The sequence below is a fragment of the Pseudophryne corroboree genome, chromosome 12, assembly GCF_028390025.1.
Source record: "Pseudophryne corroboree isolate aPseCor3 chromosome 12, aPseCor3.hap2, whole genome shotgun sequence".
NCBI classification, from domain to species: domain Eukaryota; kingdom Metazoa; phylum Chordata; class Amphibia; order Anura; family Myobatrachidae; genus Pseudophryne; species Pseudophryne corroboree.
Window position 1 is genome coordinate 67,061,046 of NC_086455.1, and position 72,089 is coordinate 67,133,134.

At 46.0% G+C, this 72,089-nt stretch overlaps 1 long non-coding RNA gene across 1 annotated transcript; it reads left to right on the top strand.

The window, feature by feature from the left end:
• Positions 1–8,638: 8,638 nt before the first annotated feature.
• On the top strand, positions 8,639–54,800 carry LOC134980138 (uncharacterized). The gene is made up of 4 exons (XR_010190337.1): positions 8,639–8,704; positions 36,814–36,889; positions 46,481–46,502; positions 54,327–54,800. It is a non-coding gene; the product is annotated as an uncharacterized LOC134980138 (long non-coding RNA).
• The last annotated feature ends 17,289 nt before the right edge of the window (positions 54,801–72,089 follow it).

A 72,089-nucleotide genomic window follows, 5' to 3' on the forward strand; every position in this document is an offset into this window, starting at 1 on the left:
GGTCACTGGTCAGCAAAACTCTGCACTGTCCTCCTACTATATAATACTGGTGGTCCCCAGTCCCCACAATAAAGCACACTGAGCACAGATATTTGCAGCACACTGAGCACAGATATGGAGCGTATTTCAGGCAGAGAACGTAGATATTTTCAGCACGCTGAGCACAGATATTTGCAAGCAGACTGAGCACAGATATTTGCAGCACACTGAGCACAGATATTTGCAGCACACTGAACACAACTGAGAGAACGCTGCACACATCCTCTCCCTATCAGGGCCGAAACTAGGATTTTCGGCACCCGGGCAAGGCAGAAATTTAGCGCCCCCCCCCCCCCCTTCCCCCACCACAACCACCACCGCACACACACATACAAAAATAATAATAATAATTAAAAAAACACAATAAATTATATATATATATATATATATACACATACACACACACATACATACACACAAGTGCAGTCAGCAGCACTCTTCTCCTATATACAAAACAGCATGATAGCCGGTGCCTTTCATGAGAAACACACAGGGTCCCCATATATAAATGAACTGTCATCGGCACTCACAGCATCAAAGAAGGAGACAAGACTGTGTCTAATAGTCAACGTTTCAATGTTATAGTATATCATTTTCGTCAGGACAATGCAATGTGAGCAAAAACATACCTTTATACCCGCCAGACCATTCGTGGCACCCAGTGTCCGCCGCACCCGTTCAGTGAAGATGACGTCATCACGGGACGCTGGACGTGGCGTCACGGAGAATCTCACCTGGTAGTGATACAGAACAAATAACTTATTACAAGGATAACAAACCATATAAAAAAAAGGGAAAGAATAAAAGTGTATATAAGAATAAATACACACTAATATCGGCGGACGCTGGGTGCCACAGACGGTCTGGCGGGTATAAAGGTATGTTGTTGCTCACAGTGTATTGTCCAGACGAAAATGTTATAATGTAACATTGAAACATTGACTATTAGGCACAGTCTTGTCTCCTTCTTTGATGCTCTGAGTGCCGCCAAAAGTATATATATATATATATATATATATATATATATAAAATAAAGAAATGAAAATCACAGCGGCAACGTGTATTAAATATCACGCCATACCACGCCCCTTTGTCAAGGTGATCAACTACTGATAGATATATATATGTATATATATATAGATATATATATAATGTTTTTAAGTAAATATAAAAATAAAGCAAAAATACAATATATAAAAATAAATTCCAAGGGACGACGGGGTTGCGTCCCCGAAACGTAGATGTCTCATTGGCAATAAAGTCACTGCACTTTAACCTGTTAACATGCTCTGAGGGCCGCCCATCTGTTCCTGTGTATATATATATATATATATATATGTTCTAATGATAAATCAGTTGCGCCTTCAGTGTTTGTGAATAAAACGTTGCAAATCCTTAAGTGATAGTTAAAAAATGCGTACCAGACATATGCAGAACATTCGCCTTGTTTATGGTGTCTTTGCATCTGGATGTTCCTTACTCGTACTAACTCTCCGTTCCCATCCGTCCAGGCATTGGTGTGGAGTTTGTACGTATATGCAAGACAATGTGTCAATATACTGCTCTTAGAAAAGTGACTTGGTGCTATTTTTGTGCAAAGTTAGCAGTAAAGTGAATATGTGCAGAGAAAGTGCTGTAAGTGCTTATTAAAAATATATGAATAAAAATGAATATATTACTGGCAGTGTGCTAGTTCCCTTTTTTTCTTAGGTAATGTGCTTAAATACCATTTCTTAAGGGTGCAACACCATATAGCTCAGTATTCAGAGGAGATCTATAGAGGAGGTATATTTATATGAGGCACTTACATCTAGAGTTGCAATGAATTAAAAAGATGCTGCCGTCATTCCGTCATCAGACTTATATACCTCTCTATTGTATTCCGTAGAAATGGTATTTAAGCACATTACCTAAGAAAAAAAGGGAACTAGCACACTGCCAGTAATATATTCATTTTTATTCATATATTTTTAATAAGCACTTACAGCACTTTCTCTGCACATATTCACTTTACTGCTAACTTTGCACAAAAATAGCACCAAGTCACTTTTCTAAGAGCAGTATATTGACACATTGTCTTGCATATACGTACAAACTCCACACCAATGCCTGGACGGATGGGAACGGAGAGTTAGTACGAGTAAGGAACATCCAGATGCAAAGACACCATAAACAAGGCGAATGTTCTGCATATGTCTGGTACGCATTTTTTAACTATCACTTAAGGATTTGCAACGTTTTATTCACAAACACTGAAGGCGCAACTGATTTATCACTAGAACAAATTTGAAAACTAAGTTCCCTTGGGAATTGGACATTTTGAAATCTGGTTGCGACACCATTTAATCTGGGAGTGTTCTCTAAATAATTTAATAATTTGCTTTGCACTATTTCATGTGTAACTTATGATCTCCCATCTCAGGGATATCTGGTTATAGAATATTCAGGTTGTAGCGCTATCTGCACTTTTTGTACACAATATATATATATATATATATATATATTTATTCATTAATTTTTAAACACACAGTATATATATATATATATATATGTACCGACACACACACACACATATATATATATATATATATATATATATATATATATAAATAATGTTTTTAAGTAAATATAAAAATAAAAATAAAGCAAAAATACAATATCTAAAAATAAATTCCAAGGGAATATATATATATATATATATATATATATATTTATTTATTTATTCATTTATTTTTAAACACATAGTATATATATATATATATATATATATATATACCGACACACACACAGCAGACACAGTATATGCATATATGCTCTATACATATATTGCACAGGCTGCTCCTCCTGCCTGGGCTCCCCCCTCACACAGTGCCCACTTGCCTTAGTGGGGACTTCGATGAACTTGTCGCTGGCTTGCAGAAGGCGCTGCCGGGCCGGAATACAGAGGTCACCAGCAGCAGCGTCGGGACCGCGGCGCCTCCGTACTCAGCTGCAGGACATGATCGCGGTGGGTGGCCGAGTGTTGGACAAGCAGCTGCAGTGGGAGTCTCTGGCTGTAACCTAGTACAGGGAGACATGCAGCAGCGGCGGCACCGCGTCGGTCACCCAGCTGAAGGAGATGATGGCGGCGGGCGGGAGTTGGTGAAGCAGCTGACAGACGGGTAGAGGTCCCTGCGCCCCCGGAAATCCGGCGCCCGGGGCGCGTGACCCCTTAGCCCCCCCTAGTTTCGGCCCTGTCCCTATCATCTCCAATGCACGAGTGAAAATGGCGGTGACGCGCGGCTCCTTATATAGAATACGAATCTCGCGAGAATACAACAGCGGGATGATGACGTTTGGGCGCGCTTGGGTTAACCGAGCAAGGCGGGAAGATTTGAATCTGCCTCAGAACCGTGTAAAATGGGTGAAGTTCGGGGGGGTTCGGATTCCGAGGAACCGAACCCGCTCATCACTAATTATAACACACACACTTACTTTAATCTAGAGCATAGGTTCTCAAACTCGGTCCTCGGGACCCCACACGGTACATGTTTTGCAGGTCTCCTCACAGAATCACAAGTGAAATAATTAGCTCCACCTGTGGGTCTTTTAAAATGTGTCAGTGAGTAAGTAATACACCTGTGCACCTGCTGGGTTACCTGCAAAACATGCACTGTGTGGGGTCCAGAGGACCGAGTTTGAGAACCTCTTGTCTAGAGGGAAGATACAGCAGGTTGCAAATAGGTGTCAGGCACGGCAACTCACATTAGGCCCCACCCCCAAATATTCATGAGTGGGTGGATCTCCAGTCACAGGCCGTCGCCTATCACAGTATAGACCACAGCTTTGTCTCTACCTCTGAAAAAAAAATAACTTCATCAAGGGGATTTCTGGGTACTCAGAAGCTCCACTACATGCACCACTGGTGTAGCTCTTTAAACATACATAAATAGAAAGAGATGCTGATTAGGTAACTTATAAGTCACAGAATGGTCAATGTGCCATGCAAAACCTGCTTGGTGCTCCCTGGGCCACAAAGATTCTGCCAAGGTGCCTGGGGTTACAGAGCAAGGTGCCAGGATTTGTGGAGGGCAAGAAGTAGCACAGGCTGAGGATTTTGGGCCTAATTCAGACCTGATCGCTAGGGTGTGTTTTTTGCATCCCTGCGATCAGGTAATCGCCGCCAACAGGGGAGGGGAAATCGCTGTGCAATGGTGCGATCGCATGTGCAGGAGAGCTGCACAAACAGAAGTTTGTGCAGTCTCTGCACAGCCCAGGACTTACTCTGATCGGGGCTGGAACTGCCGTCAGAAACCCTCCGTTCAAATGCCTGGTCCCTCCTGCGTTTCTCTGGACATCCTTAAAAACGGTCAGTTGCCACCCACAAATGGCCTTTTCCTGTAAGTCGCCTTGTGATTGCCCGTGCGATCGCTTTTCTCGCACATCCCCATCGCTGTGGACCGACACGCCTGCGCATTGCGGTGCATATGCATGCGCAGTTCAGACCTGATTGCAGGCTGTACAAAAAAGCAGCCTAGCGATCAGGTCTGAATTAGGCCCTTAGTGAGGACCACCATGCCTACTACAAAGTGACTGCACCTATTTTTGCAGAGCAGAGCAGAAATAAAATTTCCCAGTGCTAAGTGACATGGGATAAAAGGTGTACATAGCGCAATTTCACAGGCAGTCTTTGCTTTGTGGAGAATGCTCACACCATTTTCACAATTTAATGGGCATGAGTCACTCTGCCAATGTCAGACGCAATGGAACAATTTTGTCTTATGTGCACTCGTTTATGTTGTATTTGCACGTGTCCATAAGGTGTGAACACAGAGTCAGAGTTGCGATTGGGGCATATGGGAGATGCATGTTCTCAGAAATGTGCTGGAAATGTATTGGGCATTCCTGGATGGTGACAAGGAGGTGTCTTAACGCACGCACAGAGATGGTCCATCATATCAACATGTTATGGAAGTGTTGCGGACATGTTGGTGAAAGTTGTTGCAAAGACACTAAACAGCTCACACAGGAGCCCATACTCGGGCACAGAAACTGCATTTGCCAGAGTTGATGGTGCAACCAATGGTGCACCTAAAGACATATGTGCCAATCAGTATTTCAGCAGCTATGAACGTTTACAGTGGGCTGTGGGCATCTCAGTCCATGTGCATTCGGACACACGGATATACAGCAGGGCAGTGCTAGATTAAGGTGGGTCCCAGGGAGTAAGTATCTCCAAGTCCCCCAAGCTCAGAGGGTGCCCCAATTAGATGTGCTGTGCAAGGACAATTCTACCCTTCTCCAGGCTAAACCGCCAGCAACACCGGCAGATGCTGGGAGAGCAGCTGCTGGCAGTGGAGCCTGGAGAGAAGTAGAATCATCCCCAGCTCATGCATGCTGCACCTGTCTTAATACAGCCCTGTAGCAGGGAAGAACTTTGTCGCAACATTTGTATAAATTTGCAAATGAGTGACAGCCAGTAGACGCAGACAGAGACTCAGGCACGTCCGGCACAGAATACACCCCAATTAGTACTGAATTTAGCATCAGCTCTGAATCCGTCAATCTTCAGGTCTCATCTTAAGCTTTTAAAAGAATTGTGTTTTGCCACCACGTAGCACTTTGGCAGGTAATCATATTTCTAGGAGATGGAGCAATGTAATAAGAAGCTTTGCATAATTGCCCCACCTAGCAAATACAGTTTCCCTACCCCTTCACTGTCATGATAAATTTAAGCCATGTATAAGTGGGCTAGACTCCACACTTTTTCTCAGCCCTCTATAAAGATTATTATATCTTTAGAAACACCTTTGTGCATTTATAGCTGTGTATTATGTGTGCTGGCCAGATGCAGTGGTGCAAAACCAAGACGACTGAATAAATCAAACAATACATTGCATTTATATTTTGCAATCCCAAGAGTAAAATTCCAGCATAAATAGAGTTGAAATATGCAGGAAACGCTAAAATAATTTTAAAACTTTTCTTAAAAATTGGTGGCCAAGATCAGTGGATATATTCCTCAAATAAGCAATAGCTATGGCTGATATCCAGAATGGGAATTCATGAACAAGTCATAAAAGATCGAATCATGTATTTATATTGTATCGAAGTAATTGAGCTGTTACTATGGGATGTCATCACAATCCTAGTGGTCGAACTCCTGACAGTCAGAATGCCAACAGTAAATACTGGCATTAGGATTAGGTTTAGGGTTAAGCACTGGGGGATAGTTACAGTTAGGCTGGGGGGCAGACAGTTAGGGTTAGGCTGTGGTAGGGGTGGGTTAGGATTAGAGTTAAAATACTCACGGGGATCCATCAGGATTTTGAACATCGGGATGCCGCTGTCAGCATTCTGACCATTGGGATTCTGACTGCCGGGATATTGATACCCTCCCATTACTTTTGAGTTACAACATTATGGGGGGTATTCAATTGTAGTTGGAAACTGCTGTCTTGTCGGAAAGACATTTACGACATTTTTAGGCCGTAAACTGTTCTGACTTATTCAATGCCCCTGTCTTTTTTCCAAAAAGTCAGCAATTCCGACTTGTTGGAAAACACGTGGATCGGTGGAATAGCCGATCCACGTGTTTTGTCGTATTCCGGGGCCAAATCCGACAGGTTCGAGCCCCGTTTTACAACAATGTCAATCCGACTTTAACAAAAGTTGGATTGGCAGTGTCGGGAATGGCCAAATCCTGTCGGATTTGGCCACTAATTGAATACTAATATGTTGGATCCTTTCTGTCGGAAAGAATCCAACATCAATTGAATACACCCCTATGTACAAAAAGTAGCCTGCTGCATAGAAGCACATTTTTTTTAACATGAGCTTGCGATAATATGGATGGTGATTATTTTGACATCTTCTGTCCCCTCCTCTATACCGTATAGCCAGCTTTATTTACTGTCAAGTATTAAAGTTCAGTGGGTCGTATATGTGTATATATGTGTATATACAATGATCCTGCTAACATGATGGAAATGCAGAAAGCCAAGAAGCTGGTAAAGAATAAATGTAGTTTAAAGGGCCACCAAATGTAAAATGCATATTGATATATATGAGCTACTAATAATGTTGACACATACCGTATATACTCGAGTATAAGCCGAGTTTTTCAGCACATTTTTTGTACTGAAAAAGCCACCCCTCGGCTTATACTCGAGTGATGCTCCAGGACCACAATGAAAAGTACCTGCTTGAGGTGGCCGGCAGCAGCAGTGTGAGATATCCCCGGGGTACGCTGCCCTGTCTGATTCCACTGCGCTGGTGACCTGCTCTTCTCTGTATGCTTCCTGGTGAGCCGTGCCCACAAACCCCCCCCCCACACCCCTTTGGAGCTATTTGCTCTGTCTGCTTCCAGGTCAGCTAGGTGAGCGGCGCCTGCAAACCCCCCCCCCCCCCCCCCCCCACACTGTTATCCAGAGCAGCACGACTGCTGGGTGCCGCTGCTTCTAATGAATGTGCTTCCACTGTAGTGGCAGCCTGGGGTCTCAGCTGAATGTAGAAAAGTAAAGTAAAGTATCTATTTTTATTTTTGAAACTTGCCAGTAGCTGCTCCATTTCCCACCCTAGGCTTATACTCGAGTCAATGAGTTTTCCCAGTTTTTTGTGGTAAAATTAGGTGCTTCGGCTTATATTCGGGTCGACTTATACTCCAGTATATATACGGTAAATATACTCACTTTCTAGGAGTTTATCAGGGATAAAGATAAAGCTACTGTAAATAAAGTTTTGGTCCTGGTATGGTGGTATTTTATTAATGCTGGGACTACAGAGAGCCTTTTGGTTAAAGTTATTGGTAAAAAGGCAATAGCTTACACTGAGTTAGGAAGCTGGGTTAATTAAAGTATACAGTATATATGTCAACTCATGTTATGGCATTGGAACTGAATTATGTATCTATGGGAATGCAATAATAGACGTTCAATAATTGATTCAAATTGACTTCACTTTAAATTTGCATTTCAATGAGTGAATTTTCATGCTTCAGAAAAAATAAACACATGCAACGGTGGACTTTTTCCCAAGTGCATAGGTGAAATAATCATCTGCTGTACATATCACACTAGCTTAACCAAATATAAAGAAACTTGTTTTCCTAAACCTTCATCCACAAACATGCACACATGACAGGTTTGTTTCGTGCATGCCAGTAAGATACCTGAGTTTGATACACGTCAGTCCATGTAGTAAGATACTGTATATCTGTATCAGATTTCAGCACTAGCCTTGTGGACAGCACCAGGCAAACTCGTTACAGGAAGTGCTGTCCAACCTGAATCTCTCCAGCAACCCATGCCCTATCGCACAGGTTCTCAAACTCGGTCCTCAGGACCCCACACAGTGCATGTTTTGCAGGTCTCCTCACAGATCACAAGTGAAATAATTAGCTCCACCTGTGGATCTTTTAAAATGTGTCAGTGAGTAATTAATACACATGTGCACTTGCTGGGTTACCTGCAAAACATGCACTGTGTGGGGTCCTGAGGACCGAGTTTGAGAACCACTGCCCTATCAGAATCACTGTTCACATTCACTGCAAGCCCATGGTGGGAGTGGTGGTGCCAGAGCATCTGGTAATCTGTAGCTTGACAGTCTGTTCTACAGAGTGAGGTGCTACAGACAGAACATTTGGAAAACAGCACAGAATACAGTCTTTACATTTTCTAAAGCAAAGGTCATTTTATTTTATTCCTTCTACATCCTGTCCCTTTTTATTAAGGGAATGTTAGTTTGTAAAATGTCATATATAGTTTAATCTCTTCTTGGTAAGTAAAGCAAGAAGTTTCCCTATATGATAGCTGCTTTGTTCAGATGTTTGGTCATGTCATCAAATGTTTTATGGTTTCATAATAATGTAGCCACTGTGCATACTGCTATCTGTGGCTTCTTTTATCTTGCAGAAAAATCAATAATTCAGCACATTCAAATAAATGTGATCCGGTAAAGTCATTTAAAACAGGATCGCATGTTTGCATTGATGTTAGTTTGATACGGCTGTGTGTCTGCAGTTGATACAATTCAAACCTGAGCCTTGCATTTGGGGCAATCGAGAATGTGGATATCATATCGTATTCAGCTGTAGATGTCTGATAACAATCATGGATGCAATTTGTAGAAATAACATTCTTTATGCTGAACATCTTAAAGTGGAAGTATCTTACATGCTAAAAGATTAACACTGCTCCTCTCCTCTGTGGGGGGAATTCAAGTATTTTGCTTGCTGGTGGCAAATTCGGTTGAGCTTTACCATTGGAAACAACAGTGATAAAGCATAAGTGGGTAATAACAGACAGTCATAGAGGTAGGAAGGCCCTGCTCGTAACCTTACAATCCATAGAGAAATAGGCATTGATACACAAGTAGAGGCACTATCTATTGCATAGTTGTCCACCAGATTGCAGAAGTTCTTGGTGGGCTGTATGATATGGCTACACAGCAATAAAGAACCAGGTCAGGAGGATGTGAAAGTGAAGAAAGAGAAAATATGTGAAGATATGTAAGAGCTGCGTAAGTAACTGTTAATATATATATATATATATATACATACATATATATATATACATATATATATATATATATATATATATATATATATATATATATATATATATATATATATGAGTAAATTATCTTGTGTATTTTTGAACTGGGCATGCCCCAATACTCAGCATATGCAGGTGAGTCACACGATTTGTAGTTGCATCTCTATTTAAAGAGATGTGCTATTAGATATGCAAACCCACCTGAATTTTGCAGATCTCAACTGAACCAAGTCCTGAGGCGATCCAAACCGGACTGAATCCTGGTTCATATCTTCCCTTGGTTGAGAATTCAGATTTTAAATCGAAAATGTCAGGTTTTGAAATTCAAAAGTGACATGATTTTAGCTGTGTTTATCCATTTTCAATAAATCCAAAACCCAAGATTTGGATTTTAAATACAAATTCGGAACCAAAACACTTCAGGGTAGTTTTGCAAAACCATAACACGATGATGAAATTAGAACCAAAACAGGAGACTCTGCATACATCTAATTTCATTTATGACTGAGGATGGGGAACCGGGCTGTAATGGGTGTTGTCACACAGCAAAGCTCAGAGAGGGGTTGTCAACAAAAGTGCCGGTTATGCAGAATTGGACGGAAGTATAAATATGCATGTTTCCAGACATATCTTTTATTTATTGATGTTATTTATTAACAGTTACTTATATAGCACCAGCATATTACTGTACATTACACTTTATAATTGGGAACAAAACAGTAATAACACAAGATTGGGTAATAACAGCCAGACAGAGAGGTAAGAGGGCCCTGCTTGCAAGCTTGCAATCTTTTGCAGGTACATTAGTACAGAATGCACATTGATGATGAAGATTAGTAGCATTCCAAGCATGCGGATAGAGGGTGGGTGCACCATAAATCTCGTAATAAGGGCACATAACTGGCATATTTTGGGTGTAGTAAAGTGACTTCTCACAGGACGCTCATCTCTATGTGTAAGCGCGTAGTGATTAAGCTCCATGATTACATAACTTATCCCCCGAGGCTGCTCAGTCTGTTTCTTATTCATTCATTCATTCATGAAAAGTGCAATAAAATGTTTATTAAAAAATGATGCAGTTCTGCAGCATGCGCAGTGCAGAGACACTCAGGATATGCTCTGCAAATGGACTTGTATTCACATAAGTATAAGGGAGGTAGTTCATTAAGTGACAGGTTGGCATAATGCTTTGCCATCATGGTTAAAGTACCTTCACAGTATTATGCTGTAACTAACACTTCTACCATGTCGGCATGCTGTGCTGAACATTGCTTGGTTGTTGACATTGTGACTGTCGGCACAGCATACCGATTCCCTGCATCAGGTATTGTGTGTTCACCACAAACTTCTACTCGCTGATCATTACTACAAGCTGATTATTATGTTGGGGTTTTCCCGGTCACATGAAAACTGATTTAAGGTTTTACGTGTAACGTCACTGAGAAATACATTTGCTTGATATAAGTAATTATTCAAATTGCTGTATAGCTCCTGTTACTTCAACTTTACTGGTTGAAACCTTACTCAAACGAGGGTTGATTCAGTGTTGAGTGCAAATCTGCTTTGCTTATGGATCTTACACCTATTAAACACAACTTTGAGCAACAAGCAAGCATTAAAGTTTGTGTCCTAATTGGTCTACTATGTTATACCGACGCTTGGGATCCCGACGCCCAGCATACCAGCGCTGGGATCCTGTGCGCCATCATGCCGGAAGCGGGTTCAGTGCAAAAGAGCCCCTTGCGGGCTTGCTGCGCTCGCCACGCTGCGCTCGCCACATTGCAGGAATGGCTATTTTAACTCCCTCCAGGGGTGTCATGGACGCCCCAAGAGGGAGAATAGTTGTCGGTAGGCCGGCTGTCGGTATCCCGGCATCGGTATACTGAACGTCGGGATCCCGACAGCCGGCATATCGAATGCCTCCCGTTCTAACAGTCCTGAGATTTTGGACAGTTGCAAGGGATGTGCACGTGGTGCCATCGTACAGAGCACAAGGCTCTGGGGATACCATCTTCACTGTCTCACTGCCCTTGCTTTAGGCTAGCAAGGTGCCTGGAATGGCACTCTGCAGCCAGTATCGTACAGCGCCACCCAGAGCTGCAGCCAGTATCGTACAGCGCCACCCAGAGCATCCTTCGGACGCTCCAGGCAGGCACCCTACAGTCTGTGCTGCTGCTCAGAGTGCCCTCAGGAAGCTCCAGGCAGTACAGCACTTACTGATGCAACAGCACCGCACCCTCTGCGTGACATCATGATATCATGCTCTTATGGGGCGGAGCCAGCATAGAGCACTATTACACTGATAGCTTTGCCTTACTAAACATTGATGCTTTATATTTATATGATAATTTGCTCAAATCTTGGGATGTTCACAATCTCGCACCCTATTCAATTTTCAAGTCAAGTCAACTGAACACTTTAATAATTAGTTCTGTACAATTTCATGTACTGTAATCAGTTGTTGATAATTATTCTCAAAGTACAGTGGTGTGAACAAAGTAAGTTTTTGTATTTTGTGGTTTTAATGTGGGGGCTAGATAGAAAGTACAAACCAATGACTGTACGAGATATTGTGAACTCTGTTGCAGTCAGTAAATCTAGTGTTTCACTATTGCTTAAAACTACAGTAACTGCGAAACTGGATCCGTGTCATCAAAATGGCAGGGGAATTGTGGATAAAAAATACAACACCATGGGGGTCATTCCGAGTTGATCTCTCGCTAGCAACTTTTTGCAGTGCTGCGATCAGGTTAAATCTTGGAAAAACTGCGCATGTATATGCACCGCAAGCGCTTCATACGGGTACAAAGAGGATCGGTGCTGGGCGATGGATTTAACAAAGAATCCATTCGCACAGCCGATCACAAGGTGATTGACAGAAAGAGGGCGTTTATGGGTGTCAAATGACCGTTTTCTAGGAGTGTTTGGAAAAACGCAGTCGTGTCCAAGAGTTTGCAGGGCGGGTGTCTGACGTCAATTCCAGGACCAAAAAGACTGAAGTGATCGCAGTGGCTGAGTAAGTCCAGAGCTACTCAGAAGCTGCAAAAAGCTTTTTTGAGCCGTCAGCTGCAACACACTTGTCAAGCGAAAATACACTCCCCCGTGGGCGGCGACTATCTGACCGCAGCGCTGCAAAAAGTTGCTAGCGAGCGATCAACTCGGAATAACCCCCCTTGTACTCACAGCCATCCTTGAGTACCAGTTACCAAGTACCAGTTCCAGTTGTTATCAATTTCTAGAAGCTTGTCCCGCACTCTTGAACAATCCATCAGTAACCATGAGCTACTAAGGTGTGTATGTAATAAGGTGTAATTTCCATGAACCGACGTGATTTTTATAAATACAATTAAGAAAACTCATTTAAAACAAGTTATTGCAGCTATGGCTGGCCATATTAATTATTAATAATTTGTAAATAATTAAAAAAAATTTTTACATAATCTAACTGAAAATACAGCAAAGAAAACAAACAAGCTTTGCACGAATTAATTTGCAAATCACTTTGTTTTTTAACATGTCAGAAGTAAGGATGGAATTCTCAAGATAACATTTTGTGACGACTCTAAATGTGAGAGAAATGTCGGTCACCAGATGTGCCCAATCTCTGTAGATTTTGCAGCCTGCAACGTGTCCTCTATAAGGAATTCTCTTTTCCAGCAGTCTGTAGAAAACACAGACCGTGGTATGTGGAAACATATTTCTGATGGTTTGGGAGAAAACCCTATGTGACCCAGCAAGATCAAAGGGAACTTTGCAAGTGTTCAATAAATGATGGTGTTTGGGCCTCAGTAGAGAGGCCCCAGGCTGCTACCCATATAGATCTGAACTCTTGCCTAGATTTCAGAGCAGAATGAAAAATATCTTTTTATTTTCCATCTCTAATTACACAGTATACAAGCTGCACTGCAGATATATATTTTTTTTAGTCCTATCTCCTTGGATACAACGGTTCTGCGGCTTTAATTCCCACCTTGTTTTCGTTAAGAAATACAGTAGACAATTTGGAGAAAAAAACACAGAAGTACAGTTGGAGAATAAATAGCATTTTTATTAATAGTAGGTGATTATGGATTTATCGAAAATTAAGTTATCAAATAAAGCAATTTGTATGACATACTCGTAAAATCAATTTTAAAAGTAACCGGCAGACCTTAACTGGCTGACAAATAGAGGAGTTCAACATCAACAAATGCCCAAGAGCCTGTTATGGTCATTTAATAAGGTGGTAGGGGGGGAATCCAGATGAACACTTTCTCTTGTGATGTCATGAGTCTGAGCTTGCGCTGTTCCACCCGTTTCTACAAGGAGGATGGTGGTGACTTTGTAGAAGTAAGATTTTAGCCTTCACGATACAGTAGAGTAAGGGATTTGAGGGGTTGGGATTGAAATACCGGGTGTTGGGATGCCGTCCGTCAAAACACTGAACGCGGCATCCCGAAGATCCCCCACTGTCCCCCAAACACTAACCCTTCTCTTCTAGCAGCCTAAACCTAACCCTAACCCCCCCTTCCCCAGCCTAAACCTAACCCCCTCCCCTTCCTTCCCCAGCCTACACCAAACTCCCACCCCCTGGATCACAGCCTAACCCTCCCTCCGCAGCCTAAACCTATCACCCCTCCCCCCCCCCCCCCCCCCGGCTTACCTGCAACCAGTCCACCAAATGCTCTTTCAGGCTGTTGAACCTATTCTGAAAGCCAGTATCGGCATTCTGAGTAGTGTCGGGATTTCGTTATCGTTATTCTGACTGCCGGGACCCTGATTGATCCGTGTTTGAGAGCTTCATTATTTAATGGGGCAAACCATAGTAAGAAAGATCATACTATGCCTGAATGCAAAAAGTAACAGTTGGAGAACAGTTGTGTTCCTTACTTAGCAGATAGACCTACAGAGTTTAAAGTGTGCACAAGAATATGCTTTTACACATTCTCAGCGGTGGCAGAGATTGGGTGCTGGTGCAAACTCTCAGTAGGCTGCCCCTTAAGGATTCAACAGAAGAGTACTTTAACACCCTGAGACTTTCTGAGCAGGAAACATTCTCATATTATAATATGGACAGTCAGTGTATGGAAGTGAATGTTGTACCTTGTCACATCCTATAAATTTTGCTACCAACCCGTCATGTTCCCTCTCATGCCATCCAGGCTACACAGGAAAGTACATTTTCTCACGTGCAAATATCAAGATAATAAAAAATAGGATTTTAATTACCTACTGATAAATCCTTTTCTTGTAGTCCATAAGAGATATTAGGGAGACTTAATACGATGGGGTATAGACGGGGTCGAAAGGAGCTGGTGCACTTTACATTTCTTCACTGGGTGTGCTGGCTCCTACCCTCTATGCCCCCTCACACAGGCAGTTATAGGTAAAACAGTGTCCGAAGGAGAAAGGACATATATGAGAGAAGGAACATAATAACAATGAGTGGTGAGATTTATAAACCAGCACACCACTAACATACAACAACCAGCAACGGCTGGTAACAATAACAGCAACAGCTGAACAGGTAACCACATAAAAGAGAACCTGCAGAAAAGTCAACGCACTGAGGCGGGCGCCCAATATCCCTTATGGACTACGAGAAAAGGAATTACTGGTAGGTAATTAAAATCCTATTTTCTCTAGCATCCTTAAGGGATATTGGGGAGACTTAGTACGATGGGGATGTCCCAAAGCTTCCAGAATGGGCGGGAACGTGCAGAGACTTCTGCAGCACTGCCTGATCAAACTGGGTATCCCCTTTGGCCAGGGTATCAAACCTGTAGATCTTCACAAAGGTGTTATTCCCTGACCAGGTAGCAGCTCAACATAGTTGCAATGCTGAGACTCCACGGGTAGCTGCCCAGGAGGAGCCCACCGATCTTGTAGAATGGGCCTTCAGAGACTTAGGAACAGGTAAGGCTAGGCCTGTTGGATAGAAAGCTTAAGCCAACGAGCAATGGACTACTTAGAAGTAGGGCAACCCTTTTTCTGTGCACCATAGAGCATGAACAAGGAATCCGTCTTTCTGATCCAAGCCGTCTGTTTGACATAGATCTTTAAGGCTCGCACAGCATCCAATGCCTTCGGAGGAGCAGAAGTGTCAGAACTTGATGGAGCCACAATAGGTTAATTCAGGTGATAAACAGAGACAACCTTTGGCAGGAACTGCTGTCTAGTCCTGAGCTCCGCTCTGTCCTCGTAAAAGACCAAGTACGGACTTTTACACGATAAGGCTCCCAATTCTGAGACACTCCCAATTCTGAGACACGGCTAGCAGAAGCCAGGGCCAGTAACATCACCGCCACATTCAAATCCCAGGGTGCCGTAGGCGGCACAAAAGGAAGTTGTATGTGAAGTACCCCTTGCAAGAAGGTCTAAACTTCTGGCAACAGTGCCAATTTCTTCTAGAAAAAATGGAGAGAGCTGAAATCTGTACCTTAACGGAACGCAGACGTAAGCCCTCCACACCAGCCTGCAGGAAATGTAAGAAATGTCCCAAATGGAACTTTGCAGGTGGTTTCTTGCACCAGGAGACATATCTTCTCCAGATATGATGATAGTGTTTTGACGTCACAGGTTTCCTAGCCTGAACCATGGTAGCAATAACCTTCTTGAAAAGGCCCTTTTGAGCTAGGATATTCCGCTCAACCTACATGCCATCAAACGAAGTTGCCGTAAGTCCGGGTAGACGAACGGTCCTTGTTGAAGAAGATCCTTTTTAAGTGGTAGAGGCCAAGGGCCTTCGACGGACGTGTCCAGAACATCCGCGTACCATGCCCTCCAAGGCCAATCTGGGGCAATCAGAATTGCCTGGACTCTTTGATTCCTGATTCGCTTGAGCACCCTTGGGAGCAACGGAATCAGAGGAAACAGGTAGACCAGCCAGTAAGGCCAAAGTGACGTCAGTGCATCCACTGCCCTCGCCTGAGGATCACTGGTTCGTGAGCAATACCAGTGAAGCTTCTTGTTGAGATGAGAAGCCATCATGTCTATTTGTGGGCAGCCCCACCAGTTGATGATCTGCTAAAACACCTGATGGTGGAGTACCCACTCCCCCGGGTGGAGATCGTGATGACTCAGGAAGTCCGCTTCCCAGTTGTCCACTCCCGGAATGAAGATTGCTGACATTGCGCTTGCATTTCTTTCCGCCCAGAGGAGTATCTTTGACACCTCTCACATGCAGGCTCTGCTTTTCGTCCCTCCTTACCGATTAATGTATGCCACTGCTGTGGCGTTGTACGATTGTACTTGGATTGTGTGATCCTTGAGCAGAGCAGAGGCCTGAAGCAGAACACTGTAAATCGCCCGAAGTTCCAGAATATTGATCAGAAGGAGGGCTTCGTGGGCTGACCACCTGCCCCGGAACTGCGCCCCTTGGGTGACAGCTCCCCATCCTCTCAGACTCGCATCCGTTGAGAGGAGGATCCAATCATGAATCCTGAAACTCCAGCCTTCCAGGAGATTGGAGGACTGCAGCCATCACAGGAGGGAAATCCTGGCCCGAGGTGACAGCTGTATCATCCAGTGCATCTGAAGATGTGATCCGGACCACTTGCTCAGGAGATCCAATTGAAATGTTCTGGCATGGAAACTCCCATATTGGATCGCCTCGTATGAGGCGACCATCTTCCCCAACAATCTTATGCAGAGATGGATGGATACTCGAGCAGGTCAGAGCACCATTCTTACCATCTCCTGAAGTGTTCTCGCTTTGTCCTCCGGGAGGAACACATTCTGTACCACAGTATCCAGTAACATCCCCAGGAACAGGAGCTGCTGAGTTGGCTCCAGGTGGGACTTCTGTAAATTGAGGATCCACCAATGGTGTGACAGAAGTTGGATAGTACGGTCGATATGGAGCAATAAAAGGTCCATGGATCTTGCTTTTATCGTCCAGGTAAGGGACAACATTGACCCCCTGGACCTGGAGCTGGAACATCATCTTTGCAATTACGTATATGAATACCCTCGGAGCTGTGGACAGGCCGAAAGGCAGTGCCTGGAACTGGTAGTAGTCATCCAGCAGGGCAAACCTCAGATAAGCCTGATGAGGTGGCCAAATAGGAATATGAAGGTAGGCGTCCTTGATATCCAAGGAAACTATGAATTCCTGTTCTTCCAGGCCCGCAAACACTGCTCTCAAGGATTCCATTTTGAACTTGAAAACTTTTAGGTAAGGGTTCAAGGACTTTAGATTCAAAATGGGCCTTACCGAACCGTGCGGCTTTGGTACCACAAACAGGTTGCAGTAATAACCCCTACCTCATTGTGGTATTGGTACTGGAACAATGACGTGGGACTGGACCAACTTTTAGATGGCCTGTTGCAACGTAATTTGCATAACCTCCAAAGCTGGTAAGCTTAATTTGAAAAAGCGTTGGGGAGGAGCACCGTCGAACTCCAGCTTGTAGCCATGAGAAATGAGGTCCCTGACCCAGGTATCCTGGCAGGAAACCCCCCAGACGTGGCTGAAGTGATGCAGTCGAGCTCCCACCTCGAGATCCCCTCGGGGTGGGTGGGCACCGTCATGCTGAGGACTTAGTGGAAGCAGAACTGGTGCTCTTTTCCTGAGAACCAGTGTTTTCAAGTCTTTTTGTATTACCTCTGGTGCCTCTAGTTGCATTGGAGGCACCCCTGACCCTAGATCGAAATCTGTTAGACCGAAAGGACTGAACAGATGGCTTCGGGTAGGAACACCTAGTCGGCGGGGCCCCAGAGGGGAGAAACGTAGATATCCCTGTAGTGACTTTGGAAATCCATTTATCCAACTCAACTCCAAAGAGCCATTCCCCAGAAAAGGGGGGGATTCCACATCACGCTTGGATTCTGCGTCTGCTATCCACTGATGCAACCACAAGGCCCTGCTCGCCGACACTGCCATGGCAGACGTCCTAGCATTAATATTGCCCATTTCCTTGAGCAAATCACACAGAACGCGTGCAGTGTCCTGAATGTGCTTCAGGAGAGTCACCGTAGTGACCAGAGGCATCCTGAATCTGAGTAGCCCACATATGAATGGCATGGGTCATCCAGCAACCCGCTATGACCAGCCTTTGCGATACACCTGCTGCTATGCAGATAGACTTTAGTGTAGTCTCTATCTTTCTGATCCCCAGAGTCCTTTATGGTAATGGAGACTGGGGCAGGCAGCACCGCCTTTTTTGACAATCGAGAGACTGAGACATCAACTCCCGGGGGCTCTTCCCAGAATTTTCTACCTTCAGGAGCATATGGGAAAGCGTGCAAAAACATTTTTGACACTTGGTTTTTTTTGTCTGGATTTTTCCAGGCTAATTTAAATAGGTCATCAAACTCTGCAGAATCAGGGAAAGTGACATTAGGCTTCTTTTGTGTAAAGAAAAATGACTGCTGTGACGCAGCGTCCTCTAAAGGGAGCTTTAACACATCCCGTATAGCCAGAATGAGGGGTTCAATACCCTGAGCAGAAGCGGAATCCCCACTAATGGGATCCAAGTCATCCCCATCCTCCAGTATTTCCTCATCTGAATCAGAGAGTAGAGCAGGTACACCATGCTTTTCTGGTTCCTGAGTTAGAGTCTGCCCTAGCAGCTAAGTCTACAACAGCCTGTTGTAGCTGAGTTTTTTTAACATTAGCAGTGAGTTGTGATGTCATATCAGACATCATAGTCTTAAGAGCCCCTAACCAGGATGGCTCTGGTCCCTCTCCCCCAGCCAGAGGTGTATCTAGCATGGGGCGAGCAGGGCACGTGCCCCGGGCACCGTGGAAGCCCCAACAGAAGGGGCGCCACCGGCACCTGCACGGCCCGCTCGCCCCATGCGACAGGGATTCCGCCGGCGCTACCTGCGGCACTCTCCCTGTCTCCCCGGCTGCTGTGCCTGTCACACTGGACAGGCAGCGGCAGCCAGGAGCCTCCCCTACTCCCCCCCCCTCCCTCCTCCCTGCACATTGTACAGTGCGCGATCGCGCATACGCGCGACCACGACCTCGGAGGTACGCGCGCGCATGTGCGCGGCCTCGGTGAGCGGCCTTTACAGTTTTTAAAGCTGTTTATAGTTTTTTGTCGGGAGAGGGGGGGAGAGGGGAGGGGGGTGTGGGACAGTGTGTGTGTGTTTGTGTTAATTGTGTGTGTGTGTGTGTGTGTGTGTGTGTGTGACAGTGTGAGTGTGTGTTAATTGTGTGAGTGTGTTAAGTGTGTGTGTGTGTGTGTGTGTGTGTGTGTGGGACAGTGTGAGTGTGTGTTAATTGTGTGTGGGACAGTGTGAGTGTGTGTTAATTGTGTGTGTGTGGGACAGTGTGAGTGTGTGTTAATTGTCCCGGTGGTGATTGGCGTCTGCAGTGTGCGCCCCCCCGTCCTCCTCCGCCGCTGACAGAAGCGGTGTTGTGCGGCTCTCCCCCTCCTCCGCCGTCTCCGTCCTCCCACTGACAGGAGCGGCGGTGTGCGGCTCTCCCCCTCCTCCGCAGGCTCCGTCCTCCTGGCGTGGCCCTGCAGTGTGTGCGGCTCTCCCCAGCAGCAGCAGGTTAATCTCCCCCCTCTCCCCCCTCCCCTCTCTCTCTCTCTCTCTCTCCTCCTGTGGATTGAAGTTTGTAAGTATAATTTTCATTTTTACAGGTGCCCCTATTGGATTCTACTGGACAAGTGGACGTGACCGGCGTGGAATGTAGGTAAGTAATCTGTCTCTCATTCTTACAGGTACCCCTATTGGATTCTACTGGACAAGTGGACGTGACCGGCGTGGGATATAGGTAAGTATGTGTGAGTGTGTCAGTGTGTTTTAATACATTTTTACTGTCACGGTGTGTGAGTTGTGTTTTTATTTGGGTATTTTTTCTGTTGTAGAACTACAGGTACCAGCGGGCCTGTTATTTCCCCGCATGCTGGTACTTGAGGTTCTCCAAGTACCAGCAAGCGGGGGAGGCTTGCTGGGCCTTGTAGTTCCACAACAAAAAAACAATGGGGGTAATTCCAAGTTGATCGCAGCAGGCTTTTTTTTAGCAGTTGGGCAAAATCATGTGCACTGCAGGGGAGGCAGATATAACATGTGCAGAGAGAGTTAGATTTGGGTGGGTTATTTTATTTCTGTGCAGGGTAAATACTGGCTGCTTTATTTTTACACTGCAAATTAGATTGCAGATTGAACACACCCCACCCAAATCTAATTCTCTCTGCACATGTTATATCTGCCTCCACTGCAGTGCACGTGGTTTTGACCAACTGCTAAAAAAAAATCCTGCTGTGATCAACTTGGAATTACCCCCATAATTCTTTTTTTAACACTCTTATGACTATCAGCCTGGCACCCACCGCCCAGGGGTGCTGGGGACAGCCTCGGGCTTCACCCCTGGCCCTTGGGTGCCTAGAGGGGGGGGGGGGGTGACCCGTGACCCCTTGATTCAAGTGGACCCCACTCCTTCAGGGAACCCCGGCCAGTGGTGACTAGTTGGGGGGGGGGGGTAATGCCATGGCCGCAGGGACCTACATAGATGTGTCCCCCGGCTGTGGCATTATGTCCCTGGCTAGTGGAGCCCGGTGCTGGTTTTAAAAATACGGGGGACTCCTACATCTTTTGTCCCCCATATTTTTGGAACCAGGACCGGACTAAGAGCCCGGTGCTGGTTGTCTAAATACGGGGAACCCCTGTCCAATTTTCCCCCAGTGTTTAAACAACCAGTACCGGCTCAAAGAGCCCGAGGCTGGTTATACTTAGGAGGGGAAACCTCACGCATTTTGTTTTTTACATTTTTTTACCCATTCAGACCTTTCTCCATTAAGTTAATGGAAACCCTGGACAACAAAATTGCATTCATGTCCTCCTCCCACTCCCTTCCCAGTCCCAAACACTAATTATTATTTTTTTCTATAAAAATGTACAATATATCACAAGTATGATGAGCAGGCAGGCAGTGGCGGCATCGGACTGAGATGCAAATTAGTGGCGGAGGGCTGGGTCAGTTGATGGTGGGCGGGTTTGTAAGTCATTGGTGGTGGCAGCGGGCATCGGCTCAGAGGCAGTGGCGGGTATTGGCTCGGTGGCGGTAGGGGTCATCAGCAGGATTCGGCGGACATTATGGCTGTAGTGCCTCACCAGCCACTGACCTCATCACATGCCACTGGTGTGTGGGACAGTGTGCGTGTGTGTTAATTGTGTGTGTGTGTGGGGGACAGTGTGAGTGTGTGTTAATTGTGTGTGTGTGGGACAGTGTGAGTGTGTCAATTTTTGCAGTCCAGTGTGTGTGGGGGAGGGGAAAGTATGAGAATGTATGTGTAGTCTAAGTGGGTGTGTGTGGGGTTTGGGGGTGGCCAGTCTGTGTGTGTGTAATCTACAGCGTGTGTGTGTAAGTAAGGGGGTGGGGCAGTCTGTGTGTGTGGGTGGGATGTACTAATGGTCATTTACCGAAGAGGGATATGTATTAAACCACGGGCACTGAGAGGCCCTCCTCACTCACCATCCAGCTGGGTGGGCGAGCCAGGCAGGTGGAAAGTCAGCAGCAGGGGCAGCATGCCGGATATCAGCAGCCGAGGGTGCGGACTGTAAGGCACGTGCGGAGCCCAAAGCCGGAGATCGGCAGCATGTTGACCGGCAACAAGCGGCTTCTGCTTCCGCGTTCAACATGCTGCCAATCTCCGGCTTTGGGCTACGCAGGGTTCGGGGGATGGGTGTCCTCTGCCGGTGTACTGCAGCTCCGGGGGTGCGGGCTCCGGAGGCTTTCAGCACTGTTGAATATCCAGCTACCTTAAGTATATACAACCCGCACCCTCGGCTGCTGATATCCGGCATGCTGCTGGCTGTCCCCCCGCCCGGCTCGGCCACACAGCTGTATGGTGAGAAGGGCATCTCAGGTTTAACACATATGCCTCAGTAAATGGCCTCTGCGGTAAACGATACTAATGCTTACCGTGCCAGTAACAGCGGGGAGGACAGCGCACATCGGGATCCTGCAGCAGGAGAGAAGAACCCCTTCGGAGCGCAGCAGACCACACTGAAAAGGGTGCATCCCCGGTGCGGTGCTCTGCATCCCGGCTGGCGCCGAAGATGTGGCGTGTCGGAGGTGGCAGAAGCGCCGCAGCATGGGGTGAGAAACCGCTGCAGCCCTTCCGCTGTTAAACTCTGCAATTAGTCTATTAAGGGGTAGACTCCCCTCACCACAGTGCCCCGCAGGGTTAGTTAATTAAGGGGGTAGGATCCCCTCACTCTGTAATGTGAATTTTGGCTCATACCATGTGCTGTAACGTAAATTGTGGCTCATACCGTGTGCTATAATGTGAATTTCGGCTCATACCGTGTGGGGTAATGTGAATTTCGGCTCATACCGTGTGCTATAATGTGAATTTCAGCTCATGTCATGTGGGGTAATGTAAATTTCGGCTCATACTGTGTGCTATAATGTGAATTTCGGCTCATACCGTGTGCTATAATGTGAATTTCGGCTCATGCCATGTGGGGTAATGTGAATTTCGGCTCATACCGTGTGCTATAATGTGAAAGGGGCACCAGTACTAGATAGTATAAGGGGTCCTACTACACTGAAGGACACGCGCCTTTTGAGTGACCACTCCCCTTTTGCAGAGCGCGCGCGCCTTCAGCGCGCGCATAATTGCTATCTACACTCTTTCATTCCGCCTTCAAAAATTCAACCTCGACAATTGCACCTACATCTATACATACACACCCTGGCATCTTTATATACAGTGACACCGGTGGCATCTGCACATACTTTCCTTTTGTATTTTTTTTTATATTATATTTTTTTTTCGGGGGGGGGGGGGGGGGGGGGGGGCGCCATTATTGATCTTGCCTCTGCGACCCAGCCCCTTCATTGAGCTGTGAAACACTAATTATTTCTGTCCTGTATAGGACACAGGTTGTGTACAATAGTGGCTCTTCCCCTTTGCTACACCCTGTACCAGTTTCCCAGCGTGTCTTGTGAGTCAGGAGGAGCTGTGTGTGCTTGCTGCTGCTGCATTAAGCAGAGGAAGGCCCTAAAATGCGGCTGGCCCCGCTCTGAGGTAGCTCCGAACCCCCATGGTGACGGAGCTACAGAGATTGTTATACTGGCAATGTCTCCTAGTTTGCTTAAAAACATCACACAAGTGCTAGTTTAAGCGACCGGTAGCCAGTTTACATGGGGGCTCTAGAGGGTCCCCCCCAGGAGGGTCCTGTATGCCGCATCCGCGTTTAGCCGCACCATGTACCCTGGGACCCCCATAGTGGGGCCCCTGGCTTGCACTCACCTCATTCATCACCTTCAGGCATTTGTTAGGGGTGTGCGGCGTACTGCGATTGCGACAGCTAAGGTGCAGTGCCCAGCTGAACAAACAACCTCTTAGGATGGAGGTCCTGCAGCGGGGAAGTGGCTCTGACACCTCACAAGGCCAGTGACCGTCCTCCCCCCCTTCCCCCCCCTAACTCCCATGGTGCAGGTATGCTGTTGCCCAAACAGCATACCGAAAATAATAAAAGTTTAAAAGAAACTGAAGAAAACTTTCTGGAGCTGCAGAGATGTGCATCCTCTCCTGAGGGCACTTTTTTCTAAACTGCCTGTGGGAGGGGGCATAGAGGGGAGGAGCCAGCACACCTAGTGAAGAAATGTAAAGTGCACCGGCTCCTTTTTACCCCGTCTATACCCCATCGTACTAAGTATCCCTTATGGATGCTAGAGAAAAATATGTTAAATTGCTGCACAGGGAACAGAGACAACCAAGATGAGACGGAGGGTGACATGTAATATCCTGCGACTTGCAGGTAAGATCCAGTCATTATATTGCCACTTTGAAACATCTGGCAGACTTGATGGAATCTTGCTAATATCTACATCTTGCAGTGGCAAACGCAGGATTTTCATGGGGGTGGTTTCCGTGTGTGTGTGTGTGTGTGTGTGTGTGTGTGTGTGTGTGTGTGTTTGTAATTGAGCAGCCAGCCCACTGCACAAGCTGTGTATGTGTATATATATATATATATATACACACACACACACACACATACACATACATACATACATACATATATATATATATATATATATACACACACACATACATACATATATACACACATACATACATACATACATACATACATACATGTATACATACATACATACATACATATGCACACACACAGAACATCTGTACATAGACATACACACATACTGTACACAGCTTACATGCATACACACAGTTTACATGCACACATCATACACACACACACACACACACACACAGTATACATACATACTAACACAGTATACATGCAAACATACACATACATAGTATGCATGCACACAGCATACACACACACACTGTACATACATAGTATACATGCATACAGCACACACACACACACACACACACACACACACACACACACACACAATACATGCACACAGCATATTGTACATAAACACACAGTATACATGCACACACAGTACACATGCAAACAGCATATATACATAGTTAACAACATACACACACACACACACACACACACTGTACATGTACTTAGTTAGCACACATACATTATTCATTATTACACACACACTATACTTTTACATAGCAATACACACACCCATTAACAGTAAACACAACCCCCTCCTCACCTTATACTACTCACAAACTACAGTGGGAGCCAAAGACATCAGTCACTGCCTCACGTAGCTCTGTCTCATGGCCCCTTGAACTGCCTGAGAGGAGCTGCGCTTCCGCTGCAGCTCCCCCTACAGGCAGCCAGCAGCGGCAGCAGCCAGGTTCTCACTGTCACTCGTACAGTGGAGGTCATTCCGAGTTGTTCGCTCGCAAGCGGATTTTAGCAGATTTGCTCATGCTAAGCCGCCGCCTACTGGGAGTGAATCTTAGCATCTTAAAATTGCGAACGATGTATTCGCAATATTGCGATTACACACCTCGTAGCAGTTTCTGAGTAGCTCCAGACTTACTCGGCATCTGCGATCATTTCACTGCTTGTCGTTCCTGGTTTGACGTCACAAACACACCCAGCGTTCGCCCAGACACTCCTCCGTTTCTCCGGCCACTCCTGCGTTTTTTCCGGAAACGGTAGCGTTTTTTCCCACACGCCCATAAAACGGCCTGTTTCCGCCCAGTAACATCCATTTCCTGTCAATCACATTACGATCGCCAGAACGATGAAAAAGCCGTGAGTAAAATTACTAAGTGCATAGCAAATTTACTTGGCGCAGTCGCAGTGCGAACATTGCGCATGCGCATTAAGCGGAAAATCGCTGCGATGCGAAGATTTTTAGCGAGCGAACAACTCGGAATGAGGGCCCGTGTAAGGAGGAAGGAGATGCTTTATAAGCTACTCCTCGTTAAAAAAAAAAAAACGGACGGCAGCGCCGATGGATCGGAGGGCAGGGGGGGTTTCTAGGTACTCGGAAACCCCCCCTGCGTGCGCGTATGTCTTGGAGGGTACATTTCCTCTTAAATCTCTAGCCATAGAGAAGGTTCCAGCATGCAGCATTTTAGGAGTAAACTGGAAAGGCTGAGGTATGAGGGTCGTACGGAAGCATTTTCGGACTGGGGCATGTAGGGCCCACCGGGGGAATGCAGTGGTAGTGGCCAGGGGCGTAAGTTTAAACCAGACGCCCGGAGGCAAATTAGACAATGGTGTGCCCCCCCCCACTCACACAACCTCATATGTGCACACACACAGCCACACAAAGAGACACATATACACATGCAAAGCCGCATACAAAGACAGCCACATATGCAGAGAGCCACATATACACACACACAGCCCCATATACATACATACGCACACACATAGCCCCATATACATACATACGCACACACACAGCCCCATATACATACATACGATTACGCACACACATAGCCCCATATACATACATACGCACACACAGCCCCATATATGCATACTGCCCAAATACGCGCATGCACATAGTACCATAGTATAAATACACAGCCCTATATACAGTAGATAGATAGAGTATATCCACACTGCCCCATATATATATACACACACAAACAGTCCCATACGTACGTATATATTATATATATATATATATATATATATACACACACACACACACATGCATACACACCCAGACCCCATATATATATATATATATACACACACACACACAGACCCATATATCGCACAACCCCATATATATATATATATAATTATATATATATATATATATATATATATATATACATACACACACACACACACACACACACCCCCGCCAAAGCCCCATATATACACATACACTACCCCATGTATATACACACAAAGACCCATATAGACACACACACAGCCCCATATACTGTATATAGACACACAAAGCCCCATATATACACACACAGCCCCATATAGACACACACACAACCCCATGTATATACACACATACAGCCTCCTGTATATACACACACAAAGCTCCATATAGGACACACATAACCCCATGTATATACACACACAGCCCCATGCATACACATAGCTCCATATAGGACACACACAACCCTATGTATATACACACACAGTCCCACATAGACACACATACAGCCCCTGTATATACTGTACACACACACAGCTCCATATAGGATACACACACAACCCTATGTATATACACACACACAGCCCATGTCCCTAACACTACAGCCACTGCTGCTGCTCCTCACCAATAGAAGAGGCATCTTCTGGCAGCAGCTCACGAGTCCCGTCTTCAAGCTGACCCTCTGAGCCGGGGGTGGGGAGAGAGCTGGCGGGAGACGAGTGAGCAGGGCTGTGAGGAGGCGGGAGCATTGCCTGACACACTGCCGGCAAACCCCTCCTGCCCCTGCTGAAAGTATGGCGTGCGCCGCGCTGCTATACACGGCAGCGCTGATCGGAGCGCTCTCGCGCTGCGCACGGAGGCTGGAGCTCAGCAGAGGCAATGGAGACGGTAGGGGCCGGGCCAGGTGCCCTCTTCAGAGCTGGAGCCCGGCGGCGACCGACTCCGTTGCCTCCGGAACTTCCGCCACTGGTAGTGGCTCATGTTTAGGGGTGTGGCCAGTCTGCAGATGGGGGTGGCCTGCCACCACATTGGTTTGACTAACCATTACAGAGTGCAACATCTGGGCCCCTTCATAAATATATACAGTAAATTCAGCTGCAGCATGCATGATAATGTACCAGATTAATAACAGCAATGCACTGTAGAAAATACACCATAAACCAGTATAAGGTAACATATGTATAATTCAAGTGCACAGTCTGGAACCTGATCCTTAGAGCAGGAGGTGGGGCACCAGGCAGTGGGGCCCACCGGTGGTTTCCCCTGTACCCCTGTGGGCCAGTCCAAGCCTGTACAGAAGTGATAGCTGGCAGGTTGTTGAATTGTTGTTTGTACTTTTGTTCATGCGCAGATTCCTATGCATGACAAGGTTACCTGCTCATGTGCACATGTCCAGTGGCTACATTGATGCAATTGCACATAACATAAGGGTTACATATCCACATTTTCCCCTTCATGAAGGACACAGACTTACTAATGAGAGCATGGCTGTATGCTTACTGTCAGGAGTACATTTCTTTTATTTCTCTTCATTCTTGTTAGATACCTGTCAGAGCATTTTATTGTGTAATACACACACATACAAATATCTTATATACAAAATTAATTGGTCTGTTTGTCTGTCGGGTTATGTATTCAGGCACCCCTGCACCGATTGGGATGAAAACAATGCAAGGTGGTTCAGTTGGATCCTGGCCGGGTTTTAGGAGGGTTAGGGTCCCGATGGAGTACGCTGGGCAGAACTTTGACACGGGGAGCCTAATATGAGCCTTCCACTGGATGGTTATGGATGAAAACTTCTCAGAGTGACAACATTGGGTCCAAGAAGACATACTAAAGGGTTGAGGTTCTTGTCAGACCTCCTGTTGTTGTACGCCAGACAGAACTTTGACACAGGGAGCCTGTTCTGGGCCTTTCACTGGAGGGATTTGGATGAAAACTTTAATGAACTATAATAACTGACTAAAATACTGTAACTATAAATCAATGAACTGAAATAACTGACAGAAATGGAGGTGGGAAGACAAAATAGGATTTTAATTACCTACCAGTAAATCCTTTTCTCGTAGTCCATAAGGGATATTGGGGAATTAGTACGATGGGGTACTAAAGGATTCGGTGCACTTTAAATTTCTTCAACTGGGTATGCTGGCTCCTCCCCTCTATGACCCCTTCCACATGCAGTTATAGGTAAAATAGTGCCAAAAGGAGAAAGGACATACTTGAGAGAAGGAACATAACAACAATGAGTGGTGAGATTCACACACCATCACACCATTAACATAAAAAGACCAGCAATGGCTGGTAACAAAACAGCAACAGCTGAACAGTTACCATATAAGAGAGCTGCAGAAAAGTCAACGCACGGAGGCGGGCTCCCAATATCCCTTATGGACTACGAGAAAAGGATTTACCGGTAAGTAATTAAATTCCTATTTTCTGTAGCATCCATATTGGGGAATTAGTACGATGGGGACGTCCCAAAGCTTCCAGAATGGGCAGGAATGTGCAGAGACGTCTGCAGCAGCGCCTGCCCAAACTGAGTATCCTTTTTGGCCAGGGAAATGTATTGTATGTGTATATTTTAATTAAAAATGTTGTTATTTTTGAAGCAAAAGTCTCCTTGTATTCATAGCAAATGTGCAGCTACTTAGACTTCTATATAATTGATTGGGAATCCCAAAACGCAGTGCTGTGTTCCATAACCGTTGGATAGAAAGCCTAAGCCAATGAGCAATGGACTGCTTAGAAGCAGGGCAACCCTTTTTCTGCGAATCCTATATCACGAAAAAGTAATCCATCTTTCTGATCCGAGCCATCCTCTTGACATAGATCTTCAAAGCTCACACAGTATCCAATGCTGTGTGAGCTTTGAAGATCACACAGTATCCAATGCTTCTGGAGGAGCAGAAGTGTCAGAACTTGACGGAACCACAATAGGTTGATTCAAGTGGAACACAGAGATGACCTTCGGCAGGACCACTGCCTAGTCCTGAGCTCCGCTCTGTCCTCGTAAAAGACCAAGTAGGGACTTTTACACGATAAGGCACCCAATTCTGAGACACGCCTAGCAGAAGCCAGGGCCAATAACATCACCGTCTTCCACGTGAGATACTTGCCTTCTACCATTATCAGAGGTTCAAACCAGGAGGACTGTAGAAATTCCAACACTACATTCAGATCCCAGGGTGCCATGGGTGGCACAAAAGGAGGTTGTATGTGACGTATCCCTTGCAAGATGGTCTGAACTTTTGGCAACAGTGCCAATTTCTTCTGGAAGAAAATTAAGAGAGCTGAAATCTGGACCTTAATGGAACCCAGACGTAAACCTTTATCCACACCAGCCTGCAGTAAACATAGGAAACGTCCCAAGTGGAACCCTGCAGGCGGATACGTGCGTTCCTCACACCAAGAGACATATCTTCTATAGCTATTATGATAGTGTTTTGATGTCACAGGTTTCCTGGCCTGAGCCATGGTAACAATAACCTTTTTGGAAAGGCCCTTGTGAGCTAGGATGTTCCGCTCAACCTCCATGCCATCAAACGAAGTCGGCATAAGTCCGGGTAGACAAGCGGTCCTTGTTGAAGAAGACCTCTTCTCAGTGGCAGAGCACAAGGGTCTTCAACGGACATGTCCAGAAGATCTGCGTACCATGCCCTCTGAGGCCAATCTGGGGCAATCAGAATTGCCTGGACTCTTTGATTCCTGATTCGCTTTAGCACCCTTCGGAGCAATGGAATCGGAGGAAACAGGTAGACCAGCCGGTAAGGCCAAGGCGACATCAGTGCATCTACTGCCCTCGCCTGAGGTGTCCCTGGTTAGTGAGCAATACCAGCAAAGCTGCCGTGGTGTTGTCCTACTGAACTTGGATCACGTGATCCCTGAGTAGAGGAGAGGCCTGAATCAGTGCATTTTAGATCGCCCAAAGTTCCAGAATGTTGATCAGAAGTATGGCTTCGTGGGCTGACCACCTGCCCTGGAACTGAGCCCCCTGGGTGACAGCTTCCCATCTTCTTAGACTCGCATCCGTCGTGAGAAGGATCCAATCCTAAATCCTGAAACTTCGACCTTCCAGTAGGTTGGAGGACTGCAGCAACCACAGGAGGGAAATCCTGGCCTGAGGTGACAGCCGTATTATCCGGTGCATCTGAAGATATGATCCGGACCACTTGCTCAGGAGATCCAATTGAAATGTTTTGGCATGGAACCTTCCATACTGGATCGCCTCGTATGAGGCTACCATTTTCCCCAACAATCTTATGCAAAGATGATGGATATTTGAGTATTCCGGAGAACCATTCGGACCATCTCCTTAAGTGTTCTCACTTTGTCCTCTGGGAGGAACACTTTCTGGGCCACAGTATCCAGCAACATTCTCTGGAACAGGAGCCGCTGAGTTGGCTCCATGTGGGACTTCTGTAAATTGAGTTTCCCCCATGGTGTGACAGAAGTTGGATAGTGCGGTCTATATGAAGCAATAAAAGCTCTCTGGATCTCGCTTTTATCAAGAGATCATTCAGATAAGGAACAATATTGACCTTCTGGACCCAGAGTTGGAACATCATCTCCGCCATCACCTTTGTGAACACCCTCAGAGCTGTGGACAGGCCCAAGGGTAGCACCTGTAACTGGTAGTGATCGTTCAGCAGGGCAAACCTCAGGTAAGCCTGGTGAGGTGGCCAAATCGGGATATGGAGATAGGCATCTTTTATATCCATGGAGACCATGAACTCCTGTTCTTCCAGGCCCGCAATCACTGCTCGCAAGGATCCATCTTGAACTTGAAAACCTTGAGGTAAGGGTTCAAGGATTTTAAATTCAAAATAGGCCTTACCGAATGTTCTGGTTTCGGTACCACTAACAGGTTGGAGTATTAACCCTTTCCCTGTTTTTGCAGTGGCACTGGAACAGTGATTTGGAACTGGACCAATCTTGGGATTGCCTGTTGCAGCGTAAAACGCATATCCTCCAAAGCTGGTAAGCTTGATTTGAAAAATCATTGGGGAGGAGCGCCATCGAACTCCAGCTTGTAGCCCTGAGAAATGAGGTCCTTTACCCAGGTATCTTGGCAGGAGCTTTCACAGATGCGGCTGAAGTGACGCAGCCGAGCTCCCACCTTGAGATCGCCTCGGGGTTGGTGGACACCATCATGCTGAGGCCTTAGTGGAAGCTGAACTGGTGCTCTCCTGAGAACCTGCGATTGTTGGTTTTCTTGTCTTACCTCTGGTTCCTCTAGCCGCATTAGAGGTACCTCTGGCCCTTGATCTAAATCTGTTAGACTGAAAGAACTGGGTAGACGGCCCCGGGTAGGAATGTCTAGCAGGCAGGGCCCCAGAGGGGAGAAATGTGGATTTCCCTACAGCAACTTTAGAAATCCACATATCCAATTCCACCACGAAGAGCCAATCCCCTGAAAAAGGGAGAGACTCTACACTGCGCTTGGACGCAGCCAAAAAGCTCTGCGCACCGACACTGCCATAGCAGTGGTTCTAGCACTAATATTGCCTATCTCCTTGAGAGAGTCACACAGGATGCGTGCAGTGTCCTGAATGTGTTTTAGGAGAGTCACCGTAGGGACCAGGGACATATTCCCTGAGAGGCCCTCCTGAATTTGAGTAGCCCACGTATGAATGGCATGAGTCATCCAGCAACCTGCTATGACCGGTTTTTGTGATATACCTGCTGCTGTGTAGATAGACTTCAGTGTAGTCTCTATTTTTCTATCCCTTGGGTCCTTTATGGTAAAGGATCCCAGATCTGGCAGTACCGCCTTTTTAGATAAGCAAGAGACTGATACGTCAACAGCGGGGGTTCTCCCAGAGTTTCCTGCCTTCAGGAGCAAATGGGAAAGTGTGCAAAAGCCATCTTGACACTTGGTATTTTTTATCTGGATTTTTCCAGGCTAATTTAAACAGCTCATATAACTCTGCAGAATCAGGGAAAAGGACACTGAGTTTGTTCTGTGTTAATAAAAAGACTGCTGTGCCGCAGGATCCTCTAGAGTGAGTTTTAACACATCCCGTATAGCTAGAATGAGGTGTTCAATACCCTGTGTAGAAGGGGAATCCCCAGTAACAGGATCCAATTCCTCCCCCTCCTTCTGTATCTCATCAGAGTCTGAGAGTAAAGCAGGTAACCAATGCTTTTGTGGTCCTGATCTAGAGGGGGGGGGGGGGGGGGGGGCTGTGGAACATCTGCCCTTGCAGGTAAATTTGCAACAGCCTACTGCAGTTGTTGAGTTTTCTGAGTATTAGCAGTGAGCTTAGATGACATATCTGACATCATGGATTTTATGGCACCTAACTGGGAAGGCTCTTGACCCTCCCCCCAGCCCCCTCACGGAGTTGTGAGGACTGGCTGCTTTGTTCACATGATATGGAACCAGATGTAGAGGGAGAGAATCTGGTGTGGCATACACTGCATAATTGGTGTTTTACCATGTTTACAGTAAACAACACTTATATACTCATACACACAGACAAGTAATATAATAGCAAAACTGCCCTTACTGTATGTGAGAGGGAGACAGAGAGAAGGGGACAGCACACTCAAGCTTAACAGCCCCAGTGAGGCTGCAAGCTGTGTAACACCAGAGAATTAGTCCTTTTCAGGACACAGATTGTGTACAATAGTGGCTCTCCGCCTTTGCTACACCCCTGTACCAGTTTTCCTGCATATCTTGAGTGTCTGGAGGAGCTGTGTGTGCCTGCTGCTGCAGCTGTAAGCAGATGAAGCTGCCAAAACGCCACTGGTCCCACACTGAGGAAGCTCCGCCACCTGTAATGGCGCCGGAGCTTCAGTGATATTTATACTGGCAAAGTCCCCATATAAGTGTAAAACATCACAGCAAGTGTTAGTTTTCACTACCGCTGCCAGTGTATACAGGGGGGCTATAGTGGGTCCCCCAGGAGGGTCTCGTATGCCGTCCCTGCATCTTTGCCGCACCAAGAACCAGGGACCCCCCTTAGCGGGGGCCCCAGTTTGTATTCACCACTGTCGTCACCTTCAGGCAATGTTAGGGGTGTGCGGCATGCTGCGATTGTGACCACTAAGGCGCAGTGCCACGCTGTACAACAACCTCTCAGTGCGGTGGTCCTGCAGTGGGGAAACAGCTCTGACACCTTACAGAAGCCAGTGACCGCCCCCCTTCCCTAACTTCCACGGTGCAGGTATGCCGTTGCCCAAACTGCATACCGAAAATAAAGTTTTCAAAGAAACTGAAGAAAACTCTCTGGAGCTCCAGAGTGTGCATCCTCTCCTGAGGGCACTTTTTTCTCAACTGCCTGTGGGAGGGAACATAGAGGGGAGGAGCCAGCACACCCAGTTGAAGAAATTTAAAGTGCACCGGCTCCTTTGGACCCCGTCTATACCCCATCGTACTAATTCCCCAATATACCTTATGGATGATAGATAAACAATGTTGTGTACCCAAAAGTCTTGGAATAGCAACATTGATAACAGAATTAAAACTTTAAACCCATCTTGCAATGTAAAAGTGATTATAAAACTGAACAAACAGGAAAGCTGGGGATCAGGGCTGCTGGTGACACCTTAACAAAAAAAAAACGACACTGGCAGCAACCACATGGGTGTGTTGTTAGACCTGCTAAGCTGCCATTTATTTTTATAATGTTGGCAGTTACATTAAACTCTTTGATAACTTAATAACTTAAACATTTAAACCTGGACAGATGCCATATACTCCAATTAAACAAATGTGTTTTACTAAAATGATTACTAACAAAAATTATTACCCAAAGTCACAGCTCACTAGCAGCAGCAAGCTATGGATGAGTGCACACCAGCACAGAATAGATAAGACACTGATCATGTGGTGCGGTCTCTCCTGACTGGGGTTCCACAAGATGGGATAATGAGAAGTCATCCAGTAAATCATAGTGATTACAGCAAAGAAGCACCTTACAGTGTAGTTGCACCCATGGCAGAATCTGAAGAATGCGGGAGATTTGAAGTACAATGTTCAGCAGCAGATTTATGACTGAAACAGGAGCCTCCCGCAGGATGCAGGAGGGTATGCAACTGTGGCTTACACCCAGGAGCATTGAGAGGTTGGGGAGGGTACTAATTACCTGAGCATATTGGAGGGGTTGGGTGGGAGCCAAGGACAATTGCTGTAAAGAACAAATGTTTAATATTTTTAATTTTCATATTGCAAAGGAGCGTGGTCATGTCTCTCCCATATTTGGCCGCGTTCCCAGTACCTGGGCCCCACTGGGTGGAAGTTTGACCAGTCAAACCGTAACATAGGACAGAAACCTACTTATGCCACTATCCTGTACAATCAATGAGAAAAAAAGATGGGGGACAACTTGTAAATGTATCTGCTGAGATACAGAATAATAATATCTGGTGCCATGCAGGGATTAAATAATAACATAAAAAATATATTTACACAAACAAATTGATTCAGCAAAGCGTTTCTTTACACTAAAATATCTTCTTTGCTTATTGTGTGGCATCTGGTGCCCCCTTGTGGTCTTAACAAATAAGTGCAGCTTTTACTCATCCTATAAATCACTAATGCAGTGGTTTCCAAACTTTTTTGAATCACGGCGCCCTAGAATATCAGAATTTTTTTCACGGCACCCCTAGGCCAAAAAATTCTTATTGAGAAATTTAGAAATAAATAATAAAAGAAATATTACATTAAGTAGATCGCGTTTATATGTCATCCTTAAGATCAGTTGTGTGGTTAGGGACAAGATTTGCTTCTGTTTGACCACGTATTTTATGACTGGCAGCCACCAGCACTGGTTTTGCCTATTATTTTGACTATGAATAATTTGAATTGGTCCTGGACCACCAACCCAGGGCACCCCTGCAAGTGTCCCGAGGCACCCCAGGGAGTCACGGCACACAGTTTGGGAACCTCTGCACTAATGGTTATTCTCTCTCAGGACATTGACGCTTTAGTAGCAATATGTAGCTGTAAATATGTAACAAGTTAAATCAGTGACAATAATCTACATATATAAAAATATACATCAGAAGCAGAAGTGGAGTTGAATGCAAATCGCCTGTAATAACTCCTGCATTGCATGCACGGACAGGGGGAAGTTTTACGACGAGAACTGAATTGCAACATTCTATACTACTGACTGAATTCATTTAAGACAATGTTTTATAATAAATGTAGGCAGAAAACATTTATTTATTTAATGAATATGAAAAAAAGGACTTATAAATAAATACACATTTTTGCAGAAAATCGGGGGTCATTTTCATGTTCAGAAGCCAAAAAAAAGTATCAAATAAATATGTTACAAAAACAGACCTATGTAATGGTTTATTATAGTTTGATATGTTCGCTGGACATATATGTAAATGGCCAGAGGTTGGCACAACATTGGTTTACCACCTCCAGCACTAACACATTGCTTGTGATTGGCTGTTTATGAACCCTTCACTGATGCAGATTGATGCCATTCTGGACCCGGTTATAGATTATGCTTTTGTGAGTGTGCCTAAGACATTGCTTTTTTGTTTATGTAAGTGGGAGTGTGTTCTGTTGTATTGGGAACTTGGCAAGGCTTTTGTACATTAGTTTAAGTGATACAGGTTGAGTATCCCTTATCCAAAATGCTTGGGACCAGAAGAATTTTGGATATCGGATTTTTCCGTATTTTGGAATAATTGCATATCATAATGAGATATCATGGTGATGGGACCTAAGTCTAAGCACAGAAAGCATTTTTGTTACATATACACCTTATACACACAGCCTCAAGGTCATTTTAGCCACTATATGTTTTGTAACTTTGTGCATTACACAAAGTGTGTGTACATTCACACAATTCATTTATTTTTCATATACACCTTATACACACAGCCTGAAGGTCATTTAATACAATATTTTTAATAACTTTGTGTATAAACAAAGTTTGTGTACATTGAGCCATCAAAAAACAAAGGTTTCACTATCTCACTCTCACTCAAAAAAGTCCATATTTCGGAATATTCCGTATTTCGTAATATCTGGATATGGGATACTCAACCTGTACCTAAAGCTGGATACACACTATAAGATAATCTGTTCAATCTATCTGCTTAGAGCAGAAATCTGGTAATGTACTATGGGGGTCATTCTGAGTTGATCACTGCGGATCATTGCATCACAAGCAGCGGGGATTAGTGCAATGCGCATGCGCAAAAGAACCAATGCGCATGTGCGAAGTCAGCCGTGCGACGAATGTGCTGAAATACAAATGCTTATTGTGTTCGCAGTGACCCGACGACAAAGAGGCGTGTTGAAGGTGGTGCAGCGGAATGGCTTCGCTAGCTAGTGAAAAGGGGCGTGAAGGTGGGTGTCTTGTGTGTGAGTGTGCTAAGGGTAGCAGGTGTTGTTTCGTAGGGTGCATATTTTGTTTTTTCATTTCTGCCCAAGTGTGGCTTCTTTATTTTCTGATATTTTTTTCTCTTCAATCTGCTGGTATGTGCATGTTTTTTTTGTGTGTTTTGGGTGGTGGGGTGTTGTTTTCTTTTTTTTTTATAAGTATCCATGTAAGTATATTTGTGTGTGAATTGTGTTTAAGGTAAGTATATGCATGCTAAGTGTGTGTTTGTAGTGTTATTTGTGATTTTTGTTTAAAAAGGTTTTGTTTTGGTTTTTTTTTTGCCCTAATTATTTAATTTTCTTGTCTCCTGGCATCCTACATTTAGATATGGATTATGAGACTGAAGTAAGTATTTTTTAGATGAAGTACTGATTTTCATGTTGTAATTGTTTTAATACATTGGATGTTGTTTTGATTTCATTTTTTTACCTTTTCAGGATGTTGGTGGCCACATATCTAACCTCCGAAGCCATTCAACCCCAACCAGCCCCTCATCCTTGAAGGCAATGGAGGCGTGCAAGGCCTAGTATTTTTCATACCTGTCACACCCTTTTTGGTATGCCAGATGGTGAGGTTTTGCGGCGCTACAGGCTGCCCCATCATGTCATCCTAGAAACTCTCTCGATAATAGAGAGTGATCTAGATACATCCAGTCGGTATCCTACATCAATACCAGCATTGACACAATTCCTTGCTGTGTTACATTTCTGTGCCACAGATTCCTTCCAGCACGTGGTTGGAGTGCTAGTAGGAATTTTGCAGGGGTCCTTCTCAAAAGTGCTATGGTGCGTCATTGCTGCTTTTTGCAAGAGAGTGAAGCAGTTCATCTCAATGCCATTGGATGTTGGGTCCCTACAGTAGTTGTGTTGAAGTGGCAATTCCAGGAAAAGGGTAGTCGCTTCCCACACATTATTGGGGTTGTGGATGGGACACATGTTCCACTAATGGCATCAAAACATAGTGAAGAAAGTTATAGGAACAGAAAAATGTTCCACTCTCTGAATGTGATGGTTGTTTGTGGCCCATCCCTCCAGATCCTGTCCCTGAACGCCAAGTACCCCAGCAGTGCGCATGATGCCCACGTCATTAGGCAATCAGGGATATGGCAAAGATTAAGAATGATGGAAGGCCAAGACACGTGGCTATTGGGTGAGTTGTATTGGCATCATGTAGTATTGATTTTTCCTTTCCCTGTGATGTTGGAGAATTTATATACTTATGATTGTATTGTGTTTTTTACAGGAGATCGTGGATATCCTTGCACCCCCTGGCTCATGACTCCATACAGCACACCCAGGCCAGGGCCACAAACTGTATTTAATTCCACGATAACAGCCACTAGGCAGCTGACGGAGCGCCCCATTGGCATCATGAAAGGACGCTTCCATGTGCTCTACCGCACTGGTGGCGACCTCATGTATTCACCGGAAATGGTAAGTAAAATTGTGGTCTCATGTGCAATCCTGCACAATATTGCTGTGAGGAATTGTGTGGAGCTTCCTCAAACTGAGGAATTTCCCAGAGAGGATGAGGAGCCAGGGGTTGACCGGTCAATGATGCGGGGCATGGAGGCCCAGCATGGCCATGCCATTAGGGCACGAATAGTGCGCCAGTATTTCAGGTATGCTTATGTCCTAATCACATTATACAATTGTTAATGGTAGTATTAATTAGAGATGTGCACTTGAAATTTTTCGGGTTTTGTGTTTTGGTTTTGGGTTCGGTTCCGCGGCCGTGTTTTGGGTTCGACCGCGTTTTGGCAAAACCTCACCGAAATTTTTTTGTCGGATTCGGGTGTGTTTTGGATTCGGGTGTTTTTTTCAAAAAACACTAAAAAACAGCTTAAATCATAGAATTTGGGGGTCATTTTGATCCCAAAGTATTATTAACCTCAAAATCCATAATTTCCACTCATTTTCAGTCTATTCTGAATACCTCACACCTCACAATATTATTTTTAGTCCTAAAATTTGCACCGAGGTCGCTGGATGACTAAGCTAAGCGACCCTAGTGGCCGACACAAACACCGGGCCCATCTAGGAGTGGCACTGCAGTGTCACGCAGGATGGCCCTTCCAAAAAACACTCCCCAAACAGCACATGACGCAAAGAAAAAAAGAGGCGCAATGAGGTAGCTGTGTGAGTAAGATAAGCGACCCTAGTGGCCGACACAAACACCGGGCCCATCTAGGAGTGGCACTGCAGTGTCACGCAGGATGGCCCTTCCAAAAAACACTCCCCAAACAGCACATGACGCAAAGAAAAAAAGAGGCGCAATGAGGTAGCTGTGTGAGTAAGCTAAGCGACCCTAGTGGCCGACACAAACACCTGGCCCATCTAGGAGTGGCACTGCAGTGTCACGCAGGATGGCCCTTCCAAAAAACACTCCCCAAACAGCACATGACGCAAAGAAGAAAAAAAGAGGCGCAATGAGGTAGCTGTGTGAGTAAGATAAGCGACCCTAGTGGCCGACACAAACACCGGGCCCATCTAGGAGTGGCACTGCAGTGTCACGCAGGATGGCCCTTCCAAAAAACACTCCCCAAACAGCACATGACGCAAATAAAAATGAAAGAAAAAAGAGGTGCAAGATGGAATTGTCCTTGGGCCCTCCCACCCACCCTTATGTTGTATAAACAGGACATGCACACTTTAACCAACCCATCATTTCAGTGACAGGGTCTGCCACACGACTGTGACTGAAATGACGGGTTGGTTTGGACCCCCACCGAAAAAGAAGCAATTAATCTCTCCTTGCACAAACTGGCTCTACAGAGGCAAGATGTCCACCTCATCATCATCCTCCGATATATCACCGTGTACATCCCGCTCCTCACAGATTATCAATTCGTCCCCACTGGAATCCACCATCTCAGCTCCCTGTGTACTTTGTGGAGGCAATTGCTGCTGGTCAATGTCTCCACGGAGGAATTGATTATAATTCATTTTAATGAACATCATCTTCTCCACATTTTCTGGAAGTAACCTCGTACGCCGATTGCTGACAAGGTGAGCGGCGGCACTAAACACTCTTTGGGAGTACACACTTGTGGGAGGGCAACTTAGGTAGAATAAAGCCAGTTTGTGCAAGGGCCTCCAAATTGCCTCTTTTTCCTGCCAGTATAAGTACGGACTGTCTGACGTGCCTACTTGGATGCGGTCACTCATATAATCCTCCACCATTCTTTCAATGGTGAGAGAATCATATGCAGTGACAGTAGACGACATGTCCGTAATCGTTGTCAGGTCCTTCAGTCCGGACCAGATGTCAGCATCAGCAGTCGCTCCAGACTGCCCTGCATCACCGCCAGCGGGTGGGCTCGGAATTCTGAGCCTTTTCCTCGCACCCCCAGTTGCGGGAGAATGTGAAGGAGGAGATGTTGATAGGTCGCGTTCCGCTTGACTTGACAATTTTGTCACCAGCAGGTCTTTGAACCCCAGCAGACTTGTGTCTGCCGGAAAGAGAGATCCAAGGTAGGTTTTAAATCTAGGATCGAGCACGGTGGCCAAAATGTAGTGCTCTGATTTCAACAGATTGACCACCCGTGAATCCTTGTTAAGCGAATTAAGGGCTGCATCCACAAGTCCCACATGCCTAGCGGAATCGCTCCCTTTTAGCTCCTCCTTCAATGCCTCCAGCTTCTTCTGCAAAAGCCTGATGAGGGGAATGACCTGACTCAGGCTGGCAGTGTCTGAACTGACTTCACGTGTGGCAAGTTCAAAAGGTTGCAGAACCTTGCACAACGTTGAAATCATTCTCCACTGCGCTTGAGACAGGTACATTCCACCTCCTATATCGTGCTCAATTGTATAGGCTTGAATGGCCTTTTGCTGCTCCTCCAACCTCTGAAGCATATAGAGGGTTGAATTCCACCTCGTTACCACTTCTTGCTTCAGATGATGGCAGGGCAGGTTCAGGCGTTTTTGGTGGTGCTCCAGTTTTCTGTACGTGGTGCCTGTACGCCGAAAGTGTCCCGCAATTCTTCTGGCCACCGACAGCATCTCTTGCACGCCCCTCTCGTTTTTTAAAAAATTCTGCACCACCAAATTCAAGGTATGTGCAAAACATGGGACGTGCTGGAATTTGCCCATATTTAATGCACACACAATATTGCTGGCGTTGTCCGATGCCACAAATCCACAGGAGAGTCCAATTGGGGTAAGCCATTCCGCGATGATCTTCCTCAGTTGCCGTAAGAGGTTTTCAGCTGTGTGCGTATTCTGGAAACCGGTGATACAAAGCGTAGCCTGCCTAGGAAAGAGTTGGCGTTTGCGAGATGCTGCTACTGGTGCCGCCGCTGCTGTTCTTGCGGCGGGAGTCCATACATCTACCCAGTGGGCTGTCACAGTCATATAGTCCTGACCCTGCCCTGCTCCACTTGTCCACATGTCCGTGGTTAAGTGGACATTGGGTACAGCTGCATTTTTTAGGACACTGGTGACTCTTTTTCTGAGGTCTGTGTACATTTTCGGTATCGCCTGCCTAGAGAAATGGAACCTAGATGGTATTTGGTACCGGGGACACAGTACCTCCAACAAGTCTCTAGTTGGCTCTGCAGTAATGATGGATACCGGAACCACGTTTCTCACCACCCAGGATGCCAAGGCCTCAGTTATCCGCTTTGCAGCAGGATGACTGCTGTGATATTTCATCTTCCTCGCAAAGGACTGTTGGACAGTCAATTGCTTGGTGGAAGTAGTAAAAGTGGTCTTACGAGTACGACTTCCCCTCTGGGATGACCATCGACTCCCAGCAGCAACAACAGCAGCGCCAGCAGCAGTAGGCGTTACACGCAAGGATGCATCGGAGGAATCCCAGGCAGGAGAGGACTCGTCAGAATTGCCAGTGACATGGCCTGCAGGACTATTGGCATTCCTGGGGAAGGAGGAAATTGACACTCAGGGAGTTGCTGGGGTGGTTTGCGTGAGCTTGGTTACAAGAGGAAGGGATTTACTGGTCAGTGGACTGCTTCCGCTGTCGCCCAAAGTTTTTGAACTTGTCACTGACTTATTATGAATGCGCTGCAGGTGACGTATAAGGGAGGATGTTCCGAGGTGGTTAACGTCCTTACCCCTACTTATTACAGCTTGACAAAGGCAACACACGGCTTGACAAATGTTGTCCGCATTTCTGGTGAAATACTTCCACACCGAAGAGCTGATTTTTTTGGTATTTTCACCAGGCATGTCGACGGCCCTATTCCTCCCACGGACAACAGGTGTCTCCCCGGGTGCCTGACTTAAACAAACCACCTCACCATCAGAATCCTCCTTGTCAATTTCCTCCCCAGCGCCAGCAACACCCATATCCTCCTCATCCTGGTGTACTTCAACACTGACATCTTCAATCTGACTATCAGGAACTGGACTGCGGGTGCTCCTTCCAGCACTTGCAGGGGGCGTGCAAATGGTGGAAGGCGCATGCTCTTCACGTCCAGTGTTGGGAAGGTCAGGCATCGCAACCGACACAATTGGACTCTCCTTGTGGATTTGGGATTTGGAAGAACGCACAGTTCTTTGCGGTGCTTTTGCCAGCTTGAGTCTTTTCAGTTTTCTAGCGAGAGGCTGAGTGCTTCCATCCTCATGTGAAGCTGAACCACTAGCCATGAACATAGGCCAGGGCCTCAGCCGTTCCTTGCCACTCCGTGTGGTAAATGGCATATTGGCAAGTTTACGCTTCTCCTCCGACAATTTTATTTTAGATTTTGGAGTCCTTTTTTTACTGATATTTGGTGTTTCGGATTTTACATGCTCTGTACTATGACATTGGGCATCGGCCTTGGCAGACGACGTTGCTGGCATTTCATCGTCTCGGCCATGACTAGTGGCAGCAGCTTCAGCACGAGGTGGAAGTGGATCTTGATCTTTCCCTAATTTTGGAACCTCAACATTTTTGTTCTTCATATTTTAATAGGCACAACTAAAAGACACAGAGGTAGCTACAGCCGTGGACTACCGTACTGTGTCTGCTGCTAATATAGACTGGATGATAATGAGATGAAATCAATATATATATATATAATATCACTAGTACTGCAGCCGGACAGGTATATAATATATATTTATTATGTACTAATGACTGATGACGGACCTGCTGGACACTGTCAGCTCAGCAGCACCGCAGACTGCTACAGTAAGCTACTATAGTAGTATGTATCAAGAAGAAAGAAAAAAAAAACCACGGGTAGGTGGTATACAATTATGGATGGACCAGCGACTGCCGACACAGAGGTAGCTACAGCCGTGGACTACCGTACTGTGTCTGCTGCTAATATAGACTGGATGATAATGAGATGAAATCAATATATATATATATATAATATTACACTAGTACTGCAGCCGGACAGGTATATAATATATATTTATTTTGTACTAATGACTGATGACGGACCTGCTGGACACTGTCAGCTCAGCAGCACCGCAGACTGCTACAGTAAGCTACTATAGTAGTATGTATCAAGAAGAAAGAAAACAAAAAAACCACGGGTAGGTGGTATACAATTATGGATGGACCAGCGACTGCCGACACAGAGGTAGCTACAGCCGTGGACTACCGTACTGTGTCTGCTGCTAATATAGACTGGATGATAATGAGATGAAATCAATATATATATATATATAATATCACACTAGTACTGCAGCCGGACAGGTATATAATATATATTTATTATGTACTAATGACTGATGACGGACCTGCTGGACACTGTCAGCTCAGCAGCACCGCAGACTGCTACAGTAAGTTACTATAGTAGTATGTATCAAGAAGAAAGAAAAAAAAAAAACCACGGGTAGGTGGTATACAATTATGGATGGACCAGCGACTGCCGACACAGAGGTAGCTACAGCCGTGGACTACCGTACTGTGTCTGCTGCTAATATAGACTGGATGATAATGAGATGAAATCAATATATATATATATAATATCACACTAGTACTGCAGCCGGACAGGTATATAATATATATTTATTATGTACTAATGACTGATGACGGACCTGCTGGACACTGTCAGCTCAGCAGCACCGCAGACTGCTACAGTAAGCTACTATAGTAGTATGTATCAAGAAGAAAGAAAAAAAAAACCACGGGTAGGTGGTATACAATTATGGATGGACCAGCGACTGCCGACACAGAGGTAGCTACAGCCGTGGACTACCGTACTGTGTCTGCTGCTAATATAGACTGGATGATAATGAGATGAAATCAATATATATATATATATATAATATTACACTAGTACTGCAGCTGGACAGGTATATAATATATATTTATTTTGTACTAATGACTGATGACGGACCTGCTGGACACTGTCAGCTCAGCAGCACCGCAGACTGCTACAGTAAGCTACTATAGTAGTATGTATCAAGAAGAAAGAAAACAAAAAAACCACGGGTAGGTGGTATACAATTATGGATGGACCAGCGACTGCCGACACAGAGGTAGCTACAGCCGTGGACTACCGTACTGTGTCTGCTGCTAATATAGACTGGATGATAATGAGATGAAATCAATATATATATATATATAATATCACACTAGTACTGCAGCCGGACAGGTATATAATATATATTTATTATGTACTAATGACTGATGACGGACCTGCTGGACACTGTCAGCTCAGCAGCACCGCAGACTGCTACAGTAAGTTACTATAGTAGTATGTATCAAGAAGAAAGAAAAAAAAAAACCACGGGTAGGTGGTATACAATTATGGATGGACCAGCGACTGCCGACACAGAGGTAGCTACAGCCGTGGACTACCGTACTGTGTCTGCTGCTAATATAGACTGGATGATAATGAGATGAAATCAATATATATATATATAATATCACACTAGTACTGCAGCCGGACAGGTATATAATATATATTTATTATGTACTAATGACTGATGACGGACCTGCTGGACACTGTCAGCTCAGCAGCACCGCAGACTGCTACAGTAAGCTACTATAGTAGTATGTATCAAGAAGAAAGAAAAAAAAAACACGGGTAGGTGGTATACAATTATGGATGGACCAGCGACTGCCGACACAGAGGTAGCTACAGCCGTGGACTACCGTACTGTGTCTGCTGCTAATATAGACTGGATGATAATGAGATGAAATCAATATATATATATATAATATCACACTAGTACTGCAGCCGGACAGGTATATAATATATATTTATTATGTACTAATGACTGATGACGGACCTGCTGGACACTGTCAGCTCAGCAGCACCGCAGACTTCTACAGTAAGCTACTATAGTAGTATGTATCAAGAAGAAAGAAAAAAAAAACCACGGGTAGGTGGTATACAATTATGGATGGACCAGCGACTGCCGACACAGAGGTAGCTACAGCCGTGGACTACCGTACTGTGTCTGCTGCTAATATAGACTGGATGATAATGAGATGAAATCAATATATATATATATATAATATCACACTAGTACTGCAGCCGGACAGGTATATAATATATATTTATTATGTACTAATGACAATATTATATATATATTATATACAATTATATATATATATTATATATATTAAACTGGTGGTGATTATTATAAACTGGTGGTCAGGTCACTGGTCACACTATCAGCAACTTGCAAGTAGTACTCCTAAGCAGACAATCACAATATATATTATACTGGTGGTCAGTGTGGTCACAATGGCAGTGTGGCACTCTGGCAGCAAAAGTGTGCACTGTACGTTATATGTACTCCTGAGTCCTGCTCTCAGACTCTAACTGCTCCCCACTGTCAGTGTCTCCCCCACAAGTCAGATATACATTATACAGTCACACTATCTATCTATCACTTCAGCAAGTAGTAGTACTCCTCCTAAAGTACTCCTCCTAATGCTCCCCAAAATTACTACTGTGTCTCTCTCTACTCTAGTCTCACTCTCTATAAACGGAGAGGACGCCAGCCACGTCCTCTCCCTATCAATCTCAATGCATGTGTGAAAATGGCGGCGACGCGCGGCTCCTTATATAGAATCCGAGTCTCGCGATAGAATCCGAGCCTCGCGAGAATCCGACAGCGGGATGATGACGTTCGGGCGCACTCGGGTTAACCGAGCAAGGCGGGAAGATCCGAGTCGCTCGGACCCGTGTAAAAAAACATGAAGTTCGGGCGGGTTCGGATTCCGAGGAACCGAACCCGCTCATCTCTAGTATTAATAGTTTAAATGGTGTGAGGTTTAACATATGTGACTCTAGCTTGGAGGACTAAAATGAAGACATGTTTCTTGCAGACATTTTTAATACATGGTTGATATTAATGGGTAATGTGTATGTGTTTTGAGTAGTAACATAACTTACTGTGAACTTGATAGGTCTGGAAATGCCCATTGAACAACAGTATTGTTGTGTTTATCAGATATATTTCGAAGTCCAGGTTTTTTCTGTTTTCTCACCAAGAAATCTTTTCTGATGTTAACATAGAAATGCTAACATTGTTTTTTTTGCGGTTAACATTTCACATGCAAGCCTATTATTTAATTTGTGCTTTTATTTTTCATAACAACCTACCCATCTACCCACAATAATACTACAATCCTGGATTGATTAGCTGAATGAGGCTTCCAAATGTGGTGAGTTTTATATATATATGTATAGCAGTGAGATATTTAGCAGTGTGAGAGTCGAAGTTTATCAATACCGATGACACCATCACATTTTGGCCAATCAACATTTAGCACACAGTATAAATATTAGCCCCTCTTGATAAAACGCCATTGGCAACATGCGAGCTGCAACTTTCAGTATGAGGGAGCTGCGGCTCCTGACTGCTATTATAGACCACCGAGTAGTAGAGATGAGCGGGTTCGGTTTCTTTGAATCCGAACCCGCACGAACTTCACTTTTTTTTTCACGGGTCCGAGCGACTCGGATCTTCCCGCCTTGCTCGGTTAACCCGAGCGCGCCCGAACGTCATCATGACGCTGTCGGATTCTCGCGAGACTCGGATTCTATATAAGGAGCCGCGCGTCGCCGCCATTTTCACACGTGCATTGAGATTGATAGGGAGAGGACGTGGCTGGCGTCCTCTCCATTAGAATAGATTAGAAGAGAGAGAGAGAGAGAGAGATTGTGCAGACAGAGTTTACCACAGTGACCAGTGCAGTTGTTGTTAAGTTAACTTTTATTTAATATATCCGTTCTCTGCTATATCCGTTCTCTGCCTGAAAAAAACGATACACAGCAGTCACACAGTGTGACTCAGTCTGTGTGCACTCAGCTCAGCCCAGTGTGCTGCACATCAATGTATAAAAGCTTATAATAATTGTGGGGGAGACTGGGGAGCACTGCAGGTTGTTATAGCAGGAGCCAGGAGTACATAATATTATATTAATTTAAAATTAAACAGTGCACACTTTTGCTGCAGGAGTGCCACTGCCAGTGTGACTAGTGGTGACCAGTGCCTGACCACCAGTATAGTAGTATATTGTTGTATACTATCTCTTTATCAACCAGTCTATATTAGCAGCAGACACAGTACAGTGCGGTAGTTCACGGCTGTGGCTACCTCTGTGTCGGCAGTCGGCACTCGGCAGGCAGTCCGTCCATCCATAATTGTATAATTATATACCACCTAACCGTGGTATTTTTTTTTCTTTCTTTATACCGTCGTCATAGTCATACTAGTTGTTACGAGTATACTACTATCTCTTTATCAACCAGTGTACAGTGCGGTAGTTCACGGCTGTGGCTACCTCTGTGTCGGCAGTCGGCAGGCAGTCCGTCCATCCATAATTGTATTATTATAATATATACCACCTAACCGTGGTTTTTTTTTCATTCTTTATACCGTCATAGTGTCATACTAGTTGTTACGAGTATACTACTATCTCTTTATCAACCAGTGTACAGTGCGGTAGTTCACGGCTGTGGCTACCTCTGTGTCGGCAGTCGGCAGGCAGTCCGTCCATCCATAATTGTATTATTATAATATATACCACCTAACCGTGGTTTTTTTTTCATTCTTTATACCGTCATAGTGTCATACTAGTTGTTACGAGTATACTACTATCTCTTTATCAACCAGTGTACAGTGCGGTAGTTCACGGCTGTGGCTACCTCTGTGTCGGCAGTCGGCAGGCAGTCCGTCCATCCATAATTGTATTATAATATATACCACCTAACCGTGGTTTTTTTTTCATTCTTTATACCGTCATAGTCAGTCATACTAGTTGTTACGAGTATACTACTATCTCTTTATCAACCAGTGTACAGTGCGGTAGTTCATGGCTGTGGCTACCTCTGTGTCGGCAGTCGGCAGGCAGTCCGTCCATCCATAATTGTATTATAATATATACCACCTAACCGTGGTTTTTTTTTCATTCTTTATACCGTCATAGTCAGTCATACTAGTTGTTACGAGTATACTACTATCTCTTTATCAACCAGTGTACAGTGCGGTAGTTCACGGCTGTGGCTACCTCTGTGTCGGCACTCGGCAGGCAGTCCGTCCATCCATAATTGTATTATAATATATACCACCTAACCGTGGTTTTTTTTTCATTCTTTATACCGTCATAGTCAGTCATACTAGTTGTTACGAGTATACTACTATCTCTTTATCAACCAGTGTACAGTGCGGTAGTTCACGGCTGTGGCTACCTCTGTGTCGGAACTCGGCAGGCAGTCCGTCCATCCATAATTGTATTATTATAATATATACCACCTAACCGTGGTTTTTTTTTCATTCTTTATACCGTCATAGTCAGTCATACTAGTTGTTACGAGTATACTACTATCTCTTTATCAACCAGTGTACAGTGCGGTAGTTCACGGCTGTGGCTACCTCTGTGTCGGCAGTCGGCAGGCAGTCCGTCCATCCATAATTGTATTATAATATATACCACCTAACCGTGGTTTTTTTTTCATTCTTTATACCGTCATAGTCAGTCATACTAGTTGTTACGAGTATACTACTATCTCTTTATCAACCAGTGTACAGTGCGGTAGTTCACGGCTGTGGCTACCTCTGTGTCGGAACTCGGCAGGCAGTCCGTCCATCCATAATTGTATTACAATATATACCACCTAACCGTGGTTTTTTTTTCATTCTTTATACCGTCATAGTCAGTCATACTAGTTGTTACGAGTATACTACTATCTCTTTATCAACCAGTGTACAGTGCGGTAGTTCACGGCTGTGGCTACCTCTGTGTCGGCACTCGGCAGGCAGTCCGTCCATCCATAATTGTATTACAATATATACCACCTAACCGTGGTTTTTTTATACCACCTAACCGTGGCAGTCCGTCCATAATTGTATACTAGTATCCAATCCATCCATCTCCATTGTTTACCTGAGGTGCCTTTTAGTTCTGCCTATAAAATATGGAGAACAAAAAAGTTGAGGTTCCAAAATTAGGGAAAGATCAAGATCCACTTCCACCTCGTGCTGAAGCTGCTGCCACTAGTCATGGCCGAGACGATGAAATGCCAGCAACGTCGTCTGCCAAGGCCGATGCCCAATGTCATAGTACAGAGCATGTCAAATCCAAAACACCAAATATCAGAAAAAAAAGGACTCCAAAACCTAAAATAAAATTGTCGGAGGAGAAGCGTAAACTTGCCAATATGCCATTTACCACACGGAGTGGCAAGGAACGGCTGAGGCCCTGGCCTATGTTCATGGCTAGTGGTTCAGCTTCACATGAGGATGGAAGCACTCAGCCTCTCGCTAGAAAACTGAAAAGACTCAAGCTGGCAAAAGCACCGCAAAGAACTGTGCGTTCTTTGAAATCCCAAATCCACAAGGAGAGTCCAATTGTGTCGGTTGCGATGCCTGACCTTCCCAACACTGGACGTGAAGAGCATGCGCCTTCCACTATTTGCATGCCCCCTGCAAGTGCTGGAAGGAGCACCCGCAGTCCAGTTCCTGATAGTCAGATTGAAGATGTCAGTGTTGAAGTACACCAGGATGAGGAGGATATGGGTGTTGCTGGCGCTGGGGAGGAAATTGACCAGAAGGATTCTGATGGTGAGGTGGTTTGTTTAAGTCAGGCACCCGGGGAGACACCTGTTGTCCGTGGGAGGAATATGGCCGTTGACATGCCAGGTGAAAATACCAAAAAAATCAGCTCTTCGGTGTGGAGGTATTTCACCAGAAATGCGGACAACAGGTGTCAAGCCGTGTGTTCCCTTTGTCAAGCTGTAATAAGTAGGGGTAAGGACGTTAACCACCTCGGAACATCCTCCCTTATACGTCACCTGCAGCGCATTCATAATAAGTCAGTGACAAGTTCAAAAACTTTGGGTGACAGCGGAAGCAGTCCACTGACCAGTAAATCCCTTCCTCTTGTAACCAAGCTCACGCAAACCACCCCACCAACTCCCTCAGTGTCAATTTCCTCCTTCCCCAGGAATGCCAATAGTCCTGCAGGCCATGTCACTGGCAAGTCTGACGAGTCCTCTCCTGCCTGGGATTCCTCCGATGCATCCTTGCGTGTAACGCCTACTGCTGCTGGCGCTGCTGTTGTTGCCGCTGGGAGTCGATGGTCATCCCAGAGGGGAAGTCGTAAGCCCACTTGTACTACTTCCAGTAAGCAATTGACTGTTCAACAGTCCTTTGCGAGGAAGATGAAATATCACAGCAGTCATCCTACTGCAAAGCGGATAACTGAGTCCTTGACAACTATGTTGGTGTTAGACGTGCGTCCGGTATCCGCCGTTAGTTCACAGGGAACTAGACAATTTATTGAGGCAGTGTGCCCCCGTTACCAAATACCATCTAGGTTCCACTTCTCTAGGCAGGCGATACCGAGAATGTACACGGACGTCAGAAAAAGACTCACCAGTGTCCTAAAAAATGCAGTTGTACCCAATGTCCACTTAACCACGGACATGTGGACAAGTGGAGCAGGGCAGGGTCAGGACTATATGACTGTGACAGCCCACTGGGTAGATGTATGGACTCCCGCCGCAAGAACAGCAGCGGCGGCACCAGTAGCAGCATCTCGCAAACGCCAACTCTTTCCTAGGCAGGCTACGCTTTGTATCACCGCTTTCCAGAATACGCACACAGCTGAAAACCTCTTACGGCAACTGAGGAAGATCATCGCGGAATGGCTTACCCCAATTGGACTCTCCTGTGGATTTGTGGCATCGGACAACGCCAGCAATATTGTGTGTGCATTAAATATGGGCAAATTCCAGCACGTCCCATGTTTTGCACATACCTTGAATTTGGTGGTGCAGAATTTTTTAAAAAACGACAGGGGCGTGCAAGAGATGCTGTCGGTGGCCAGAAAAATTGCGGGACACTTTCGGCGTACAGGCACCACGTACAGAAGACTGGAGCACCACCAAAAACTACTGAACCTGCCCTGCCATCATCTGAAGCAAGAAGTGGTAACGAGGTGGAATTCAACCCTCTATATGCTTCAGAGGTTGGAGGAGCAGCAAAAGGCCATTCAAGCCTATACAATTGAGCACGATATAGGAGATGGAATGCACCTGTCTCAAGTGCAGTGGAGAATGATTTCAACGTTGTGCAAGGTTCTGATGCCCTTTGAACTTGCCACACGTGAAGTCAGTTCAGACACTGCCAGCCTGAGTCAGGTCATTCCCCTCATCAGGCTTTTGCAGAAGAAGCTGGAGGCATTGAAGAAGGAGCTAACACGGAGCGATTCCGCTAGGCATGTGGGACTTGTGGATGCAGCCCTTAATTCGCTTAACAAGGATTCACGGGTGGTCAATCTGTTGAAATCAGAGCACTACATTTTGGCCACCGTGCTCGATCCTAGATTTAAAGCCTACCTTGGATCTCTCTTTCCGGCAGACACAGGTCTGCTGGGGTTGAAAGACCTGCTGGTGACAAAATTGTCAAGTCAAGCGGAACGCGACCTGTCAACATCTCCTCCTTCACATTCTCCCGCAACTGGGGGTGCGAGGAAAAGGCTCAGAATTCCGAGCCCACCCGCTGGCGGTGATGCAGGGCAGTCTGGAGCGACTGCTGATGCTGACATCTGGTCCGGACTGAAGGACCTGACAACGATTACGGACATGTCGTCTACTGTCACTGCATATGATTCTCTCAACATTGATAGAATGGTGGAGGATTATATGAGTGACCGCATCCAAGTAGGCACGTCACACAGTCCGTACTTATACTGGCAGGAAAAAGAGGCAATTTGGAGGCCCTTGCACAAACTGGCTTTATTCTACCTAAGTTGCCCTCCCACAAGTGTGTACTCCGAAAGAGTGTTTAGTGCCGCCGCTCACCTTGTCAGCAATCGGCGTACGAGGTTACATCCAGAAAATGTGGAGAAGATGATGTTCATTAAAATGAATTATAATCAATTCCTCCGCGGAGACATTGACCAGCAGCAATTGCCTCCACAAAGTACACAGGGAGCTGAGATGGTGGATTCCAGTGGGGACGAATTGATAATCTGTGAGGAGGGGGATGTACACGGTGATATATCGGAGGGTGAAGATGAGGTGGACATCTTGCCTCTGTAGAGCCAGTTTGTGCAAGGAGAGATTAATTGCTTCTTTTTTGGGGGGGGTCCAAACCAACCCGTCATATCAGTCACAGTCGTGTGGCAGACCCTGTCACTGAAATGATGGGTTGGTTAAAGTGTGCATGTCCTGTTTTGTTTATACAACATAAGGGTGGGTGGGAGGGCCCAAGGATAATTCCATCTTGCACCTCTTTTTTCTTTTCTTTTTCTTTGCATCATGTGCTGATTGGGGAGGGTTTTTTGGAAGGGACATCCTGCGTGACACTGCAGTGCCACTCCTAGATGGGCCCGGTGTTTGTGTCGGACACTAGGGTCGCTAATCTTACTCACACAGCTACCTCATTGCGCCTCTTTTTTTCTTTGCGTCATGTGCTGTTTGGGGAGGGTTTTTTGGAAGGGACATCCTGCGTGACACTGCAGTGCCACTCCTAGATGTGCCCGGTGTTTGTGTCGGCCACTAGGGTCGCTAATCTTACTCACACAGTCAGCTACCTCATTGCGCCTCTTTTTTTCTTTGCGTCATGTGCTGTTTGGGGAGGGTTTTTTGGAAGGGCCATCCTGCGTGACACTGCAGTGCCACTCCTAGATGGGCCCGGTGTTTGTGTCGGCCACTAGGGTCGCTAATCTTACTCACACAGCTACCTCATTGCGCCTCTTTTTTTCTTTGCGTCATGTGCTGTTTGGGGAGGGTTTTTTGGAAGGGACATCCTGCGTGACACTGCAGTGCCACTCCTAGATGGGCCCGGTGTTTGTGTCGGCCACTAGGGTCGCTTATCTTACTCACACAGCGACCTCGGTGCAAATTTTAGGACTAAAAATAATATTGTGAGGTGTGAGGTATTCAGAATAGACTGAAAATGAGTGTAAATTATGGTTTTTGAGGTTAATAATACTTTGGGATCAAAATGACCCCCAAATTCTATGATTTAAGCTGTTTTTTAGTGTTTTTGGAAAAAAACACCCGAATCCAAAACACACCCGAATCCGACAAAAATAATTCGGTGAGGTTCTGCCAAAACGCGTTCGAACCCAAAACACGGCCGCGGAACCGAACCCAAAACCAAAACACAAAACCCGAAAAATTTCAGGCGCTCATCTCTACCGAGTAGGCCACGTGGGACCCTACATACCGAATTCCAGGAAGTATGTGGTCTACGCAGAGGTCCACAGAGTACTAAGTGGACCCTCGTACAATTAGAGCGGCGGTGGTCGGACCTCCACCGCCATCAGCCTGAATTGCTGGTGCTGCGCCAGCAAATCTGCCAACGTGAGTAATCCGCAATAACACAGTTGTTTGCGTGAGTATGTATTTTACCATTTAAATGATGAAAAATATTAGCAAACAGCATTACACATAAGACCTATACTGTATGCTTAGAGACTGTGTGGGGGTAGGCCTTGCAGGACACACTGGGGAACAGAGTGGGAAGGGCCCATGTGTAGGGGTGTGGGCTGTCTCCACAGAGGCTGTAGACAGACACCACTTTTGTTTGACAGAGAAGTTTACAGTGCATGGAGTGTGGTCCTTCATAAATAAATACAGGAATTCCAGCAAGCAGGATAATCACAATGCGTACCATTAAAATGGCAATAGTCCTGCATAGTGTCACTTAACATATGTGTTAGGTATAATGAAAGTGGCCAAGCTGGAGCTGGAAACCTATAGGGGCAGGTGGTAGGCCAATGCACAGTGGACCGCTGCACAACTCCCGTGTACTCCTGTGGCACAGTACATTCCTGTGTGCGTGTGTGCAATTTAGATTAGCCAAAAAATGTTAAGGGAAAAGAAGAAAAAAAAATTGAAGCCAAAATAGCTCTTTTTATTTTAAAAAAAGGAACATGACAAATAATACAATGGGACCATATGACACAAACATTTACAATACAATTTTTTAATTACAAATACATCAACATATTTGTGTCTTTCTGTCTTTTTAGGCATAACACAAAGCAAAGAAGCCCAGGAGGAAGTGGACAAAGCCTCCCCTCCTCAACAACCCGACCCCCATCACACCTCGTCCTTTTCTGAACCCTCCTCCCCCTCTTAACAACCCACCCCCCATCAATCCGCATCCTCCTCCTTCTCCACCTCTCAAACCCCCTCCCCCCCTCAACAACCCGCTCCCCATCAATCCGCATCCTTCTCTTCCTCCTCCTCCTCCCAATCTAACCCCTCCTCTCAACCCCCCTCAATCTGACCACCCCTCTCAAACCCCGTCACCCATCCAACCTCCAACCCCTTTCAAGACCCTTCACCCATACAACCTCCTTCCCCCATACAACCTCCCATCCCCTTTCAATCCCCTTCCCCCATCCAACCTCCCACCCCCTTTCAACCCCCTTCCCCCAGCCCAAGCCAACCAGGAGAGTGGGCAGCTGAGGAGGAGGTGGATTGTGCTGTACATCCTTCGGGTGATAGTAAGTAATTTCTACCACAGAAATGTATTTGTAAGATGGTTGAAATTTAGATACAGGTACATGTGTTTTCAAACTGTGACCCTGCATATGCTGATCTGAAACACATACCAACAGTTCATGTCTCAGCTTATGTATTAAGGCATGCTATCACTGAGTCAGGACATGCTTGGATATGGATATGGAAAAGGTCAAATATTATATCTAGTTTTTAATTTTTGACTAAATAAAAGTTATGTTTTAAATTAAATAGTTGATTAAGAGTGCCCCCACAAAGAGGTTACTTCTTGGTTCCCTGATCCCTTTCAAGGAACAATTTTCTCTTGTGGATATGTAGTTCACCAGCAGATGTAGAGACGCAGTCTGCTGAGGCTGGGCCTACACCAGAGATGGTGAGCCCTGGCCACTGCAGATGTTGCTAAAGTACACATCCCAGCATGGGCTGCACCCGTTTTAGCATGGCTATTTTTGGATTACATTGGAGGCCATGCTGGTATGTATAGTTCATAATCAGCTGGAGGGCCAAAGGTTCGACATCCCTGACCTAGCTAGTGACTGGTTAAAGTGTATTTTGTGCCTTGCTTCTATGTTGTGTAATGTGAGAAACTAATTTTGTATTGTTTACATTCATTACAGATGATGTGGTTGGAGATCCCAATGCCTTGATTGGCCAAAGTTTGGCAAGGATGGAGGTCCATTGCCGGGGCCTCCTGGCCGAAATAAATTACTTGCAGAATTTTTTAAAAAAAACTTTAATTATGAGAGTGAAAAATTTCCTGAAAAAACCCAAAAAACAAAATAAAAGTTTAAATCGCAGAAATGGTGTGTTGTGTCCTGTAAAATAGGATTTTAATTACCTACCGGTAAATCCTTTTCTCGTAGTTCGTAGAGGATGCTGTGGTCCACATTAGTGCCATGGGGTATAGATGGGTCCCTTGGGAGCCATGGGCACTTTAAGAGTTTAATAGTGTGGGTTGGCTCCTCCCCTCTATGCTCCTCCTACCAGACTCAGTCTGGAAACTGTGCCCGAGGAGACGGACATACTTTGAGAGAGGGAGATACACAGATAGTGGCTATATTCACACCAGCTCACACAGAATAAGGCAAACCAAGCTAACCAGCTTGAACAAGTCAGCAACAGCTGAACAACAGTACTAAACCAAGTAACAAGGCAGTACTGAACCAAGGAACTACTGCAGGAGACCGAAGCACTGGGCGTGCGTCCAGCATCCTCTACGAACTACGAGAAAAGGACTTACCGGCAGGTAATTAAAATCCTATTTTCTCTTACTTCTTAGAGGATGCTGGGGTCCACATTAGTACCATGGGGATGTACCAAAGCTCCCAGTACAGGAGGGAGAGCGCGGAGGCGCCTGCAGAACTGATTGACCAAACTTTAGGTCCTCAGAGGCCAAAGTATCGAACTTGTACAACCTAGCAAATGTGTTCGACCCAGACTAAGTAGCCGCTCTGCAAAGTTGTAAAGCCAAGACACCCCGGGCAGTCGCCCAGGAAGAGCCCACTTTACGAGTAGAGTGGGTCTTAACAGATTTTGGACACAGCAATCCTGCCGTAGAATACGCATGGTGGATAGTGAACCTGATCCAGCGAGAAATCATCTGCTTGGAAGCAGGCCACCCAACCTTGTTGGGATCATAAAGGACAAACAGATTGTCCGACTTTCTGTGACGAGCAGTCCTCTTCACATAGATCAGCAAACCTCTTACAACATCCAAGGACTTTGAGGTAATTGAGGAGTCAGTAGCCACTGGTACCACAATAGGTTGGTTGATGTGAAAAGCCGACACAACCTTTGGAAGAAACTGCTGACGTGTCCTGAGCTCAGCTCTATCCTCATGGAAAATTAAGTAGAGGCTTTTACAGGACAAAGCCCCCAGTTCCGACACACGTCTAGCAGATGCTAACGCTAACAATGTGACAGCCTTTCAAATGAGAAACGTGACCTCAACCTCCTGCAAAGGCTCGAACCAATCCGATTGCAGGAACTGCAACACCACGTTAAGATCTCAGGATGCCGTAGGAGGCACAAAGGGAAGCTGGATGTGTAGAACCCCTTTCAAGAAAGTCTGAACCTCAGGGACGGAAGCCAACTGTTTCTGGAAGAAAATGGACAAGGCCGAAATCTGGACTTTTATGGAGCCCAAACGTAGGCCCACATCCACACCTGCTTGCAGGAAGAGGAGAAGTTGAAACTCCATCAGAGGAAACTTCTTGGATTTACACCAAGACACGTACTTTTTCCAAATCCGATGGTAATGTTTAGAAGTTACTCCCTTCCTAGCCTGTATCAGGGTAGGAATTACCTTTTTCGGAATGCCCTTTCGAGCTAAGATCTGGCGTTCAACCTCCGTGCCGTCAAACGTAGCTGCAGTAAGTCTTGATAAGCGAATGGCCCCTGTTGAAGAAGGTCCTCGCGAAGAGGAAGAGGCCTCGGATCCTCCAGGAGTAAATCCAGAAGATCCGCATACCAAGCCCTTCTTGGCCAGTCCGGAGCAATGAGGATCGCCTGAACTCTTTTTTTTATTAGTTTGAGAATCCTTGGGATGAGTGGAAGTAGAGGGAACACATACACTGAGTGGAACACCCACGGAGTCACAAGTGCGTCCACCGCCACTGCTTGCGGGTCTCTCGACCTGGAACAGTACCTCCGAAGCTTCTTGTTGAGGAGAGAGGCAATCATATCTACCTGAGGGAAACCCCATCGGCTTGTCACCTCTGCCAACACATCCGGGTGGAGGCACCATTCTCCTGGATGGAGATCGTGTCTGCTGAGGAAGTCATATTCCCAGTTGTCCACTCCCAGACTGAAGATCGCTGACAGTGCCACCGCATGCTTTTCTGCCCAGAGGATGATTCTTGTTACCTCTGACATTGCCGCTCTGCTCTTCGTTCCGCCCTGTCGGTTTATGTAGTTACATTGTCCAACTGAACCTGAATGGCCTGATCTTGTAGAAGATGTGCTGCCTGCAGAAGGCCATTGTACACGGCTCTTAGTTCCAGAATTTTTATCAGAAGGATGGATTCACGACTTGACCACTTCCCTTGAAAGTTTTCCCGTTGGATGACTGCTCCCCAACCTCTGAGACTTGCGTCCGTGGTTAGAAGGAACCAATTCTGAATCCCAAACCTGTGTCCCTCGAGAGGGTGAGAAGTTTGTAGCCACCAGAGGAGCGAAATTCTGGCTTTCGGCGACAGGCGAATCCGCTGGTGCATGTGAAGATGAGATCCCGACCATTTGTCCAGGAGATCCAGTTGGAAGGACCGTGCATGAAATCTTCTGTAGTGTAGAGCCTCATAGGAGGCAACCATCTTCCCCAGAAGGCAAACGCACTCATGAACCAATACCCGGGCAGGTTTCAGGACATCCCGGACCATTGATTGTATCACCAATGCTTTCTCCACCGTTAGAAACACCCTCTGCACTTCCATGTCGAGAATCATCCCCAGGAAGGACAGACACCTTGTCGGCTCCAAATGTGACTTTGGAAGGTTCAGGATACACCCATGATCCTGGAGTAGTTGAGTTGAGAGAGCAATGCTCTGTAACAGCTTCTCCCTGGAAGATGCCTTTATCAGCAGATCGTCCAGATATGAAATAATGTTCTCTCCCCGCTTACGGAGCAGTAGCATCATCTCTGCCATGACCTTGGTGAACACATTTGGTGCTGTGGAGAGGCCAAATGGCAGTGCCTGGAACTTATATTGACAGTCCAGTAGCGCAAATCTTAGATAAGCCTGGTGAGGCGGCCAGATCGGAATGTGAAGATACGCATCCTTGATATCCAGGGATACCAGGAATTCCCCCTCCTCCAGACCTGAGATCACCGCTCTCAGAGACTCCATCTTGAATTTGAATTCCCTCAAATAGGGGTTTAAGGATTTTAGGTTTAATATTGGCCTTACTGAACCGTCCGGTTTTGGCACCACAAATAGGTTGGAGTAATAACCCATGCCTTTTAGGTGAGGTGGAACTGGAACAATGACACTTGTGTGTAACAATTTTTTAATGGCTTCCTGTAGGATAGCACTTTCTGTCAGCAAAGCTGGTAAGCCTGACTTGAAGAATCTGTGAGGTGGGAGTTCCTGAAACTCCAGACTGTACCCCTGGGCAAGAATATCTTTTACCCAGGGGTCTAGGCAAGAAGACGCCCAGATGTGACTGAAATCTTTTAGTCTGGCTCCCACCTGCCCGATTACCAGGCTGGTAGATCCACCGTCATGCTGAAGACTTAGAGGAAACAGAACCTGGCTTCTGTTCCTGGGAACCTGTTGTTGCAGGTTTTCTGAATTTCCCTCGACCACCCCTAAAGAAAGTTGAAGGGTGTTTGGACTTTTTAACTTTTGCGGTCAGAAAGGACTGCATTGTAGACGTAGGATAAGATTTCCTAGTCGGTGGCGTAGCTGAGGGAAGGAAGGTCGACTTACCCGCAGTTGCCGTGGAGATCCACGCATCCAATGCATCCCCAAACAGAGCTTGACCTGTGAACGGTAGGTTCTCCACAATTTTCTTGGATTCCACATCCGCAGACCATTGGCGCAGCCAGAGTCCTCTGCGTGCTGAGACAGCCATGGAAGTAGCCCTTGCATTAAGTAGGCCAAGGTCCTTCATGGCCTCCACCAGGAAACCTGCAGAATCCTGTATGTGATGCAAAAACAATTCAATGTCACTCCTATCCATAGTATCTAATTCCTCTAGTAATGTGCCTGACCACCTTACTATGGCCTTAGAAATCCACGCACAAGCAATAGTGGGCCTTAACGCCACACATGTAGCTGCGTATAGTGATTTGAGCGTAGTCTCAATCTTGCGGTCAGCTGGCTCTTTTAAAGCGGTTGAACCAGGGACAGGTAAAACCAACTTTTTGGACCACCTAGATACAGAAGCGTCTACTATAGGCGGGTTTTCACACCTTTTCCTGTACTCTTCAGGGAAGGGAAAAGCAATGAGAAACCTTTTTGGGATCTGGAATTTTTTCTCCGGGTTTTCCCAGGATTTTTCAAACAAGGAGTTTAACTCCTTAGAAGCAGGGAAGGTAAAGGAGGATTTCTTATTGTCTGTAAAGTAAGCCTCCTCTATCTGCTCAGGTACTTTTTCAGTAATATGTAAAATGTCCCTAATGGCCTCAATCATTAGTTGCAGTGCCGTAAATAGACATTTGAGCACTGTGTGCAAGAAACATCATCAGTGCCCCTCCCCCCTCACCCCGTATCTAAAATAGGACCAGTGAGCGCCTGAGGCGCATGTCAAAAATATAGGGGCGTGGCTTCATGGGGAAGGTGCGTTTCCACAAAATAATACCAATTCGTATTACGCTGTACAGGAGTCTCCATTATTCAAATGACGCCGCACATTCGCGCCACTTACACACATTACACCAGGTAGAGTCCCCTGTCACACAGTACTCCAGGTAGAGCCCACTTTTACACATTACGGCAGACAGTGTGACGTTACATGTGCTCTAAATGAAATACTGTAGGATGATTCATTATGTGTCTTATATGATACAGAGCAGTGCAGCACCAGAAGGGCTCTATACAGTATAGGGATATATAACATAATATATGGGCCCTATACAGTATGGGGATGAACACAGAGCCTCATGGAAAATGGGTGTGCAGTCTGCCATACTGCACAAGTGAGAGCTCCTGGGCATTTCCTTCACCTACTCACCAGCTCAGTGCTCTTCATCCCTTGGCTCCTCAGGTTGCCCTCTGCACCACTGTTTCTCTCTGCTAATCACCTTGGAGGAGATGTGCTCAGCATAATTGCAGCATCCACCGGAGCAGGAAACAACATACACACAACAGGTGCTGCTGGAGACTGGGAAGTGGAGCTGTCATGTGACGCCAAGTACAAGGGGTCAGAGGAGCTCCTCCAATCAAAGCTCAGCACGGGCTCCTCTAACCTCTTTTGCTCAGCTATTAACCCTTAATGTGCTGGACAATGTACAACCCCTCTTCTGTACTAGTCCACACACACACTCACAGCTGCGCTTCTGACTTGCAGTGGCCCCACACCAAGCACCAGGAGACATGAGCAAGTTCCAGACTCTGAACACCTGCAGTACCATAGCACCACCATAGGGATGCCCGCAGCCGCAAGGAGCCAGGTGAAGGGAGCGAGGGTCATGTCTGCCTAGCGTGCAGGTCAGGGGGGAAATGTCAGCCACAGGCAGGGCTCCAATCAGATGGGTGAGGAGCTGTGACATCTCCTGGGTTGAGGGAGGGGGTTCCGCCCGACCGTCAGCACACGCACAACTTCCTTCTCAGCAACGGCAGCCGGCTCCAATATGGGACCACGGACCACCAACTTTACACACTTCTACACACAGCGGGGGAGGGGGGGATGCGCACGTGGGATGTCCAGTGCTCACTGCAGTAAGATATGTGGCACCAGAACAACATGAGGGAGTGGGGGACAGAGCACACAGAAGAACCTGCCAGCGCTGCTGCGCAGGGACAGTCACCGCAAGAGGGAGCACTGAAAACACACGGAAGACTCACTCTGCCTCCCCAGCGCTGCCTGCTGTCATATCTATAGCAGACAGCACTGCAGCTCTCCTCACATAGAAAGCTGACCAATAGAGGTAGATGCAGATGGTGCGCCCACAGGACAAATGCGCTGTGTGCAAAGCACCATCTGCACACACCTAGTTACGGCCCTGATTAGTTGCACACCCTTAGCTAGGGATGCATCTCCCCCCTGCATATCCCCATCGCCGTCCCCTGTATCAGAGTCGGTGTCCATGTAAGCCTGCATTATCTGGGCCAGAGCATGCTTTTTAGGGTATGTAATGGGGGCCTTAGATGAGATAGTGGGAGCTGAACACTTCAGAACCGCTACAGATTGTTTTAAAACCTGCATTTCATTCTCATCATGTGACATCCTAGATGAAATCTGGGATATCATTTCCCTTATAGAATCCACCCATGGGGGTTCAGACTCAGAAGGCTGAGAACGAATATGGCAGTCCTGAGTACATGGAAGAGACTCTTCAGGTGAAGATACACACTCTGCTGCACAAGTCACAGAGTCCCTAGACATGGTAATGTGAGATATACAGACACACACACACAGGAAAATGTCCGACACAGTTTCCCCCAGAGTACCTTCAGAAAGTCACAGAGTATAAGGAGCCAGCCACACAGTGCCCTAGTAGGCAGTTAATAGAATAAACGGCCGGGGCTTACTGAGTTACAATAGGATAAACAGTTCTTATAAAAGTCTCCCCCCCTGTCTATAACACCCTGGTCCCGCAGAGGTATGCTGGAGTTATTAGGAGGGCAGCGCTCCCTGTCAGCATCTCATCTGTGTGATCTGCAGTTAGAAAATGGCGCTGGTGAGTGCTGGATCCGCTCTGAGAAGTCCCGCCCCCTGTAATGGCGTGTCTTCCCGCTTACACAGATTATACTGGCCTGAGGTACTTGCTGCTAACAGCAAGATTAGCCCCTGTTAGCATATGTGACCAGTGTAGGGTGTGTGCTATGGCCCAGGACGCCCCTCACAGTGCCGTACACCAAGTGCCGCTGAGCCTTCCGGAGCGCAGCCTGTCAGAGCTGCGCTCCCACCCTTGTGCCACCATTCCCACTGGAGATCCGCCTCCTGGGACGCCGGAGTCATACTCACCACTCTTCTTTCTTCTGGCTCTGTTAGGGGGTGGCGGCTGTGCTGCGTGAGTGAGTGGTCGCCTTTTGGGCTTGCGATCAGCACCCTCAGGAGCTCAGTGTCCTGTCAGCGGAGATAAAGAACCATTAACTTCTAGAGTTGGTTCCTACTCCCCCCTAAGTCCCACGCAGCAGGGAGGCTGTTGCCAGCAGCGTGCCTGTACCTAACTAAACTCAGAAAATAATAAAACTAGAAAAACTCCAAGGAGCTCCCCTAGCTGTGACCGGCTCCTCCAGGCACATTTTCTAAACTGAGTCTGGTAGGAGGGGTATAGAGGCAGGAGCCAGCCCACACTATTAAACTCTTAAAGTGCCCATGGCTCCCAAGGGACCCGTCTATACCCCATGGTACTAAATGGAACTCCAGCATCCTCTATCAATCTGCAGACATTTTATGATAACCCAAAAAGGTATTTTAAAGGTGCATGCTGAGGACAAGTCCAACTCATCCTTAGCACTCAAGGAATTACTTTAGCAGGGTTCTTAATGTAACTTGGAGGGTTTGGCGCTTGTTCAGTTATTGTGGGAATTAATGTAATATGGCTGCTGGTAGGAGTATTAAAGGTATCACAGATGAGGCTATTCATTTAATATGGCCTCCTATTAAATTTGGAAACTTTTCATTTGATGTTGGCTTTATGGGTGCTAGAAATATACTGTAGGGCAGGCCTGGCCAACCTGTGGCTCTCCAGCTGTTGTAACACTACAAGTCCCATCATGCCTTGCCACAGTTTTGCTCTTAGGGAATGCTAAAACTATGGCAGGGCATGCTGGGATGTGTAGTTTCACAACATCTCGAGAGCCACAGGTTGGCCAGGCCTGCTGTAGGGGATAATAATGCAATGTGGGATCTCTGTATTACATCTGGGGGTTATAACTGATAATATTCACAGGATAAAGTGACCTATATTGAAAGGTGGTTTGGGGATAGGGAAGCCTAGAGAATTCACTTGAATCCCTGGAGTTGAATAATACCCATCACTTTTCCAAACAGGGTCCCTTCGAGATTTCAAGATCTTAGCATACAGTACAGCAATGAGCACTAGCAGCAGGTGGTCAAAGCTGCAAGAATAGAGTATGCCAGGGATGGCCATTAACCATTGATGGTTATCAACCATGAAGCAGCTGAACAGTACTTGGCCTCCATAGTACGGTCACTCAGTGTTGATGGTCATCTAAGGTTCAAACCATTCAATGGCCATCCCTAGGTCAAGCAGCTCTATCATAGAGGAGAAGAAAAAAAAGAGTACTACATTGTGCACTGCTGCTGCACCTTGATGTGGGAAGACCATGCATAGCACCTGAGACATCATCAGTGAGTTACTGGCATTCTGCACAAAAAACACATAAAACATGAAGCAACAAGTATGGCTCTGGAGACAAGAGCCCTGCAGGTAGAGAGGCAGGCACATGTGACAAGAAGAGACCATCAAGGGGAAAAGATTAAGGGGGTAATTCAGAGTTGATCGTATCAGCAAATTTGTTAGCAGATGGGAAAAACCATGGAGGTCATTCCGAGTTGTTCGCTCGCAAGCGGATTTTAGCAGATTTGCTCATGCTAAGCCGCCGCCTACTGGGAGTGTATCTTAGCTTCTTAAAATTGCGACCGATGTATTCGCAATATTGCGATTACACACCTCGTAGCAGTTTCTGAGTAGCTTCAGACTTACTCGGCATCTGCGATCATTTCAGTGCTTGTCGTTCCTGGTTTGACGTCATAAACACACCCAGCGTTCGCCCAGACACTCCTCCGTTTCTCCGGCCACTCCTGCGTTTTTTCCGGAAACGGTAGCGTTTTTTCCCACACGCCCATAAAACGGCCTGTTTCCGCCCAGTAACACCCATTTCCTGTCAATCACATTACGATCGCCAGAACGATGAAAAAGCCGTGAGTAAAATTACTAAGTGCATAGCAAATTTACTTGGCGCAGTCGCAGTGCGAACATTGCGCATGCGCATTAAGCGGAAAATCGCTGCGATGTGAAGATTTTTACCGAGCGAACAACTCGGAATGAGGGCCCATGTGCACTGCGGGGGGGGGGGGGGGGGGGGGCAGATATAACGTGCAGGGATATCTGCCTAAACGGAAAAACTGCAACAATAATTTAATGTTACAAAAAGAAGGTGGGCTTGTGGAATGTGCAAATATTGCGAGGACCTAAAAAAAAATACACATTATTTGCGTATAAATTTACAATTGTACGCATTTTTTGCTTACATGTTTCTGATGTTGCAATTTTTGCAAACAACTGTGTTTTAACCTCAAATATTGCACTACCTGCTTTCCGGGCAAAAAAAAAAATTAAAAATGATGTTGCTGTTCTTGAACATATGTTTGTGTGTGTAGCGATATAAAATAAAAATAACCAAATGTATGTGGGTATGTTTTTGTTAACAATAAATTTGTTGGTTGCTTAAAAAGCATTAAAAAACTGTTAGGAAGGTAAAAGACATTGGTGGTCATTCCGAGTTGTTCGCTCATTGCCGTTTTTCGCAACGCAGCGATTAGGTGGAAAATGCGCATGCGCATGGTATGCAGCGCGCATGCGCTAAGTTATTTAATACAAAACTTAGTAGATTTGCTGGTGTTCGTGCGGCGCTTTTCAGTCGCACTGCTGATCGGTGAGTGATTGACAGGAAAGGGGCGTTTCTGGGAGGTAACTTAGCGTTTTCCGGGAGTGTGCTAAAAAACGCAGGCGTGCCAGGGAAAAATGCAGGAGTGGCTGGAGAAACGGGGGAGTGGCTGGCCGAACGCAGGGCGTGTTTGTGACGTCAAACCAGGAACTAAATGGACTGAGGTGATCGCAATCTAGGAGTAGGTCTGGAGCTACTCAGAAACTGCATGAAAATTTTTAGTAGCAATTCTGCTAAGCTAAAATATACACTCCCAGAGGGCGGCGGCCTAGCGTGTGCATTGCTGCTAAAAGCAGCTAGCGAGCGAACAACTCGGAATGAGGGCCATTAAGCAGATCCTACAAAACAAAATGCTTGGAAATGTTAATTAACGTTTGCTTTTAAAAAATAGTGTGGTTGTCAAACCTTGATTGTTAGTAAGTGTAAAAACAATTAGGTTCCTAACCTATATTTTATAACTAAACATCAGTGGCGGTTCTTGCCACGGGCAAGCGGTACTTTTGCACGGGGCGCCGCCTTCCGGAGGGCGCCGGCGCCATCCGGAGGGCGCCGCACCAGGGCAAGATCCGCCACTGTGCCCCCCGCAGTGCCCTGCTGTGCCCCCCGCTTTGAAGGGAACCAGACGCGTAGCGTCTAGTTTCCCTTCATTGAGAGGACCTTAGTTGTGCGGTGCGCGATGACGTCATCGCGCACCGCACAGCAAAGGTCCTCTCCATGAAGGGAAACTAGACGCTACGGTCTAGTTTCCCTTCGTGTAGAGGACCTTTGCTGTGCGATGCGCGATGACGTCATCGCGCACCGCACAGCATAGTGGCACAGACACTAGGGGTCATAATTGACCTCTAGTGTCTATGCTGTTCTATGGGAGAGACGTAATAACGTCTCTCCCATAGATCGAAGAGAGGAGAGGAGAAGAGCGGCGCCGCCGGCGGAGGGGGTCTGGATCAGGAACGGGGATGGTAAGTATACTTTTTATTTATTTTTTCTTTTTCTTTCAGCGTCGTGACCACGCCCCCAATTTAAGCCACGCCCCCATATTTTGCCCGGGGCGCAAAAAGTCTTAGAACCGGCCCTGCTAAACATGTAATAAATAATACTAGTGATGAGCGGGTTCGGTTTGTTGAGATCCGAACCCCCCCCCCCCTCCCCCGAACTTCACCTATTTTACACGGGTCCGAGGCAGCCTCAGATCTTCCCGCCTTGCTCGGTTAACCCGAACGCGGCCGAACATCATCATCCCGCTGTCGGATTCTCGCGAAATTTGTATTCTATATAAAGAGCCGCGCGTCGCCGCCATTTTCACTCGTGCATTGGAGATTGAATGGAGAGGACATGGCTGCGTTCTCTCCCTGAAATGTTCTGTATCTGTGCTCAGTGTGCTGCAAATATCTGTGCTCTGTGTCCTGCAAATATCTGTGCTCAGTGTGCTGCAAATTTCTAGGTTATCTGCCTGAAAACGCTCCATATCTGTGCTCAGCGTGCTGCAAATATCTGTGCTCAGTGTGCTGCATTGTGGGGACCACCAGTATATAATTATAGTAGTACAGTATAGTAGGCCATTGCTGTATCTTGCAGCTCTGTGTCAAGTATACTATCTCTGTGCTGCATTATTGTGAGCAGTATATAGTAGGACAGTGCAGCATTTTGGTGACCAGCAGTATACATATAGGGGGTAAGTCCAAGTTGATCGCAGCAGGAATTTTGTTAGCAGTTGGGCAAAACCATGTGCACAATTTGTAGAGACTAGATCGAAAAGGTATTTGGATTTACACTTATATTTCATCCCCCACTGTGGACAAGGCCCTGACGCGCGTGTCCAAGAAAGTGGCGCTACCGTCTCCTGACACAGCGGCCCTTATGGACCCTGCAGATCGCAGGCAAGAAACTACCTTAAAGTGTATTTATTCTCATACGGGTGCTGTGCTAAGACCGACAATTGCGTCGGCATGGGTGTGTAGCGCAATTGCAGCTTGGACAGATGAGCTGACAGATCAATTTGATAATATGGATAAGGATAACTCTAGCCTATATAAAAGACGCAGTCTTATTTATGAGGGATGCTCAAAGGGACATTGGATTGCTAGCTTCTAGGGCCAGTGCCATGTCTATCTCAGCGAGAAGATCCTTATGGACTCGCCAATGGACAGGTGATGCAGATTCCAAAAAACATATGGAAGTACTACCCTATAAGGGTGATGTATTGTTTGGGGATGAGCTGACGGACCTGGTATCCACAGCTACAGCAGGTAAATCAAATTTTTTACCATATATTCCCCAACAGCAAAAGAAAGTAACACCCTATCAGATGCAGTCCTTTCGGTCGCACAAGTCCAGAAGAGGTCGGGGATCCTCTTTCCTCGCCAGAGGTAAGGGCAGAGCCAAAAGAGCACCTGCTTCGGCAGGTGCCCAGGAACAAAAGTCCTCCCCGGCTGCTCCAAAACCCACAGCATGACGCTGGGGCTCCCCTGAGGGAGTCCGCACCGGTGGGGGCACGTCTTCGACTTTTCAGTCAGGCCTGGGTCAGTTCAGACCTGAATCCCTGGGTGTTGGAAATAGTTTCCCAGGGTTACAAATTGGAATTCGAGGAGGTGCCCCCGCGCCGATTTTTCGGCCCTACCAGCTTCCACATCGGAAAGGGATATAGTGTTAGCTGCAATTCAAACGCTGTGTATACAGCAAGTGATAATCAAGGTTCCCCTGCACCAGCAGGGAAGAGGTTACTACTCAACCCTATTTGTGGTCCCGAAACCGGACGGTTCGGTCAGACCTATTTTGAATCTGAAATCCCTAAACCTGTACATAAAAAGATTCAAATTCAAAATGGAATCACTCAGAGCGATAATAGCCAACATGGAGGAGGGGGAGTTTATGGTGTCTCTGGACATAAAGGATGCATACCTTCATGTCCCCATATATGCCCCCCATCAGGAATACCTGAGATTCGCTGTACAGGATTGTCATTACCAATTTTAGACGTTGCCGTTTGGACTTTCCACGGCCCCGAGGATTTTCACCAAGATAATGGCGGAAATGATGGTGGTCCTGCGCAAGCATGGAATCACAATTATCCCATACTTGGACAATCTCCTGATAAAAGCGAGATCAAGGGAGAAATTGCTGAGCAGTGTGGCGCTCTCTCTGAGAGTGCTCCAGCAACACGGTTGGATTCTAAATCTACCGAAGTCACAGTTGATTTCGACAACTCGACTACAGTTCCTAGGTATGATACTGGATACGGAACAAATGAAGGTCTTCCTCCCAATAGAGAAAGCCCGGGACATCCAGAACATGGTCAGAGACCTGCTAAAACCGAAAAGGGTGTCAGTTCACCAATGCACTCGAGTTCTGGGAAAAATGGTGGCGGCCTACGAGGCCATTCCCTTCGGAAGGTTCCATGCAAGGACTTTTCAATGGGACCTTCTGGACAAGTGGTCCGGGTCCCATCTGCACTTACATCGGAAAATAACTCTGTACCCAGGGGCAAGAGTGTCTCTCCTGTGGTGGTTGCAAAGTGCTCACCTGCTGTAGGGTCGCAGGTTCGGAATTCAGGATTGGATCCTGGTTACCACGGACGCGAGCCTCCGAGGATGGGGAGCGGTCACACAGGAGAAAAAATTTCAGGGTCTTTGGTCAGACCAGGAGTCCTGTCTACACATCAATGTGTTGGAACTCAGGGCCATTTACAACGGCCTTTGACAAGCGGAGAGTCTTCTTCGAAACCTACCGGTTCTGATTCAATCAGACAATGTCACAGCAGTGGCTCATGTGAACCGCCAAGGCGTGACAAGAAGCAGAGTCGCGATGGCGGAAGCCACAAGGATTCTTCGCTGGGCAGAAAATCATGTAAGCGCTCTGTCGGCTGTCTTCATTCCGGGAGTGGACAGCTGGGAAGCAGACTTCCTCAGCAGACACGATCTCCATCCAGGAGAGTGGGGACTTCATCAAGAAGTCTTTGCAGATATAACACGTCTTTGGGGAACTCTTCAAATAGACATGATGGCGTCACGCCTCAACAAAAAGCTTCGGAGGTATTGTGCCAGGTCTCGGGACCCTCAGGCAGTGGCAGTAGATGCTCTGATAACACCGTGGCTGTTCAAATCGGTCTACGTGTTTCCTCCTCTTCCTCTCATCACAAAAGTGTTGAGGATCATAAGGCAAAGAAACGTACAGACAATACTCATTGTCCCAGACTGGCCTCGAAGGGCTTGGTACTCAGATCTACAAGAGATGCTCACAGGAGATCCCTGGCCTCTTCCTCTGAGGGAAGACCTGTTGCAACAGGGGCCCTGTGTATTTCAAGACTTACCGCGGTTACGTTTGACGGCATGGCGGTTGAACGCCGAATCCTAGCGAAAAAGGGGATTCCGGAAGAGGTCATCCCTACTTTAATAAAGGCTAGGAAGGAGGTGACGGTTAAGCATTATCACCGTATCTGGCGAAAGTATGTGTCTTGGTGTGAGACCAAGAATGCACCTACGGAAGATTTTCATCTGGGTCGTTTTCTCCACTTCCTACAGACAGGAGTGGATATGGGCCTGAAATTAGGCTCTGTTAAGGTACAGATTTCGGCCCTCTCGATTTTCTTTCAGAAGGAATTGGCTTCTCTTCCAGAAGTCCAGACGTTTGTAAAGGGAGTGCTGCATATCCAGCCCCCTTTTGTGCCTCCAGTGGCACCATGGGACCTGAACGTGGTGTTGTAGTTCCTAAAATCACACTGGTTTGAACCGCTTAACAAGGTTGAGTTGAAATTTCTTACCTGGAAGGTGGTCATGCTGTTGGCCTTGGCATCAGCAAGGCGAGTGTCTGAATTGGCGGCTTTGTCACACAAGAGCCCCTACTTGATTTTTCATGTGGATCGAGCTGAATTGAGGACACGTCCGCAATTTTTGCCTAAAATGGTTTCTTCATTCCATATGAATCAACCTATTGTGGTGCCTGTGGCTACAAGTGACCTGGAGGATTCCAGATCCCTGGATGTAGTCAGGGCCTTAAAAATTTATGTAGCCAGAACGGCTAAAATTAGGAAAACAGAGGCTCTGTTTGTCCTGTATGCTGCTAATAAGATTGGCGCACCTGCTTCGAAGCAGACTATTGCTCGCTGGATCTGTAATACGATTCAGCAGGCTCATTCTACGGCTGGATTGCCGGTACCAAATTCGGTTAAAGCCCATTCCACTAGGAAGGTGGGCTCTTCTTGGGCGGCCTGCCGAGGCGTCTTGGCATTACAGCTTTGCCGAGCGGCGACTTGGTCGGGGTCAAACACTTTTGCTAAATTCTACAAGTTTGATACCCTGGCTGATGAGGACCTAGCGTTTGCTCATTCGGTGCTGCAGAGTCATACGCACTCTCCCGCCCGATTGGATGCTTTGGTATAAACCCCATGGTCCTTACGGAGTCCCCAGCATCCTCTAGGACGTAAGAGAAAATAAGATTTTAAACCTACCGGTAAATCTATTTCTCCTAGTCCGTAGAGGATGCTGGGCGCCCATCCCAGTGCGGAAACTCTGCAAGACTTGTATATAGTTGTTGCTTACATAAGGGTTATGTTACAGTTGGAATAGGTCTTGGACCGTTACTGTTGTTTTGTTCATACTGTTAACTGGTTATGTATGTTCCAGGTTACATGGTATGATTGGTGTGGGCTGGTATGAATCTTGCCCTTGGATTGCTAAATCCTGCCTTGTATTGTCCATCTCCTCTGGGCACAGTTCTCTAACTGAGGTCTGGAGGAGGGGCATAGAGGGAGGAGCCAGTGCACACCCATAGTAAAAGTTCTTTTTAGGTGCCCTATCTCCTGTGGAGCCCGTCTATACCCCATGGTCCTTACGGAGTCCCCAGCATCCTCTACGGACTAGGAGAAATAGATTTACCGGTAGGTTTAAAATCTAATTTTTACATGCATCAAGTTACCACCCTACCCCTGTAAAATATGGTTTACCATATTCCCAACTTTTACGGGTGCATCGCATCTGCAGTAATTTGGAGGATGAGAAGATCCAGATGGATAGAATGATAAGAAAATTCTTGGAGAGGGGCTATTCTAACAAGCTATTACAAGAGGCTAGACAGCGAGCTTTGAAACAGCCAAGAGTAGAAGTTAATCGAGGTGAGAGAACTGATAAAAGTGTTAATGCAATGATTTATGTTTCGAAATATACACCAGCAAATAGATTATGGCGACAGCTAAACGAGTTTGGCCTGTCATTACAGCAGATGCTGGTTTACCATCATTGTCCACCAGATCTCTCCTGCCGTGTTTTAAGCGAGGGAGTAATATCAGAGATAGATTGGTACACACCGATATTGCTCATTTACAATCAGAGAATAGTAGTTCTAGCTCATTTTTTACGCGCAAGCCCGGCAATTATAAGTGCATGGGCTGCGCTACATGTGTATATTTGGAAGTAGGTGATCACTTTATGCATCCACATACTGGCCAAAGGATCATGATCAAACAGGTATTGACCTGTAGCAGCGATTTGTTGTGTACTACATACGTTGTCCTTGTGATTTATACTATATAGGCAAGACAACTTGCCAATTTAAAGAGCGGATGACACAACATAGGAGCGCTATAAAACAATCACTGGAGGGGAAGTTAATAGATCAGCCCGTTGCAATGCACTTTAAGCAGTGCGGGCATAATCTATCAACATTAAGATATAAAATTTTAGAACAGGTACCGTTTACAAAACGGGGAGGTGATAGAGCTAAGCAGCTCTTACAAAAGGAGGCTCGTTGGACACCGTCTTAGGACGGTGTCTCCTTATGGGCTTAATGAAACTTTGTCCCTTTCTTGTTATATATAACAGTCTGGTAGAAACATGGTTTAATTATTATGTACTGTTGTAGTTACATTGTTATTAAGTCCTATGTATTTATAAGAAACTCATATGATGTTTTAAATAAGCTGCCACTTATGTTTATGTTGAAGTTTCCATGGTGATGGGAGCACGTAAGCCGGTA